Genomic DNA, 63,483 nt, shown 5'->3' on the forward strand with positions numbered 1-63,483 from the left:
TAATGAAACAGAGCCAAGCGATGTTGTTTGTATAAGTGTAAAGAAAGCTTCAGGTTCAGGGAATAAATCTAGAAAGTAAGCTGACAGTACAGCTATGTAATGCTATATTTCCAGGCTAGCGTTTCAGGCTATTGCTTTGTTTCTCGCTGTATCAACACGCTATTTGCATTCACTGTGTTAGGCCTGACTTGATGAATCTGCAGTCCCTATTTAGACAATTGCATAATTGGATCCGCCTGAGTCGAGCTAACTAGCTTATTAAAGTCACCTGGACTGAGCTAATTGGCTGATTGGATTCACCTGAGCTGAGCTCATTGACTGATTGGATTCACCGTTTCTAAAGAGAATGTGTAGAAAAATGACCTCTGATTTACTTTTATTTTGGGGCTGTTTTAGAAAAAAATACAGATTGACATTACCTAGACATATTTACATAACCCTGTGTGTTTGTATATGTTTATCTATCTATATATCTCATATTTATATCAAAATCTACAGAGAAATATGTCCAATAAAACTAACTTCTTTTTCAGTATTGAAGTAAATGCTCAAGTTACAGCCCTTGGCTTTTATTCTCTTACCCTAAAAGTCACTACTTCAGCAAAGAAAACAAAAATACAAGATTTTATTCCTATGACATATTTAAAATGATTATTTGAATTTATGAAAGCTTTAAAGACAATTATTCAGCACTTTCACATTTGAGTGAGGGCCTTTAAACTGAGGCTATTTTATTTCTTGTCCTATGTTTACCAGAAAGAGAATGGTCACCCTTGACCTGGCAATGAATGTCTTTCATAACCTTAGTGCATTTTTGTCTTTCAGAAGTGAGCAACAAGGAATGATGCTTCCTTCGTATCTGTTAAAAGCAGAAAGATGTATGTAAGAGCATAGTTCCATTTTTGCACTATTTTTTGTATAGTTTATGGGAAAGTTAAGTTTATACATCTATAAAAGCATCTTTTTATGTCACTATCATTATCAATATCTATCAATATTTCCACTTTATACATCACTATTCTTATTTTTTATTGAGACAGGTTTTCACTCTGTCACCCAGGCTGGAGAGCAGTGGCACCATGTAGGTTCACTACAACCTCTGAACCCTGGGTTCAAGTGATCCTCCCACCTCAGCCTCCGAAGTAGCTGGGACCACAGGCACATACCACCACATCTGGCTCTGTAAGACCCTTGAGCTCAAGCAATCCACCCCCCTCAACCTCCTGAAGTGCTAAAATTACAGGCGTGAACCACTGCACCTGGTCATACATCATTATTTTTTATAAATATAGATACAAAGATGGATGCATCTGAATATAGACATACGTAGATAAACATACACACACATACAGGATTATATGACTACATCTGTATAAATATTAATGTATACACATTATGTTGGCCAAAAGACATTTTCAATACCCTAGTATATAGGTATAAAGACATTTTCAATACCCTAGTATTATAGATAAAGATGTAGAATTACTTCTCTACTCTGACACAATAGTATTCCAGAATGAAACATAGACATACAAAGTTGTTTGTTTAAATGTAAACAAAGCTTCCCTTCATGAGAAAGATTTGGGAAGATGACAGTACACTAATGTAATAGTTTATGTTCAGATTAGCATTTTATGGCCCTGCTTTTGTTTTCAGTGTATGAATGTGCTACTCCCGTCAACCATTGTAATTCTGCCTTGAGGAATTCACTGTTGATGTTTTGATAATTGACTGATTGGGTCTATCTTCGATAACTGGCTGATTGGAATCACCTGACTTAAGCTAATTGGCTGATTTTATTCACCTGGGCTGAGCTAATTGGCTAATTGGATTACCTGGGTTGAGCTAATGAATGATTGAAATCACCTGGGGTGACCTAATCAGCTGAAAGAGTTAACCTGTCTTGAGGAAAGTGAGTAGTAAAATAATGTCTTACTTTTGAGGCTTCTTTATGAGACACAATCACAAATGGAAATTACATAGACATATCTGCATAACCCTGTGATTTGTATATATTAATTCGTCTACATATTTTATATCTGTATCTAAATCTACAAAAAAACTGTCCAAAGAAAACTTAAATTTCCTTTCAGCATAGCAGACTAATTTTTTAGTCACAGACTTTAATTTTTTTTTCTCTACCTAAAAAGTTACTTCTCTAGCCAACAAAATAAAACAAAAAAATCCCCAAATTATCATGCTATGTCATATGTTCATACAAAAGAGCCCCTGAATTTCTGGAAGTTTAAAGAAAATTATTTGGCATTTGCAAATTTGGGGCAAAGCTGGGGCTAGTGTATCTCTTGTCTCGGTTCACTAGAATGAGAAAGGTCATTCTTGACTTGGCAGTGAATGACTCTCATGGCCTTGGTACATTTTCTGTTCACAGATGTGAACAACAAGGGCCAATTCTTTCTTCATACACATTAAATGCAGCAGAATGTATGTCAGAGAATACCTCCATTTGTGCACTCTTGAGGATGTAGTTTAAAAGGCAAATCGGATTTTATGTGTATGGAAGTTTTTTTTAATTGCTATCAGTAGAAATACCTGTCAATACTTTCACCTTCTCTATCTTTATTCTGTATGAATATGTGTAGAATGATAGATAAATCTGGATATAGTTATACATAAGGAGATAAACACACATACAGAATTATATGTTTGTCTACATAAATGTTCATGTATACAGAAGACTTTTTTTGAGAGGCATTTTTAATATCCCATTCTGTCTGGAAGATGAAGACCTAGACTTACTCTCACCTATATGGCTCCATACCATCACAGACTGAAATACAGACATATAATGTTCTGTATAAGTATCAACAAAACTTTATGTTAAGGGGCAAAGCCTGAGAAGGAAGCTTCCATTCCTGCCAAATAAGACTTTATGTTGACCTTAAAATTTTAGGGCCCTGCTTTTCTACTCGCTCTATGACTGTGTTGTAGGCCATTTTGTGCCTGCCTTGATGCTTTCGTTTTTCACGTTTAGCTAATGGACTATTCACACTATCTCCACTGAGTGGAATGGCCAACTGAATTTGCCTGGCTGAGCTAATTGGCTTCTTGAATTCACCTGGTTTGCAGGAGTTGCGAAGGGAAATGACCTCTGACATACTTTTTTCCTGAGGCTTTTTAACCAGACATATGGATACATGGACTTTACATGAACATACACAGGGGACCCATTCTGTGTGTGTATGTTTATCTATTCACTAATCTTATATTTTTATCTATGTGTACAAAAAAAGCCCCCAAGGAAAAAATAGGTCAGAAATACTTCAAATTTTCTTTACCTCCAGGCCAGATGAATACAAACAGTCAATTAACTCAGTGAAGATTGATCCAATCCAAGCCACACACATCACATTATTCTTATAAATGTAAAAATGTCCTTGTCACCTGGCACCCGGTTGTTTGTAATGTAATGTCTCATCAAACCAGCTTAGTGTGGTTGTAATCATCCATTTATGAAGAGCCAGAGATGCCTGAAAACATTGAGCCTGACCTTTCTCACACAAAAGCTTTGACATCACCAAAAAAATTTACCTTTGGCACTTCCGCACATGTTCACTATTGTCTGGTTGAAATTTGGCCAGGTACCATATTCCAAGATATTTGTGTTCAATATCACAGTCTATCTTCTGAAAACAGGCCTAATGTTTTTATTGCCATAAAAATCATATTACAGCCACAAAGAAAAAAATACAAAAGTGTATTTTTACATCACACGCTCAGAGTTAAGAACAAAAGCCCTTTTCTTGATGAAAGCCTTAATAGGAAGAAATAAGCATTCTCAAATTTGAGTTATAGCCTTTGAAATTGGGCTAATTTATAGCTGGAATAAAAAGATCATTCTTGACCTGGCAACGAATGACTCGCATGACCTTAGGGCTTTTCTAACTCCCAGAATTGAGCAATAAGGATCACTGCTATGTATATATATGCGTATATGTGGATATGTGTATATATATGTGTATATATGTGTGTATATGTGTATATGTGTATATATATACACACGCAAATATATACACATTAAATCTAACAGGAGGTATTTCACAGTCTATCTTTATTTGTGTACTATTCTAGACATAATTTACAGGACAGATAAGTCTATAGATGTATTGAAGTTTTTTATATTACTTTCTGTATCAATACCTCCCAATACGTCTATCTTCTATGTCTTTACTCTATATGAATATAGGTACCAAGGTGAATACATCTGAATATAGACATACATGGGTAGATTTTTAAAAACACACAAACAGAATTATATGAGAATGTCAGTGAGGTAAGCTAACTGTAACCACCTGGGCTTAGCTAAATGGCTATTTGGAACCACATTGGTTTAGATAACTGGCTGATTGTATTCACCTGGGCTGAGCTTATTGGAATCACATGTATTGAGCTAATTGGCCAATTCAATTTACATGGGCTATGATAATTGACTTATTGAAATCACCTTGTCTTAGCTAGTTGACTTTTTAGAATCATCCAGGATGAGCTAACTGGCTGATTAGATTCACCTGGATTGAGCTATTTGTTTCATCAGAATTACACAGGCTGGGCTAATTGGCTGATTGTATTCACCTGAGTTGAGGTAATTTGCTGATTTGAATCACCGCCTTGGGCTAATTGTAGGATTGGATTCACCTGTCATGAGAGAGATTAGTAGGAAATTAATCACTGAGTCCCATTTATTTTGGGGCTTTTTTTACAAGACATACTCACAGATGAACATTACATAGACATATTTATACAACCCTGTGTGTTTTATATGTTTATTTATCTACATGTCTTATATCTGTATCTAAGTCTACAGAGAAAAACATCCAAGAAACTCTGAAATTTGCTTTAAGCATTGTAGTCTATCTTCAAGTAAGAACTCCTAGATTTTCTTGCCTTACTCAAAAACTCACTTCTTCAGCCAGTAAAAGAAATACAATACAGATAATTATATTTTCATTTCCCATGGGAAAAAAATCCTCTACATTGATGGAAGCTATAAAGAGAATTTTTTAGCACTTTCAAATTTGAAGGAGGGATTTTAAGCTGAGGCTACTTTATCTCTAGTCCTGCATTCATCAGAAAAAAAGGGTCACTTTGACTTAGCAATTAATGTTTTACATGGCCTGATTGTATTTTTATCTCCTATAAGTTAGAAACAAAGACCAAGGCTTCCTTCTTATATGTTAAATTCAGAGAGATGTGCAAAGAGCATACCTCCATTTGTGTGCTAATTTAGATATAGGGCAGATAAGTTTATACATCTATGAAGGTATCTTTGTATATTACTATTATAAATAGTATTATTAATATTATACTATTGTATATTACTATTATCTTTGTATATTACTATCAGTATATAGTATACACTTCTACTCTCTACATATCTGTTCTTTTTTTATTTTTTTTATTTTTATTTTTTGAGGTGGAGTCTTGCTCTGTTGCCCAGGCTGGAGTGCAGTGGTGTGATCTTAGCTCACTGCAACCTCCGCCTCCTGGGTTCAAGCAATTTTTCTGCCTCAGTCTCCCAAGTAGCTGGGACTACAGGTGCATGCCACCACATGCAGCAAATTTTTGTATTTTTAGTAGAGACGGAGTTTCACCATATTGGCCAGGCTGGTCTCAAACTCCTGACCTCGTGATCTGCCCGCCTTGGCCTCCCAAAGTGCTGAGATTACAGGCGTGAGCCACCAAGCCCAGCAACATATCCGTACTTTACCAATATCGAGACAAAGATAAATACACCTGGACATAAATTTGCATAGGTAGTTAGATAAATGAACACACACATACTAGATTATATGAGTACATCTATGTAAATATTTATGTATATACAAGATGTTCACCAAGAGACATTTTAGTACCCCACTACATACTAAAAATGCAGATATGGACTTACTCCCCAGTCTCTGACACAATAGCAATTTAGAATGGAACACAGCCATACAATGTTTGTATAAACATTTTCAAAGCTTCATCTCTAAAGGCAAGGTCTGGAAGGTGAGCTAACCATAAAACTATGTAAATCTTTATGTCCAGGTTGGCATTTCAGAGTCCTGCTTTGCTTCTGAGTGTATGAATGTGCTAATCTCATTCACCATTTTGGGCCTGCCTTGAAGTATCCATAGTCATCATTTTGATAATTTGCTGATTGGGTCTAACTGGCCTATGCTAATTGGCTCATTGGAATTACCTGAACTCAGCAACTTGGACAACTGAATTCACCTGAGCCAAGCTAACTGATTAAAAATCACCTGAGCTTAAGCCTGGGTGCAGTGACTCCTGCCTGTAATCCCACCACTTTAGGAGGCCGAGGCAGGCGGATCTTTTTGAGCGCAGAAGTTCAAGACCAAAAAAAAAGAAGTTCGAGACCAGCCTAGATAACATGGGGTAACCCTATCTCTACAAGAAATAAAAAAAATAGTCACACATGGTGGCACATGCCTGTGGTCTCAGCTACTCAGGAGGCAGAGGCTGGAGATCGCTTGAACCTGGGAGGCAGACATTGCAGTGAGCCAAGATCACACAACTGCACTCCAGCCTGGGTGAGAGAGTGAGACCCTGTCTCAGAAAAAGTTCACCTAGGCTGAGTTTATTGGCTGACTGAAATGACCTGGGCTTAGCAAATTGGCTAATTAGAATCACCTGGTGTGTCATAATTGACTGATTAGACTCACCTAAGCTTAACTAATTAATAGATTGAAATCACCTTTGCAGAGCTAATTAATTCACTGATTAGAATCATTTTGGCTGACCTAATGGGCTAATATGAATCACCTGGGCTGAGCTAGTTGGCTGATTGTATTCACGTGTGTTGAGAAGCATGAGTAGGGTAATGACCTCTGACATACTTTTATTTTTTTCCCAAGACATACTCATAAATGGTCATTGCATAAACATATTTATATAACCCTGCGTGTTATGTAACCTACAGAAGAAAGTGTCCAGAGAAAACTAAAATTCACTGTCAGTACAGCAGTGTATCTTCAAGTCACAGACCTCGACTATTCATTCCCTACCAAATAAAGTTGCTTCTCCAGCCAACAAAACAAAAGACAAGAATTTATTTTTTTTGTCATATGTTCAAGAAAAAAAGAATCACCTGAATTGGTGGAAGCTTTAAAGAAAAATTTTCAGCATTTACACATTTGGGTTAGGGCTTTTCAGCAGAGGCTAGTTTATTTTTGGTTCTGGGTTCACTAGAATAAAAAGGATTATCCTTGATTTGGCGTGAATGACTCTCATGGCCTTAGTGAATTTTCATCTCCTAGAAGTCAGCAACAAGGACCAATGCTTATTTTGTATAAGTTAAATGCAGACGGATGGACGTTTAGCATGCCTCCATTTGTGTACTACTCTAGACGGAGTTTATAGGCCAGAACGTTGTATACATCTATGGAATTATCTTTATATATCACTATCGGTATCAATACCTATCAACCCTTCCACTTCTACATCTTTAATTTTTAATTTTTATGAATAAAAATACAAAATAAATATATCTGGATATAGATATTCGTAGGTAGATAAACACATATACTGAATTATGTAAGTAAATATGTAAGTACATCTATGTAAATATTTAGGTGTACACAGGATGTTCACAAAAAGACATTTTCAATACCTTAGTGTATAATCAGGATGTGGATACGAACTTACTACCCTACTCTATGCGACAATACAAACCCAGAATTGTACATTGTCATACAATGTTCTTTACATAAACATAAACAAAGCTTCACTTTCAAAGGTGTGGTCTTTGAAGTAAGCTGACGGTATAGCGATTTAATGCTTTATGACCAGATTAGCATTTCAGGAACCTGCCTACCTTCTCAGTGTAGGAATGTGCTGTCATGTCCACTATTTTGGACCTGACTTGATGAATCTGCAGTCACTATTTAGATAATTGTTTGATTGAATCCAAGTTTGCTGAACTAATTGTCTGATTCTTTGGCCTGGGCCCTGCCTGCAGAAGTCATTTTGACATATCTATGGTCCCATCAGAGATGTGACTGTCCTCTTATGCCCGGAGCCTGTTCACAGTGAAGATTGTGACATATGGCTTGGCTCAGCACCTAAGTGTTGTGACTCTCCTATTATGCCTGGGCCCTGCCTACAGGGGTTATTGTGACATAAAGCTGAGCCCAGCTCCTATGTTATGTGACTCTCTTCTTCTTCCTGAGCCCAACCTACAGGGGAAATGTTTACATATCTCTGGGCTAAACATATCTCTCTGCCAGTTAAACAGTTTTCTGCTGTTCACCTCTAATGGAAGTTTGTAAATGGCACTACTTAGTGAATGGAATAGCTTTCTAAAAGCTCAGGTGCTACTGAGAAGCTGACACAGGATTTCAGTGCACTTAATTCTAATCAAGTAACAGGACTCAACCTAGGAAGAAAGAGCTGGGGAAAGGAACCTGGGCAATGTGACACTCCATCCTGGGCACTCCCATTAGGGGGGATTGTGACGTATCTTTGAACCTATCAACTATTTGATGTGACTCTCCTGTCTAACCTGAGCTTTGCCCATGGGCAAGATTGCGACATATGTATTCGACAATAACCCAGGTGTTGTGACTCTTTTCTCCTGCCTGATAACTGCTCCCAGAGTGGATTGTGGCATATAGTTGGGCTCAACACCAAGTTGGTGTTGCTCTTTTGCCTTGGCCCTGCACTCAGGAGGCACTGTGCCATTTTACTGGGCTCAGCACTGAGGTGATTCCTTGACTCTGTTCTGGGGGGGACATTGTGATATATCTCAGGGCTCATCAACTTACAACATATTTGAGATGACTCTTTTATCTGATGTGGGCTTTGCCCATTAAAGTAATTGTGACATATCTCTGGGCCCAGCACCTAGGTGACATGACTCTACTCTCTTGCCTGGGCTTTGTCCACAGAAGGGAGAGTGATTATCACTGAGCCCAGCACACAGGTCATTTAATACTTCTGCGCTGGCCCTGTCCACATGTTCATTGTGATATAATTCTGGGCCCATGCCCTAGGCAATGTCACTCTCCTCTTTTGCCTGCGCCCTCTCCTTAGTGGGCATTGTGATTTATTGCTTCTCCCAGCACCTAGGCGATGGAACTTCCTCTCATGCCCGGGCCCTGCGTATGTGAGTGATTGAATAGATAGCTAGACGCAGCCTCTGTATTATGCCACTCTCTTCTTCCTGAGCTCTACCCACAAAGGTATTGTAACATGTCTGAGCCCCTCTCCTAGGTGATTTGATGCTTCTTTCTGAACTCTTTCCTCAGGGGTTATTGTGACCTATTACTAAACACAGCACCTAGGTCTGTGTTTTCTACACTGACTTTTCTACACTGCTTGGGTTCTGCCCACAACAGAGATTTTAATTTATAGCTGAGAGCAGCACCTAGGTGATGTTACTCTCCTATCCTGCCTGATCCCTGGATACATTGTGAATCATGACATATCACTGGGTCCAACAGTTAGGTGATGTGACCATCCTGCATGGGCCCTGACACCAGGAGTATTATGGCATGTCTTTCATTCATCACCTTAGTGATGTGACTTTCCTCTTCTGCCTGGGACATGCTAAAAAAGGGGATTGTGACATATCTCTGTACCAGCACCTAGGTGATGTGACTGTTCTTTTGCCTGGGCCCCATATACTTTGAGTACTTTAACATATTGCTGGGCTCAATGATATGTTAATCGTTGAGATGGGATAGTACACTCCTGCCTGGGCCTTGCCCACAGGGAGACTTGTGACATATATCTGCATGCATCACCTAGATGTTGTGACTCTTCTTTTCAACCTGCACCCTGCCAACAGGAAGGATTGTGACATATCTCTGGGCTTAGCAACTAGGTAATGTGTCTCTCCTGCCTTGGCCTTTTCCACAGGGGTCATTGTGACCTATCGCTGGGCCCAGTACCCAGGTAATGTGATTCTTTCTGCCGGCACCCTGCTCACAGAGTAAATTGGGACATATCACTGTGCCCAACACCCAGGTGATATGACTCTGCTTGTACCCTGCTTTCTGGAGAAGATTGTAACATATCTTTGGCCAAGCACCCAGGTGTTGTGACTTTTTTTTTTCCTGCCTGCATCCTGCTACAGTGAAAATTGTGACATATCACTGGACCAGCACTCGGGATTTGATGTCCCTGCTCACTCTCTATGCACAGGTGGTGTTGTGACATATAGTTTGGCCCAGTTCACAGGTGTGATGATATCTCTCATACTTTGAACCAGCTAGTGGGAGAGATACTGTCTTTTGTAGCTTGGCTTAGCAAAACAAGAGTCTGGGTTATTTCCTTTTACAAAAATCACAGGGGATTGTCATGTTCTTGCCTATCAAATAAAGCCCTTGGGTGTCATAAAGGGGCCCAGCATAGAGGTGAGATTGCGTCTCTCATATGCAAACTTTGCCGACAGTTAAGATGGTCACCCTTGCATGTGGACAGAGGCCACTCATGAGGTCCTAAATCTCACAAAAAGATGCAGTCCACAGTTAGAATTGTGACAGTCACATGCGAATATCCAGGTAGAATTGGGATGGTGACTCATTTCTAAACTAAGCTGATAGGTTCATTGAGCACTCTCACATCTGGACCCAGCCAGTTGGAGAGATGTTGACGTGGGCTTATGGCCACAGGTAGGATCATGGGCGCATACCAGCCTGAAGGTATCAGAGCAGATCGTGACTCTCACGCGTACCATAAAAAGCCCTCAACTGGTACAGAGAGTATCCTAACAGGACCCAGCACACAGGTGAGATTGTGCCTGCTGTACACATGCCCAGATGACAGTAAAGATTGTCATCCATTAACACTAACACAGTCCATTGCTGAGGTCCTGAATCTCACACCCAGGAGCAGTTGAAAGTTGGAAAATTAACTCTCATATGTGAATCCAGTCCACAGGTGGGTTGGTGACTCTCAGACCAAGACTCAGCACACTCGTGAGGCTGTGACTCCGCTAAGGAGACAGTCTGCAGGGTGGATTGAGGCTTTCATGCGTGGCTCCAGTCCACTGTTGAGATTGTGAATCACGTACTTAGACTCAATATACAGGAAGTGTTTCCTCTCATACCTGTAATTGAGAAATGTGGAGGATTGTTCATCTCATCCCTGGACTTTCATGCAGGTGTGATTGTGAAATATGCCTCTCCAGCATTTGAGTTATTTTACTTTTCTGTGAGAGCCCAGTCCACAGATGGGATTGTGACATTGCTAGACCCAACAACTAGGTAATGTGACTCTATTCTCCTGCCTTGGCATGGTCCAAAGAAGGCAAATAACACATTACTTGTCTTCGCACTCAGGTGATGACTCTCCTCTTCTGCCTTAGCACTGTGCACAGGGGGCATTGTGACATATCACTGGGCTCTACACCCAAGTTATGTAACTTCCCAAGTCCCACTCTGGGCCCTGCGCATAGTGGCCATTGTGACATATTTCTTGCTCTACAATCCAGGTGATGTTACTCTCCTGCCTTGCCCCCTGCCTGCAGAGGGCATTGTGACACACCTCTGTGAACATCACAAAGGTGATGTGACTCTCTTCCACCATGGGATTATGGCTGGGTGCAGTGGCTCATGCCTGTAATCCCAGCACTTTGGGAGGCTGTGTCGAGGGGATCATCTGAGATCAGGAGTTCGAGGCCAGCCTGGCCAACATGGTGAAACCCCGTCTCTACTAAAAATACAAAAATTAGCTGGGTGTGGTGGTGCACACTTGTAATCCCACCTACTTGGGAGGCTGAGGCAGGAGAATCACTTGAACCCTTGAGGCAGAGGTTGCAGTGAGCTGAGATCATGCCATTGCACTCCAGCCTGGGCAACCAGAGTGAAACTCTGTCTCAAAAAACAAAAAAAGCCCCCAAAAACCAAAATGAGATTGTGACATATCACTGAGCCCAGCAGCTAGCTGATTTGACTCTTCTTTTTTCCCTAGGTTCTGCCTGCAGGGAAGATTGTGACATATTGCTGGTCCCAACACCAACGTGATGTTGCTCTTTTGCCTTGGTCCTGCCCACAAAAGACATTGTGATATACTGGTGGGCCCAGCTTGAAGGTGATGTGAGTATCCTGCTTTGAGCCTTCTCACAGAGGGCTTTGTGACATATCTCTGGGATAATTAACTATTTGATGTGACTTTCTTCTCTGACCTTGGCTTTGCCCATAGGGCAGATTGTGATAAACCTCTGGGCCCAGAACCTAGGTGATGTGACTCTTCTCTCTTGCCTCAGCCATGCTCACAAGAAGGAGAGTAACTTATCACTGGGTCCAGCACACAGGTGATGTGATCCTTCTGCCTGGGCTCTACCCACAGCAGACATATTCCTGGACCCATCTCCTAGTTGATGTTACTCTCCTTTTCTGCCTGGGCCCTGTACACAGTGAATATTGTGGCATATCACTTGACTCAGCACCTAAATGTGTGACTATTTTCACATTCCTGGTGACATATAGCTGAAATCAGCATCTAAGTTATGCAACTTTCCACTTCTATTTGAGCCCTGTGCACAGGGGCATTGTGACATATGTTTAGTTTTTCTACCTAGGTGATGTGAGCCTTCTACCTGGACCAACTCCCTGCCACCCAGGGGTAATATGACGATTTGCTTGACCCAGTACCTAGGTGATGTGACTCTTCCCTGCTGCTTGGCTCCTTCCCACAGGAGGAATTGTGATGTATCACCGGGCCCAGCATGCAGGTAATGCGACTCTCCTGCATAGGCCCTGCCCACAGGGGTGATTGTGGCAAATTGCTGATCCCAGCTCCTATGTGATGTGCTCTCCTCCACTGCTTGGGCTCTGCTTAAAAAGGGAATGTGATGTATCCCTGGGCACAGCATCGAGGTGATGTCTCTCTCCTTTTCTGCCTGGACCCTGCATACTTTGTGTAGTGTAGCATATGGCTGAGTCTAAGACCTACTTGGTGCAACTCCCCTGCATGGGTCCTGCCCGCAAGGGTATTTGTGGCATATGTTTTCATTGATTTCCCAAGTAATGTGACTCTCCTCTTCTGTTTGCGCCCTGTCAGTAGAGAGGATTGTGACATGTCACTGGACCCAGCATCTCGATAATGTCACTTTCCTTTTTTCCTGGGCCTGACATATTTTGGGCATTGTGACTTAGCACTGGGCCCAACACCTGGGGGATGTGAGGCTGCTGCATAGGCCTTGCCTACAGTGCACCTTGTGACATATCTCTGCATTCATCACCTAAAACATTTGACGCATTACCTAAAACATTTGACACAAAAAAGACTGTGACATATTGCTGGGCCCAGCAACCAGATGATATGTTCTTACTGCCTGGGCCTTGCCCATAGAGAGCATTATGACATATTGTTTGGCCTAGAATTCAGGTGACTTGACTCTGCTGCCTGTGACTTGACTCTGCTGCCTGTGACTTGCTTTCAAGATAGAATTATAACATGCCCCTGGCCAAGAACCAAGATGACTTGACCCTTCTACCTGGTCCCTGCCCTCGGGAAGATTGTAACATATCCTTGACATATTACCCAGGTGAAGTGACTCTCCTGCTCACTCCCTACCCACAGGTGATATTGTGACATATATCTTGGCCCAGCTTACAAATGGGATAATGACTTTCATATTTTGAACCAGCCAATATCAGAGATATTGTCTCCCATAGCTAGGATTAGAGAAATGAATTGGATTCTGTGCTTTCTCAATGTATGAATGTCATAAAGGATTAACCACTCTCTAGCATACAGTATAAAGCCTTCAGGTGGTACAGAGAGTGCCATCATAGGGTGCAGTGCACAGCTGAGATTGTGTTTCTTGTATGCACATTCTGCCAACTGTTAGGATTATCACTCTCATACATGGAAAGAACCAGCTGGTAAGATTCTTAATTACTCACATGGATGCAGGTCACAGTTGGAATTGTGACTCTCATATGTGAACATCTGGTAACAATTAGGATGGTGAATTATTTCTAAAAACCACATCATAAGCAGGTGAGAACTCTCCTATCTGGACACAGCCAATTAGAGACATGTTGACTTTCATTCCTGGACTTAGGACCACAAATATGGTTATGGGTTTCTATCAGCAAGAAAATCTCAGAGAGAATTGAGATTCCCATGCATATTGTAAGAAGCCCTCATGTCGTATAGAGAGTATCCTATAAAGGCCCAGCACACAAGGACAGTTGTGACACTTATATGCACAACCAGCCTACAGTAATAATTGCCATTCTTGTACATGAACACCACTCACTGTTGGGGTTCTGCATCTAAAACCCAGAGTCAGTCAAAAGTTAAAAAGTTGTTTCCCATGTGTGAATCCAGTCCACAGGTAAATTGGTGACTCTCAGGCCAATATTCAGCACACCTTTAAGGCTGTGACTCTACTAAAAAGACACAGTAAGCAGGAAGGATTGAGGCTTTCATGCATGGATTAAGTACATGATTGAGATTGGGACTCATGTACTTTGATCCAACGTACAAAGTGTTGACTCTCATACCTGGAACCAAGACACATGTGAGATTGCTAATCTTATCTCTAAATCATCCTGCAGGTGTGATTGTAACATATGCCTTTTCCCAGCACTTGAGTAACTGGATCCTTCTACCTGGGCCTAGTCCCCAGAAAAAAATTTGACATATTGCTGGACTGAGCACCTAGATGATGCAACTCTATTCTCTTTTCTTGGAGCTGCACACAGTGGGTAGTTTGACATATTGCTGGGCTGTGCATTTAGGTGATGTGAGTCTCCTCTCCTGCCATGATGAATTCCACAGGGGGCATTGTGACAAATCACTTGGCCTCACATCCAGGTTATATGACTCCTGCCCACGCCCTACCCACATGAGCCATTTGTGACATAATGCTGGGTCTAGCATCCAGGTAATGTAACTCTTTTGCTGGGGCCCTGTTTACATAAGGCATTGGGACACATCTCTGCACCCATCACCCACGTGATCTGATGCTCTTCTTTTGCCTTATTTCTGCTCGCAGGAAAAATTGTGACATATCACTGGGCCCAGCACCTAGCTGATATGGCTCTTCTCTCTCTCTCTCAACCTCTTTCTCTCTCTCTCTTTTAGATTCTGCCCACAAAGGAGATTGTGACACATCGCTGGACCCAACATTAAGATGATGTTACACTTTTGTCTTGGCTCTGCCCTTAGAAAGCATTGTGACATATTTATGATTCCAGCATTAAGATTATGTGAACCTCCTGCTTGCACCTTTCCAAAAGGAGGCATTATGACACATATCTGGACCAATTAACAATTTGATGTGAGTCTTCTCTCTTACTTTGACTTTTTCCATAGGAGAGATTGTGACATGTCTCTGAACCCAGCATATAGGTGATGTGACTGTTTTCTTTTTTTTGAATTATGTCCACAAAAGAAAGAGTGATTTGTCACCAAGCCCAGGACACAGATGATGTGATTATTTAACCTGGTCCTTGCCCAAGGGGACATTGTGACATATCTTAGGGCCATCACCAAATAATGTGGCTCTCCCCTTCTTCCTGGGACTTGTCCACAGTGAAGATTGTAACAGATTGCTTGGGCCAGCGCTTATGTATAATGACTTTCCTCTTATGCCTCAGCCCTACTGGCTAGGATGATTGGAACATATAGGTGGCCCAGCCTCTAGTTTATGTGAATCTCCTTTTTTTCCTGAGCCTAACCCACAGGGGGCATTTCAACATATTTCTGGGCTTCTCGCTTAGGCAATGTGACTTTGCTGCTTGGGCCCTTCCCTCAGGAGCTATTGTGACGTATTGCTGGACCAAGCACCTAGCTGATGTGTCTCTCCACTACTGCTAGTGCTCTGCCCAGAGTGGGATTGTGATGTATTGCTGAGCCTAGCACTTAAGTGATGTGACTCTTTTTTCACGCTTTTGCCCTGCATACATTGTGTATTTCAGCATGTAGCTGGGTTTAATACCTAGACAATGAGATATTTTTGCATGGACCCTGCCCAAAGGGATGTTATAACATATCTTTTCATTTATTACCTAGGAGAAGTGACTCTCTTTATTTGCCTGGGCCCTACCTCAAAAGAAGATTGTGACATAGCACTGGATTTAGCACCTAGGTGCTCTTAATTTTTGCCTGTGACTTTCATATTTTGGGTATTGTGACATATTCCTGAGCCCAACACCCAAGTGATGATGGGCTTTTACCTGGGCCCTGCCCACAGTAGTTCTTGTGACATATCCAGCACCTAGGAAATGTGATTCCCTTTTTCTTCCTGCACCCTGCCCAAAGGAAAGATTGTGACACATTGCGGGGCTCAGCAACCAGGTGATGTGTCTCTTCTCACTTGGTCTTGCCCACGGGGAGCATTGGAACATATTGTTGGGCCCAGTGCCCAGGGGATTTGACTCTTCTGCCAGTGCCCTGCTTTCAAGAGGGGACTGCAACATATCTTTGGCCAAGCACCCGGGTGATGGGACTCTCCTGTCTGGTCTCTTCTTTCAGGGAACATTGTGACATATCCCCAGTGAAGAATTCAGTTAATATGTCTCTTCTGCTTGCTTTCTGCCCACAGGTGGGACTGTGACAGCTTACATTTGCAATGATGACTCTCATACCTTGTCCAGCCAATAAGAGTGATACCATCTATCTGAGGTAAGCTTAAGGAAACAGGTAAAATTATGGGTCTTCTCTTTGTACTAAAGTCATAAAGGATTACCACTGTCTTGCATATTGTATAAAACCTTCATTTGGTACAGAAAGTGTCATCACAGGGCCCATCAAAAATATGAGATTGTGTTTCTCATATTCACACTTCACAAAGTGTTACAATTGTCACCCTTAAACATGGAAAGAACCCACTGGTGAGGTCCTTAATCTTACACGTGGGTGTTCCGCAGTTGGAATAGTGACTGTCATATTTGACTATCCAGCTAAAGTTGGGATTATTACTCATTTCAAAATCCAGATCATAGGCAGGTGAAGACTCTCTTATCTTGACCCAGCCAATGGGAAAGGTGTTGACTCTTATACCTTTGCTTGGTGCCACAGGTTCAAATGTGGGTCCATACCAGTAAGAAGGTCTCAGAGTGAATTTGCATCTCTCATGCATACTGTATAAAGTTCTCAGATGATACAGCGAGTGTCCTAAAAGGACCCAGCACACAGATGACATTGTGCCACTTGTATGCACACCCAGCCAACAGGAAAGATTAAACACAGAGCCCAGGCAAAAGCCTCACACATCAACACAGCCCCCCGTTGAGGTTTAGAATCTCAAATCCAGAGTCCGAAGTTGGAAAATTGACTCTCATATGTAGATCTCATCCACAGGTGGGTTAATGTCTGTCAGACCAACATTCAACACACCTGTGAGCCTGTGACTCCACTAAAAGAACACACTCTGCATGAAAAGCCTAGGCTCCAATGCACAAATGGAGTCCACCATTGAGATTTTGACTCCTGTACTTAGAATCAACATACGGGTGGTATTTACTCTCATATTGAAAACCAGGACGTGTCCAGGAGTGTTAATCTCATATGTGGACCTTTCCGCAGGTGTGCATATGTCTCTTCCCATCATCTGAGTTATTTGACTCTTCTGCCTGGGACCAGCCAACAGATGGGATTGTGACATATGACTGGAGCCAGCATTTAGGTGATGACTCCATTTATCTGCGTTGGTGCTGCCAATAGGGGGCATTGTGACATGTTGCTGGGCATCACATCTAGGTAATGTGAGTCTCCTCTCCTGTTGCGGGGCTGCCCACAAAAGACATTGTAACATATTGCTAACTTTTCACCCAGGTTATGTGGCTCTCCTGTCTGTTCCCTGTCTACATGGACTATTGTGACATATTGCTGTGTCTAACACCATGTAATGTAACTCTCTCACTTGAGGCCTGCCTACAGGGAGCACTGTGAAAAATCCCTGCGCCCATCATTCTGGTAATTTGACTCTTTTCTTTTGCCTGGTGTCTGCTCACAGTGGGGATTTTGATGTAACGCTAAGCTCAGTGCCTAGTCAATGTGAATTTTCTAAGTTCTGCCTGTAGAAAAGATTGTGACATATCTCTGGGCCCAACTCCAAGGTGACATTACTCTTTTGCCTTGGCTTTGCTTTCAGAAGGCATCATAACATATTGCAGAGCCCAGAACCAAGATGATGTGAGTTTTCTGCCTAAAATCTACCCACAAGGAGCGTTATGACAAATCTCTGGGCCCATCAATTGTTTGATGTGACTCTTCTTTTACTGGAGATTTTTATTATTTATTTATTTTTTATTTTTTTGAGACAGAGTCTCGCTCTGTCACCCAGGCTGGAGTGCAGTGGTGTGACCTCGGCTCACTGCAACCTCCGCCTCCTGGGTTCAAGCGATTCTCCTGTCTCAGCCTCTCAAGCAGCTGGGAGTACAGGCACCTGCCACCACACTCAGCTAATTGTATTTTTAGTAGAGACGGGGTTTTGCCAAATTGGCCGGGCTGGTCTCTAACTCCTGACCTTGTGATCTGCCTGCCTCGGCCTCCCAAAGTGCTGGGATTACAGGTGTGAGCCACTGTGCCCGGCTGGAGCTTTTTCTATAGAGGAGATTTTGACATATTTTTGGGCTCAGCACCTATGTGATATGATTCTCTTTTCTTTCTTTAGCCATGACCACAGATGGGAGACCATAGCACCCTGAAGGTCACAGAGTGAATTGCAACTCTCATGCATACTGTACAAAACCCTTGGATAGCACTGTGTTTTTACAGAGGTCAGCACACAGGTGACATTGTGACACTCACATGCACGCCTAGAAGTCAGTAAAAATTGTTATCTTTCCATGTACACACAGCCAACTCTTGAGATTCTGAATCTCACATTAGGAGGCAGTTGAAAGTTTGAAAATTGACTCTCATATGTAGATTCATTCCAGAGAGAGTTTGATGATTTTCAGACCAAGATTCAGCACACCTGGAAGGCTGTGACTCCTTTGAGGGGGCAGAGTCTGCAGGAGACATTGAGGCTGTCATCCACATATCTATCCCACAGTTCAGATTGTGACTCATGCACTTATATCCAACCTATAGTAGGTGTTGACTCCCATACCAAGAGCTGGGAAATGTATGAAATTCCTAATCTCACCCCTGGACCTTCCTTTGGTGTGATTGTGACATACACCTCCTCCAAGCGCCTGAGTAATTTAACTCTCCTGCTTGAGTTTAGCTCGCAAATGAGATTGTGACATATTACTGGATCCAGTACCTATGTGATGGGATTTTATTCTACTGCTTTGGTGTTGCCCACAGGGGACATTCTGACGTATCACTAGGCCCAGAATTTTTTTGTGATTAAACAATGCTGCCTGTACCCTTCTTTCAGGAGGAGATTTTAATGTATTTATTGCTGAGCACCCAGGTGATGTGACTCTCTTACCTGGTGGCTGCCCTCAGGAAAGATTGTCACATACATCTTGGCACAGACCATAGATGCAATGATGACTCTCATACCTTGAACCAGCCAATAAGAAGGTATTTTCTTCTCTTAGCAAGGCTTAGGGAAATGGATAAGATCCTGGGTCTCCTCTTTGCATGACGGTCATAAAGGCTTACCACACTTTCATATATCTTACAAAGCTCTCTGGTAGTATGGAGAGTGCCATCACAGGGCCTAGTGCGCAAGTGAAATTGTGTTTCTTGTATGCACACCCCATCAACCATTAAGATTATCACCTTCACACATAGAAAGAGCTCACTGATGAGCATCTTAATCACACACCTATAAGGCCCACAGTTGGAATCGTGATGGTCATATGAGAACATTCCGCCAGAAGTGAGATGGTGACCCATGTCTAAACCCAGCTCATAGGCAGTTGAGGACTCTTTTATCTGGACCCAGCCAATAGAAGGGATGTTGACTCTGCTGCTTGGGCTTAGGGTCACAGGTATAATTATGGATTTATGTTAGCATAAAGGTCCCAGAGAAAATTGCAACTCCCATGCATACCTTATAAAGCCCTCAGTGGTACAGAGTGTTTTAACAAGGTGCAGGACACAAGTGTGATTGTGAAGCTTGTATGCACACACAACTGACAGTAAAGATTGCAATCCTCTTACATGAACAAAGCCCACTGTTGAGGTTCTGAGACTCACACCCGGAGGCAGTGGAAAGTTTGAAAATTGACTTTCATATGTGCCTCTGTTCCACAGAAGGGTGAGTGACTGTAAGATCAAGATTCAGCACACCTGTGAGACTGTGACTCCACTACAGAAATACAGTTCACAAGAGGGATTGAGGCTCTCATACACAGATTCAGTCCACTGTTAAGATTGTGACTCATGTACTTAGACACAACACAAAGGGCATGTTGACTCTTTTACCTAGAACTGGGACATGTGCTGGATTGTTAATTTAAACTCTGGACCTTCCTGCAGGAGTGATAGTGACATGCGCTTCTTTCTAGCACCTGAGTGATTTGACTCTTTTGCCTGGGCCCAGCCCAAAAATGGTGTTGTGACATATCAGTGAATGTAGCATCTAGGTGATGTGACTCATTGTCTTTACTCGGCGCTGACCATAAGAGACATTTTGGCATATCACTGGGCCTTGCAACCAGGTGATATGAGTCTTCTTTTCTGTCTTTTTTTTAAAAAGGGGGCATTGTGACATATTGCTGGGCCCTGCAAAAGGGTTATGTGACTCTCTTGCCTGTGCCCTGCCCATGTAGACCATGGTAACATATTGCTGGGTCTAACACTTTGGTGATGTAACTCTCCTGCCTGGTCCCTGCCTACAGAGGGCATTGTGACATATTTCTCTGCCCATTACCCTGTTGATGTGACTCACTTCTTCTGCCTGGTCTCTGCTCACAGAGGGGATTGTGACATATACCTGGGCTCAGGACCTAGCTAATTTGACTCTTGTCTTTTTACAGCTTTCTGCCAACAAGAAAGATAGTGACATATCATGGGGTTTAATTCCAAGGTATTAATAATATTACTATTTTCCCTTGGCCCTGCTCTCAGAAGGAACTGGACATATTGCTAGGCCCAGAAGCAAGGTGATGTGATTCTCCTGCCTGGAGCCTGCCCACAGAGGGTTTTGCTGCATATCTCTGAGCTCATCAACTATTTGATGTGACTCTCCTTTTACCTGAGTTTTGTTTTTTTTTTTAATAAAACAGATTTTGACATATCTGTGGGCCCAGCACCTAGGTAATGGAACCATCTTCTGCCTGAGTCATGCCCACAAATGAGAGAATGACTTATTTCTTGGACCAGCACACTAGTGATGTGATTTTCCTGCCTGATTTCTACACACCGAATTAGCTGTGACGTATCTCTGGCCCCATCACCTATAGGATTTGACTGTGCTCTTTCTTCTGGGACCTCTCCACAGTGGGCATTGTGATATGTCATTTGGCCCAGCACCTAGGTGATGTGACTCATCTCTCATGCCTGGGCCTTGCCCACTAAGGTAGTTGTGACATATAGCTGGGCTCAGCCCCTAGGTTACGTGAATCTCTTCTTTTTCCTGAGCCCCTGTCTTAGTCCAATTTCACACTTCTATAAAGATACTGCCTGATACTGGGTTGTTTATAAAGAAAAGAGGTTTAATTGATTCAGTTCCACATGGCGGGGAGGCCTCAGGAAACTTACAAGCATGGAGGAAAGCAAGACACATCTTACATGGTGGAAGGAGAGCGAGCGAGCCAGTCAGAGGGGAACAGTCAAACACTTTTAAACCATTAGATCTCATGAGAACTCACTCACTATCCATGAGAACAGCATAAAAGAAACTGACCCATGATCTGATCACCTCCCACCAGGTCCCTCCCTTGACATGTGGGGATTAAAATTAGAGATGAGATTCAGGTGGGGACACAGTGCCAAACCATATTATTCTGACTCTTGCCCCTCCCAAATCTCATGACCTTTTCACATTTTAAAACACAATCATGCCTTCCCAGCGGTCCTTCAAAGTCTTAACTTATTTCAGCATTAACTCAAAAGTTCACAAAGTCTCATCTGAAAAAAAGCAAGTCTCTTCCACTTATGTGCCTGTAAAATCAAAAGAAAGTTAGTTACTTCCAAGATAAAATGAGAGTGCAGGCATTGAGCAAATGTTCCTCTTTCAAATGGGAGAAATTGGTCACAACAAAGTAGCTACAGCTCCCATGCAAGTTCAAAATCAAGCAGGGCAGTCATTAAATCTTAAAGCTTCAAAATTATCTTCTTTGACTCCATGTCACACATCTATGGCATACTAATGAAAGAGGTGGGCTTCCAAGGCCTTGGCCAGCTCCACTTCTGTGACTCTGCAGGGTACAGCCCCTGTGGCTGCTTTCATGGCCTGGTGTTGAGTGCCTGTGCTGTTTGTAAGCACACAGTGCAAACTGTTGGTGGATCTACCATTCTGGGGTCTGGAGGATGGTGGCCCTGTTCTAACAGCTCCACCAGGCAATGCCCCAGTGTAGACTCTGTGTGGGGGCTCTAACTCTACATTTCCTCTCTGCATTGCCTTAGTAGAGGGTCTCCATGAGGGCTTCACCCTTGCAAAAGACTTATGTCTGGACATTCCAGTGTTTTTATACATCCTCTAAAATCTAGGCAAAAGTTACCAAATTTCACCTCTTGTCTTCTGGGCACCCACAGGCCCAATACCACATGGAAGCCACCAAGGCTTGGGGCTTGCACTGTCTGAAGCAATTGTCTGAGCTGTAAGCTGGCCCTTTTTAGCTGTGGCTGGAGCTGGAGGAGCTGAGACACAGGGCACCAAGTCACAGAGCAGAAGAAGCCTGGGGCCCACTCATGAAACTATTTTTGCCTCCTAGCCCTCTGGGCCTTTGACGGGAACAGCTGCTGTAAATATCTCCAAAATGTCCTGGAGACATTTTTCCCATTATCCTGGCTCTTAACATTTGGCTTCTTGTTACTTAATGCAAATTTCTGCAGCCAGCTTGAATTTCTCTCCAGAAAATGGTTGCTTTTCTGTCCTTTCCTTTCCTTTCCTTTTTTTCTTTCCTTTTTCCTTGAGATGGAGTCTCACCCCATCACCCAGGCCGGAGTGCAGTGGCACAATCTCAGCTCACTGAACCCTTTGCCTCCTGGGTTCAAGTGATTGTTGTGCCTCAGCCTCCTGAGTAGCTGGGATTGCAGGCGTGCACCGCTACACACAGCTAAATTTTGTAATTTTAGTAGAGACAGGGTTCTGTCACATTGGCCAGGCTGGTCTCAAACTTCTTGCCTCAAGTGATTTGCCCACCTTGCCCTCCCAAAATGCTGGGATTATAAGCATGAGCCACCATAATGGTTTTTAATTTCTACTGCATGGTCAGGCTGCAAATTTTCCAAAATTTTATGCTCTACTTTCCTTTTAAACATAAGTTCCAATTTTAGATTATTTCTGTCAAGTTCAAAGTTCCACAAATCTCTAGGGCAGGGGCAAAATGCTGCCAGTCTCTTAGCTAAAGCACAGCAAACATGACCTTTGCTTCAGTCCTCAGTAAGTTCTTCATTTCCATCTGAGACCACCTCAGCCAGGACTTCATCGTCCATATCACTATAAGCATTTTTGTCAAAACGATTCAAAACGTCTCACAGAAGTTCCAAACTTTCCTACATCTTCCTGTCTTCTTGTGAGCCCTCCAAACTTCCAACCTCTGCCTGTTACCCAGTTCCAAAGTTGCTTCTACATTTTCAGGTTATCTTTATAGGAGTACCTCTCTCTGCTGGTACCAATTCTCTGTGTTAGAACAATTTTACACTGCTATAAAGATACCACCTAACACTGAGTAATTTATAAAGGAAAAGAGTTTAATTGACTCATAATTTTGCATAGCTGTGGAGGCCTCAGGAAACTTACAATCATGGCAGAAGGTAAAGGGGAGGCAAGGCACATCTTACATGGCAGAAGGAGAGAAAGCCAGTAAGGGGAGAACTTCCAAACAGTTTTAAGCTATCAGATCTCATAAAAACTCACTCACTATTATGCAAAGAGCATGGAGGAAACCACCCTCATGATCCAATCACCTCTCACTAGGTCCCTTTCTTGACACATGGGGATTACATTTCAAGATAAGATTTGAGTAAAGACACAGAATCAAACCATATCAGTCTCTCACTTAGGTGATGTGAGTCTGTGTTTTTGGCCCTTCACTCAGGGAATACTGGGACATATGACTGTATCCAGCCCCTATGTAATGCAACTCTCTTCCTCTCCTGACCTCTGCATGTATTATGTATTGTTACATATTTCCGGGTTCAACACCTAGGTGATTAAACCCAGTAGCATCTTTTCATTTATCACTGACACTACGTGACTGTTTCCATCACATAATGGGTCCTGAGTCTTGCCAAATAAGGGCATTGTGATATTTCACTTAACCCAGCACCTAGGTGATGTAACACTTCTTTTTTGTCTGAGGCTTGCATGTTGTTGGTAGTGTAACATATCACTTGGCCCAACACCTAGAATATGGGAGGTTTCTGCCAGGGCCCTGCCTACAGGGGGCCTGTGACACATTTCTCTTGGGTGTGAAACCCAGTACCTAAGAGATGTGACTCTTCTTTTCTGCCTGCGTTTTGCCAGTAAGAAAGATTGTGACATATTGATGGGTCCAGCAATGATGTGATGTATTTCTCCTGCTTTGGCTTCATCAACAGAGAGCATTGTGACATACCCCTGAGCCAAGCACACAGATGTTACCCTGCGGCCTGTCCTCTGCTTTCAGGAGGGGATTGCAACATAACCCTGGCTGAGTACCCAGGTTATGTGACACTCTTGCCTGGTCCCTGTTCTTAGGGAAGACTAATATATCCCTGGCCCAACACCCAGGTAATATGACTCTCCTGCTGGCTCACTACTCACAGTTCAGTTTGTGACATATATCTTGGCCAGGCTCACAGGTATAATGATGACTCTCATACCTCAAACCAGCAAATAGAAGAGATGCTGTCTCTTGTCATTAGGCACAGGGAAATGGGTAGGATCCTGGGTTTTCTCTTTGCACAAATGTTATAGAGGTATTCCAGTCTTTTAAATATGGAATAAAGCTCTTTAGTGGCACAGAGTGTTTCAGCACCCAGGTGAGACTGTGTTTTCTGCGTGCACGCTTTTCAACCACTGTGAATGTCACCTTCACCCATAGACAGAGCCCACTCGTGAGGTCCTGAATTAATACATGAATGACTTGTGTACTTACACCCAACATACAGAAAGTGCTTACTCTCGTACCTAGAACCAGGATATATGCAGAATTGTTCATTGTTTTACTGAACCTCCCTGTGTGTGTGATTGGGACATATGCCTTTAACAAACATTGAAGTAATTTGATTCTTGTTCCTTGGCCCAGCCTTCAGATGGGATTGTTACATATAGCCGAACCGGCACCCACGTGACTTCTCCTGCCTTGAGCTGCACACGGGGGGCATTGTGACATAAGGCCGGGTTTTGCACACAGGTTTTGTAGACTCCTTTTCTGTCTTGGTACTTTTTTTTTTTTCTTTTTTGAGATGGAGTTTCGCTCTTGTTGCCCAGGCTGGAGTGAAATGGTGCAATCTCGGTTCACAGCAACCTCCGCCTCCTGGGTTCAAGCGATTCTCCTGCCTCAGCCTCCCTAGTAGCTGGGATTACAGGCATGAGCCACCATGCCCAGATGGGGTTTCTCCATGTTGATCAGGCTAGTCTTGAACTCCCGATCTCAGGTGATTTGCCCACCTCGGCCTCCCAAAGTGCTGGGATTACAGGCGTGAGCCACTGCGCCCGGCCCTGTCTTGGTAATTTTTACAGAGGGCATTGTAACATATTGCTGGGCCCCACACTAAGGTTTATATGAATCTTTTGTAGGCTGGCACACTTATTGTGACATACGGCTGAGTCAAACACCCAGCTGATGTAACTATTCTGCCTGAATCTTCTCTACAGGGAGCATTGCGACATATCTCTGTGCCCATCACCCTGGTGATGCGACTCTTTTCTGCCTGATTCCTGCTCACAAACAAGATTGTGACATTTTTGCGGGACCCAGACCCTAGCTTATGTGACTCTATACTCCTGCCTTGGTGCTGCCCATAGGGGGCATTGTGACATACTTCTTGGCCATGCACCCAGGTTATGTGACTCTTTCTGTGCCCTGCCCACATGGGCAATTGTGACATATTGCCGAGTCTTACACCCAGGTGATGCCACTCTCCTGTCTCGTCCTTGCCCACAGGGAACATTGTGACATATCTCTTTGCCAATCACCCAGGTAATGTGAGTCTTTTGGTTTTTCTTGTTGTCCCTCACAGGGGAGATTGTGACCTACTGCTGGGCCCAGCATTTGGTTATGTGACTCTATACTCCTGTCTCGGTGTTACCCACAGAGGGCAATGTGCCATATCACTGGGCATTATATCCAGGTGATATAAGTCTCTTTTTCTGCCTTGGCACTGCCCCACAAGGGTTACTTGATTCTCCTGCTTGTGCTCTGCCCTCATGGGTCATTGTGACATATTGCAGGGTCCAACACCCAGGTTATGTGACTCTCTTTCTTGGGCCAGGGAAACAGGGGTATTGTCACATATCTCTGTGTCCATCACTCAGGACTCTTTTCCTGTCTGGTGTCTGCTCACAGAGGAGATTTTTACCTATCACTGAGTTCAGCACTTAGCTGATGTGACTCTTCTCTCCTTCCTAGGTTCTGCCCACAGGGAAGATTGCGGCGAATTACTGAGCCCAATACCTAGATGAAGTTATTTTTTCTAGGCCACGCCCTGTGAAGACATTGTTGCATATTTGTCCAGCACCAAGTCGTTGTGAGTGTCTGCCTTGACCCTACACACAGGAAGCATTGCAAAATATCTCTGTGCCCATCGACTATTTGATGTGACCCTTATCTCTTATTTTGACTCCTTCTTTAGGAGATATTCTGACATATTTTTGGGCTCAGTGGTGAGGTAATGTGACTCTCTTCTTCTGCTTGATCTATGCTCACAGAAGGGAGGGTGACTTACTGCTGAACTGCTGAACCCCTCACACAATGGGCATATCACACAAATAGATGTGTTGCAATGACCCCTGTCAGCAGGGGTCATGGTGACATATTTTCAGGACAGTATTCTAGGTGATGTGACTCTCCTCTTCTTTCTGATACCTGTCTGCAGTGATTATTGTGACAGATAGATTGGTACAGTATGTAAGTAATGTGAGTCTCTTCGTGTCTGTGCCCTGCCCATTGAAGAGATTATTGCATATAGCTAGTCCCTGCCCTTGATTTTGTGACTCCCCTTTTTTTCCTGAGTCCTACCCACAATGGGCATTGTGACACATCCCTGGGCCCCTCACCTAGGTGATGTAGCCCTCATCACAAGTCCTCCTTTCAGTGGGCATTGTCACATATTTCTGGACTGAGCACTTAGGTGATGTTACTCTCCTCAACTGCTTTTACTCTGCCAATGACAGATGGTGATGTTTTGCTGTTCCAGACACTGCAGTAATGTGACTCTTCTCTGCATTCATTGTGTATTGCCTTGCATTCATTGCATATTATGACATATTGCTGGGCCTAACACCTAGGTGATGTGACTCTCCTGAATGGGCCCTGCCTACAGGGGTATTATGAAAGAGATTTTCATGAATCTCCTAGGTGATGTAACATTCCTCTTCTGCCACGACCTCACCAAAAGTGGGAACTGCTATACATGACTGAACTCAGCATCTAGGTGATATGACTCCTTTTTTACCTGGTCATAAGATATATTGGGTATTGTAACATGTCACTGGGCCCAAAATCTAGGGGATAGAAGGCTCCTGCCTCAGCCCTGCCCAGGGAGGGCCTTGTAGCATTCTTTGCATCAATAACCAAGAAAATGTTACTCTCCTATTCCTCCTGCACCAGCCAACAGAAAAATTTGTGACACATTACTAGGCCCAGGTGACTTACCTGTCTTGCCTGGGGCTTGCCAACAGAAAGCATTGTGAAATATGGAAGGCACCAGCACACAGGTGATGTTACTCTATTTCCTGTGCCCTGCTTTCAAGAGGAAATTTTAACATATCACACTGGCCAAGCACTCAGGTGCTCTGTCTCTCCTGCTTGGTCCCTATTTTCAGGCAATATTGTGACACATTTCTGGCCCAGCAAACAAGTGATGTGACTCCTCTGCTCCATACTTATTTACAGATGAAATCGTAGTATATATTATGGCCCAGGTAACAGGTACAATAATGACACTCATACCTTGAACAGCTAATAAAAAAGATACTGTCTCTCATAGCCAATCATAAGAAAAAGAGTAAGAAACAGTCTTTGTTCAAGTGTTGTAAAGAATTACCACTCTCTTGAGTTTTGTAAAAATCCCTCTGATAGCACAGAGAGAAACATTACACAGCCCAGCACATACATGGGATTGTGTTTTCTGTATGTACAACTCACCAGACATTAGGATTGTCACTCTCACATATAGACAGAGCTCACTGGTGGTGATTTGAATTCCACACATGGAATAAGTCTACAGTTAAATTTGTGACTGTCATATGTGAATATCTCTCCACAGTTGGAATGGTGACTCATTTCTAAACCCAGCTCATAGTCAGGTGAGGGCTTTCCAATCTGGTCCCAGCCAGTTAGAGAGATATTGACTCTTATAGCTGTGCTTACTAAAACAGGTCCAATCTTTGGTTCATATCAACATGACGTCTCAAAGCGGATTGAAACTTTCATACATATCACATAAAGACCACAGGTGATACAGAGATTGTACTAACAAGGCCCAGAACACAAATGAAATTGTGACATTCATGTGCACACCCAGCTAACAGTAAATATTTTTATGTTCTCACATAAACACAGCCCATGGTTGAGGTTCTGAATCCTACACCTGAAGGTAGTCAAATGTTAGAAAATTGACTCTTATACGTAGATCTGGTCCACAGGTTCGTCGGTGACTTTCACACCATGATTCAGCACAGCAGTGAGGCAGTGACTTTACTAAGAAGACACAGGTTACAAGAGGAATCTAGGCTCTCATGCAGTCCACTGTTGAGATTGTGACTCACGTACACAGACTCAACATTCAGGAGGTGTTGACTCTTATACGTAGAACTGGGACATGTGTAGAATTGTTAATCTCACCCTTGGATCTTTCTGCAGATGTTATTGTGACATATGCCTCTCCCAGCCCCTGAGTGATTTGACTTTCTTGTCAGGGCCCAGCTGACAGATGGGATTGTGGCATATTGCTGGACTCAGCACCTAGGTGATGTGACATTATTCTCCTGCCTTGGCACTGCCTACTTGGGGCTTTATGACATATGTCTGGGCTCATAACTAAGATGATGGATTCTCTTCTCTTGCCTTGTCTCTGCTCACATGGGAGATAGTAACATATTGCTGGGCTCTGTACCTAGCGGATGTATCTCTCCTTCTTCACTGGACTGTGTACCTAGCGGATGTATCTCTCCTTCTTCTGAGTTGGGCTCACAGGGGAGATTGCAACATATCACTGGGCTCAATACCAAAGTGATGTTACTCTTGTGACACATTGTGACATATTGTTGGGCCAAGAACCAAGGTGATATGAGTCTCTTGCATGGACCCTGACCACAGGAGCCATCTTGATATATTTCTGAAAGCTCAACTCTTTGATGTGATCATATTCTTATACCTGCTCTTTGCCCATAGGAGAGACGGTAACATACCTCTGGGCCCAGCACCTAGTTGATGTAACTCTGCTCTCCTGCTGGGGCCATGCCTACAGAAGAAAGAGTGACTTATCACTGGGCCAGCACACAGATCATGTTATTTTACTGCCTTGATCCTTGCCCACAATAATCATTGTACACATTTTTGGGTTCTTCTACTAGATGATGTGAGTCTCCTCTTTTTCCTGAGACCTGTCCACAGAGGGGATTGTGACATATCAGTTGATCCAGCACCAACATGATATGACCCTCATCTTATGCCTTGGCCCTTCTTACTGGGCTGATTGTGACATATAACTGGGCACAGCTTCTAGGTTATGTGACTCTTCTCTTCCTCCTGAGTCCTGCACACAGGGGGCATTGTGACACATCTCTAAGCTCTTAAACTAGGAAATGTGACACTTTTTTCTGGGCTCTCCCCTAAGAGGGTATTGTGACATATTTCTGGACCCAGCACCTCGGTGATATTACACTTCTCTCCTACCTGTTACTTGTTACTGGCAGCAAATCCATATGGGCACAGATCTGCAGCAACCTTAATTCTTCCCTCCTAAGAAGAAAAATCTCGACTTAGGGGCATAAGGCAGAAGGAGAGACCGAGGCAAGTTTTAGAGCAGGAGTGACAGCTGTAGAGCAGAAACAAGTGAAGAAAAGTACACTTGGAAGAGGGCCAAGTGGGTGACTCAAAAGGCAAGTGGATGGTTTGACATTTGACCTGGGGTTTTCCATGTTGGCATACTTCTGGGGTCTTGCATTAATTCTCCCCATTGCCCAGCTCCTGAGATCTTGTTGGGAAGTTGCTGATTACCAGTTTTAGGTAATCCAAGTGGATTAATTCTCAAGTGGATTTAGGTAAATCCACTTGAGAAAAGAGGAGATACTGAAGTTAACAATAGGTCCCCTGTTCATCCTTGGGATTCTGGAATGAACCAGTCTTACCATGTACCCCTAATTTTTCCTGCCCTCATCAAGAGGCAATGTTTATGTGAATCAGGTGGGCAAACTGCTTCAGATGTCACTGGAAAACTCAGTTCTGGGATGTAACAGGAATAAAAGGTATACAGTAAGTCACAAGAAATTGGCAGAGCCAGAGTTCAAATTAGTGTCTGTCCTGACATTGTGTCAGCAGACAGGGGAAGAGTTGGAGGTCATCTGAGCTGGTAGGGTAAGAACAAGTATAAATCTCAGGGGATATCCACAAGGGAGCCAGTATCTTTGCTGCCATGCAAATGCAGTAAAAGCCACAGGTGCTTAAATAACAGGGAGTTTGTGTTTAAGAAGTCACATGGCATGTCAAGTGAAAGCAAAGAGGCAGATGTGCCCCAGAAGCAGACAGTCCAGCAGGTGAGTAAGGCCATTTCTGAACACACACAGAGAAAACAGGAGAATACACAGTGCAGGTTTTGGGGAAAAAGCCAATTTTAGTTAAAAAAGCAGAGGAACCCTGAGACATTTCATGGTGTTCAGCTTCAGCCCTATTACTCCTGAGAGTCTCTTGTCCAGGAGGGCCATAAGTGCTTCATTTCTACTCAGTGTGGACCCCAAGGTTCTTCCTACCCCTGCAAACCACCTGTCGGGGTGAGTAGAGAGATTAGCCGGTGGAAATAGAGCCACTTGTGGCTGAGAGGAATCATTCTGGGAGCTGGCTTGTAAGCTGTAGAGTGAAAGGGAAAAGAAAATCATGTACAGGGGTTGACTGCCTCCAGCCATGAAGGTGAGGCATAAAGGTCTTTCACCACTAGGGGAGATATCTGAGTCATGCACACCAAAGCATGTTAGCAGCAAAAGGTACCAAGTCACACGGCACCAAAACATGTTACCAGCAGTGAATCCATATGGGTATGGGTCTGTAGCAACCTCAATTTTTGCCTCCTCAAAATAAAAAAATGACTGAGGGGCTTAAGGCAGAAAGAGACTGAGGCAAGTTTTAGAGCAAGAGTGAAAGTTTATTAAAAAGCTTTAGAACAGGAACAAAAGGAAGGAAAGTACACTTGGAAGAGGGCCAAGCAGGTGACTTGAAAGGCAAGTGCATGGTTTGACTTTTTGACTTTGGGTTTTATATGTTGGCACACTTTTGGGGTCTTGTGTTACTTTTACCACCTCACCCAACTCCTGAGATCTTATTGGGAAGCTGCTAATCACCAGTTTCATGTGCTTTCTGTTTGTTAGGAGACCGCCTTTCCCTGGTGCCAGCTGTAACCAATTTTTACTTTAGAGAGACAGTTAACAACTGCCTGACCATCACCTGGTGGTCGACTGACACTCCTGGTGTGTGTGTTGAGGGGGGAGTCCTGTCTTGCCCTGCTCCTACCTTACTAGCTACCTACTTTAACAATGCAAGCATTGTGTAATGTTGGTACAGGAGTTAGAAAGGAATTATTTGGGCTGATAGTGAGGGTAAAAGAGTCCTCAGCAGAATTTTTCTTCTAACAAGAAGCAGCCCAAGAAATTTTCTTTTTCAAACAAACAGCAGCCTGAAAAATTGAGCTACAAAAATGGATACGCAAGCTGGAATCTTTTATGGGGGAATGCCAGCAGCTGTGCTAATAGAAAAGGGCTACCTGGGGGCTCGGCATATCCAACATGAGGGCTCCATCTTTCCTTCTTTGTGACCATGTATACAGTAAAGAAATGGGCAACATGGTGCCCATCAGGCAAAGAACCCATATGCATAATAAAAGATTAGGGTATGGCAACCAGCTTTTTGTTCCCTATGCAAACGGCACACCTGGGCCAACCAATCTTTTGCACCCTATGTAAATCGGACGCCACCTCCTCAAGCTTATCTATAAAATGCCCTGCGTTTCATCATGGAACCAGCAACCAATCTCTGTGAGACCCCTCTTTACTGCAGAGAGCTCTTCTCTTTCTTTTGCCTATTAAACTTCCACTCTTGACCTCACTCTTGTGTGTCCTCATCCTTGATTTTTCTCGGTGTGAGACAAAATACTTGGGTATCACACCGGACAATAAAGCTGCTTCAATGTGATTCTTCTGCATGGGTATATGTATAATGTATATAGAGAGTCTTACTCTGTCAGCCAGGCTGGAGTACAGCAGCACGATCTCAGCTCGTTGCTAACTCCACCTCCCAGGTTCAAGTCATTTTAGTGCCCCAGCCTCCTGTGTAGCTTGGATTACAGGTGTGCACCACCACACATGTATTTTTCTCCTTCCTTCCTTCCTTCCCTCCTTCCTTCCTTCTGTCTTTCTTTCTTTCTCTTTCTTTCTTTTTTTCTTCTCTTTCTTTCCTTCCTTCCTTCCTTCTTTCTTTCTCTTTCTTTCCTTCCTTCCTTCCTTCCTTCCTTCCTTCTTTCTTTCTTTCTTTCTTTCTTTCTTTCTTTCTTTCTTTCTTTCTTTCTTTCTTTCTTTCTTTCTTTCTTTCTTTTCTTTCTTTGTGTGTGTTTTGGTAGAGATGGGGTTTTGCCATGTCTTCCAGACGGGTCTCAAACTTCTGGTTACAAAAAATCTGCCCACCTCAGCCTCCCAAAGCATTAGAATTACAGGCATGAGCCATCACACTTGGCTATAATGTACTTTTACATTTATGATTTAGGTGATGTGTTCTCTTTCTGCCAGGCATGGGATGGTTAAGTATCACTGGACCTATCACCTAAGTAATATGACTCTTGTCTTTTGCATCAGCCCCACAGATTTGGGCCAAACACCTAGACGATGGAAAGTGCCTGCCTATGCCCTGTAAACAGGGCTTTAGCCCTACCACTCTCAAGAGCTTCATGACATATCTCTGCATTCATCATCTAGATTTGACTCTTCTCTGCTGGTGGCATCCTGCCCACAGGGAAGACCATAACATAACATTTGGCACAGCAACAGAGTGATGTGTTTTTTTCCCTGGGCCTTGCTCACAGGGAGCATTGTGACATATCATGGGACCAGCATCCAGGTGCTGTGACTCTGTGTCCTGCTGTTAGAACAGGATTGTAACATATCGCTGGCCAAGCACCCAGATGATGTGACTCTTCTGCCTGGTGCCTGCCTTCAGGGAAAATTGTGACATATGCCTGGCCTAGCACCAAAGTGATGTGGCTCTCCTGCTAACTCTATGCACTGGTAGGATTGTGAAATATATCTTTGTTCAGCTCATAGGTGAGAGGATAACTCTCATACCTCAAACCAAACAATAGGAGAGATGCTGTCTTTCAAAGCTAAGCTTACAGAAATACATAAGATTCAGGGATTTTTCTTTGTATAAACATTATAATAGATTATTGCTCTCTTGTATATAATGTAAACTCAGGTGGTACAGAGAGTGTCACCACAGGGCCCATTGCACAGGTGAGAATGCATTTTTTGTAAGCACACCCCTCCACCCATTAGGATTGTCACCGTCACACATGGAAAGAGCCTACTGGTAAGGTCTTGAATCTCACACCTGGATGCAGTCTACAGTTGGAATTGTGATTGTCATATGTGAACATCCAGCTGCAGTTGAGATGGTGACTCGTTTCTAACTTAGCTCCGAGGTAGGTGAGGACTCTTTTATTTGGAATCAGCCAATTATAAAGATGTTGACTCTCATACCTGAGCTTAGTTCTACAGGTACAATCATGGGTCCATAACATCATGAAGGTCATAGAGCAGTTTGCAACTCTTATTAATACTGTAGAAGGCTCTTGGGTGGTCCTGAGAGAGTCTTAGTAGAGCCCAGCACACAGGTGAGATTGTGACCTTGTTTGCACACCCAGCCAACAGTAAAACTTTGTCATCTTCCCCCAGGAACACAGCCCACTGTTGAGGTCCTGAGTCTCCCCTTGAAAACAGTCAAAAGTTGAAAAATTGACTCTTATATGTGCATTTGGTTCAAAGATGGGTTGGTGATACTCAGACAAATATTCAGCACACCTGTGAGTCTGTGACTCCTGTAAGCATCCACAGCCTGCAGGAGAAATTGAGGCTCTCACAAACAAATCAAGTGCACCATTGAGATTTCAACTCTTGTACTTAGACCCAACATACAGAATGTGTTGACTCTCAAATTTGAAACCAGGACATGTGTGAGATTATTAATCTAGTCTCTCAACCATCCTGCAGGTGTGATTGTGACATATGCCTTTGTTCAGTACTTGAGTGATTTGACTCCTCTGCCTCGGCCCAGTCCAAAGATGTAATTGTGACATATTACTGAACCCACCACATAGGGGATGTGACTCCATACTCCTGCCTTGGTGCTGCCCATAGGGGGCATTGTGACATATCACTGGGCCTTGCATCCAAGTGATGTAAGTCTCTTCTTTCTCAACACTGACCATAGGAGAGAATGTGACATATCTCTTGGCCTCAAATGCAGCTTGTGTAATTCTATTTGTTCTCTGCCCACATGGGCCATTGTGACATACTGCTGAGTTTGGCATCCATGTGATATAACTCTTCAGCCTCAGCTTTGCTCACATGGAGCATTGTGATGTATCTCTGCACCCATCACCTAGATGATTCAACTCTCTTCTTCTCTCTCATCTATGCTCAAAGTGGGCGATTGTTACCTACTGCTGGTCCAGCATATAGCTGATGTGACTCTTCTCATCTTCATAGGGCCTACCTGCAGGGGATATGGTGACATTTTACTTTGCCCAACACCAAGATGACATGAATCTGTTGCCTTTGTCCTACTTTCAGAAGACATTGTGACATGTTGCTGGGCCTAGCACCAAGGTGATGTGAGTCTCCTGCCTGGACCCTAGTCACAGAGGGTCCATACATTGTTACATATTTTTGACTTCATCGACTATTTGATGTGACTCTCCTCTCTAACCTGGGCCTTTCCCATAGAAAACGTTGTGGCATATCTCTGGGCCCAACACCTAGGTGATGTGACTGTCTTCTTATGACAGGGTCATGCCCACAGAAGAGAGATGCCTTATTGCTAAACCCAGCACACAGGTGAGGTGATTCTTCTGTCTGGTCCCTGCCCACAGGGGTCATGATGACTCATCTCTAAACTCGTCACCTGGATTATGTGAGTCCTCTTTTTCTTCTGTTAACTGTACAGAAGATTGTGACATATTGCTTGGCCCAGAACTTATGTGATGTGAATCTCCTCTCATGAGATTATGAGGTCCTGTTATTTGGAGTGATTGTGACATATAGCTGACAACAGCCCCTAGGTCATATGACACTTTTCTCCTCACTTAGTGCTACCCACAGAGGACATTGTGACATATCTCTGGGCTCTTTACCTAGGTAATATCACTTTTTTTGCCTGGGAAATTTTCTGCAATGTATTTCTTGACCCAGAAACTAGGTGATGTGACTCTCATCTACTGCTTAGGCTCTGCCCAAGAAGGAATTGTGGTGTATCGCTGGGCCAGCACCAAGGTAATGTGACTTTTTTTTGCCTGGACCCCATGTATTTGGGGCTTTGTGACATGTTGCTGGACCCAACACCTAGGGAAATGGAGAGTACTTGCTGGTCCCTGCTCACATGGGTCCTTGTGACATATCTCTCTATCCATCACCTGGGAGATGTGACTCTCCTCTTCTTCCTGCACCCTGCCCACAGAGAAGATTGTGACAAATCACTCAGCTTAGCAACTAAGTGATGTGTCTCCACTGCCTGGGCCTGGCCCAAAGAAAGCATTGTGATATATTGCTGGGCTCTGCACCCAGGTGATGTGACTCTCCTGCCTGGTTTCTGGCCTCGGGAAAGATTGTGAGATATTCCAGGCCAAAAAAAAAAGAGGTGATATGATTCAACTAATCAGTTTCTATCCACCAGTGATATTGTCACATTTATCTTGGCCCAGCTCACAGGTGCAATAAAGACTCTCATACATTTAACCAGCCAATAACAGAGATCTCGTGTCTCTTAGAAAGGCTTAGGCAAACGAGTGAGTTCTGGGTCTCTTCTTTATAAAAATCATAAAAAATTAGCACTCTCTTGCATATTTTGTAAAGCCTTCTGTGGACACAGAGAGTGTCATCACAGAGCCTAGCACACAGGTGAGGTTGTGTTTCTCATATGCACCCCACAGCAACCCTTAGGATTGTTACTTTCCCACATGGAGAGGGTTCTACTAGTAAGGTCTTTAATTTTACAAGTGGATACCATCCACAGTTTAAATTGTGACTGTCATATGTGAACATCCAGCCAGAGTTGAAATGGTGAAACATTTCTAAGCTAAGCTCATAGGCAGTAAGAAATCTCCTATCTAGACTCAACCAATTGGAGACATGTTGACTCTCATACCTGGGCTTAAGGATACAGGTGCAATCATGAGTTCATAACGGCAAGAAGGTCTCAGGCCAGATGGTGACTCATGCATACAGTATAAAGCCCTCAAGTGGTACAGAGACTGTCCTAATGGACCTCAGCACACAGGTGAGATTGTAAAACTCATATGCACACCCAGCTGACAGTAATGATTGCCATCTTTCCACATGAACACAGCCCACTGTTGAGATTCTAAATTTCCAAACTGAAAACAGTTCCAAAAGTTGGAAAATTTATTCTCATCCTTGAATCCAGTTCACAGATGAGTTGGTGACTCTCAGACCAAGATTCAGCACACCTGAGAGCTGAGACGCTCCACTAAGGAGACTCAGTCTACAGGATGAATTGAGGCTGTCACGCACAGATCAAGCCCATGGTTAAAATTGTGACTCCTGAACATAGACCCAAAATAAAGGAGGTGTTGATTCTCATACCTGGAACCTGGACATGTGCAGGATGGTTAATCTCATTCATGGACCTTCCTGCAGCTGTGATTGTGACATACACTTCTGTCCAGCACCTGAGTGATTCCACTCTCCTGCCTGGGCTCAGTCCACAGATTGGATTGTGACACATCGCTGAACCCAGAATTTAGATGCTGTGAATCCATTCTCCTGCCTTTGTGCTGCCCACAGGGAGCACTCTGACAACATGACTGCACGTAATACTCTGGTTATGTGACTCTTTTGCCTGTGCCTTGCCCACATGGGCCATTATGACATATTGCTGGATCTAACACCCAGGTGATGTAACTCTCTTGCCTAGGCCCTGCCTAAAAAGTGCATTGTGACATATCTCTGTGCCCATCACACAGGTGATGTGACTCTCTTTTCCTGTCTGGTTCCTGCTTACAAGGGGCATTGAAACAGATTGCTAGGCCCAGCAGCTAGCTGATGTGACTCTTTTTCTTTCTATGTTTTGCCCACAAGGGACATTGTGACATATAATTGGGCCCTAAACCAAGGTAATACTACTCTTTTGCCTTGGTCCTGTTCCAAAAGGCATTGTGACATATTGCTGATCCCAGCACCAAGGTGATGTGAGTCTTCTGCCTGGACCCTGTTCACAAGTGGCATTGTGACATACCTCTGGACCTATCAACTACTTGATGTGAGTCTTCTCTTTTACCTGGGCCTTCTCCATATAGAAGATTGTGACATAAGTCTGGTCCCAGCACCTAGGTAATGGGACTTTTTTTTTTTTTTTTCCCCTGGGCCATGCCCACAGAATGGAGAGTGATTTATCACTAAGCCCAGCACACATGATGTAATTCTTCTGACTGATCTTTGCCAACAGGAATTATTTTGACATATTTCTGAGGTGATCACCTAGTTGAAATGACCCTTCTTTTTTTCAGACTTGTCCACAGTGGAGTTTGCTACATATTGCTTGACCCAGCTCTTACATAATGTGACTCTCCTCTGATGCCTGGGTGCTCCCCACTGGGGTGACTGTAAAATATGGCTAGGCCTTGGCCCTACTTTATGCAACTTTCCTTTTCTTCCTGAGCCCTACTCACCTGGGGATATTGTGACATACCTGTGAGCCCATCAACTAGGTGATGTGATTCTACCTGATCCCGCTCCTCAAGGGGTAGTGTTATATATTTTCAGACCCAGCAATGAGGTGATGTGACTCTTCTCTACTGCTTGGGCTCTGCCCAATAAGAAATTGTGATGTATCACTGGGGCCCAGCACCTAGGTTCTGTGACTCTCCTCCCTTGCCTGGGCTGTACATACACTGCTGTATTGACATATGGCTGAGTGCAATGTCTAGGTAAAGTGATTCTCCTGTATGGGCCCTGCCCACAGGGAGATTATTACATATGATTTTGTTAGTCACCTAGGTGATATGATTCACTTTTTCTGCCTGGGCCCTGCAAAAAAGAATAGTGACTTATCACTGGATCCAGCACTTAAGTGATGTGACTGTCCTCTTTTACCTGGGCTTTGCATATTTTCAGTATTATGATGTATTGCTAAGTCCAACACTTAGTGGATGAGAGACTTTTTCCTCAGCCCTGACTACAGGGGGCTTTTTGATATTTCTCTACATCTATCACTTAGTGGATGTGTCTTTCTTCTGCTTGTGTCTTGCCTTCAGGGAAGACTGTGACATAACACTGGGTTTAGCAACCAAGTGATATGTCTCTCTAGTCTGGACCTAGCTTACCAAGGAGCATTCTGACATATTGCTGGTTCCAGAAACTGGTTGATGTGACTATACTGACCATGCCCTGCTTTTAGAAGGGAATTGTAACATATCACTGGCCGAGCATGCAGGTGATGTGATTCTCCTGCTTGGTCCTTGCTTTCAGAAAAGACTGTGACATCTCCCTGGCCCAGCACCCAGGTGATGTGAAAATATTGCCTGGGCTCTTTCCTCAGGGGTATTGTGACACATTGCTGGGCCCAGCACATAGGTGATGTGACTCTCCTCCACTGCTTAGACTCTACCCAAGAAGAGATTTTGATGTATCACTATCCCCAGCACCCAGATAATATGACTTTCCTCTTATGCTTGTGCCCTGCCTACATTGTGTATTGTGACATATGTCTGGGCTTATCACCGAGTTGATGCAACTCTCTTGCATGGGCTCTGTCCACAGGGGTATTATGACATATTTTTTCATTCATCCCCTAGGTGATGTGCCTCTTCTCTTCTGCCTGGGCCCTGCCAAAAAATGGGATTGTAACAAATCACTGGACCCAGAACCCAGGTGAGGTAACACTCCTATTTTGTCTGAGCCCTGCGTATTTGGGTATTGTTTTAATATCACTGGGCTCAACACATAGCGGATGCGGGGCACGTGCATGGACCCTGCTCACAGAAGGCCTTGTGACAAATCTCTGTATCCATTAACTGAAAGATGTGACTGTCCTCTTCCACCTTCACTCTGCTTACAGGGAAGATAGTGACATGTTGCTGGGCCTAGAAACCAGATGATGTGTCTCTTTTGCCTGAACCTTGCCTGCAGGGAGAATTATCACATATCACTGGGCTCAGCACCCAGGTGATGTTACTCTTCTGCCAGGACATTTCCCTCAGGGAATATTGTACAAATCTCTGGCCCGGCACCCAGGTGATGTGACTCTCTTGTTCAATACCTATGCACACGTGGATTTGTTACATATATACTCTCCTGGCTCACAAGAGTGAGTCAAGATATGACTTTCATATCTTGAACCAGCCAATAGTTGAGATACTGTCTCCCATAGCTAGGCTTAGGAAAATGGGTGTGATTCTGGGTCCCCTATTTTTATGCAGGTCAGAGAGGATTACCACACCCTCACATATTGTATAAAGCCATTGAATTGTACACAACGTGTCACCACAGAGCCCAGCCTACAGGTGAAGTTGACTTGCACATATGCACAACCCATCAACTGTTAAAATTGTAACCCTCACAGATGGACAGACCTCACTTGTGAATCTTACACATGGATGCAGTTCACAGTTGGATTTGTGACTGTCATATGTGAGCATCTGACCAGATCTGAGATAGTGAAACATCTTTAAATGCAGCTCATAAGAAGATGAGGGCTCTCCTATCTGGACCCAGAACATTGGAGAGATGTTAATTCTCCTACATAAGTTTAGGGACACAGATACAATCGTAGGTTCAACCAGCAAGAAAGTCTCAGACTGGATTGTGACTGTCATTCAAACTGTATAAAGCCCTAGACCCACCACCTAGGTAATGTGAGTCTTCTCTTCTACCTGGGCCTCTCATATTTTGAGTATTGTGACATATTGCTAGGCCCAACACCTAGGATATGGGAGGCTCTTGCCTAAACCCTACTCACAGAAAGCCTTGTGATCTAACTCTGCATACATTACCTAGGAGATGCGACTTTCTTCTGCTTGCACCCTACCCATAGGAGAAATTGTGACATATTGCTAGGAGCAGCACCCAGGTGATGTGACTCTTCTGCTTGGTCTCTGTCCTTAGGGAATGTTAAGAAATATCTCTAGATCCAAACCCACATGATGTGACTCTCCTGCACACTTCCTAGCCACAGGTGGAATTGTGACATATGTCTTTACTCAGGTAACAGATGTGATGATGACCCTCATTTCTCAAACTGCCAATAGGAGAAATACTGTCTTTTGTACGTAGGCTTAGAAAAATGGGTAAGGTCCTTGGTCTCCTCTTTGTACAAAGATCATGGAGGTTTATCACTCTATTGCATGTGCTGTAAGGCACTCAGCTGGTACTGAGAGTGTCACCACAGAGGACAGCACACAATTGAGGTTGTGTTTTACATATTTACACTGTGGCAGTCATTAATATCATCACCCTCACACATAGACTGAGCCCACTGAGGAGGTCCTGAATCCCAAATGCAGACGCAATCTACAGTTGCAATTGTGACAGAACATTCAGCACCTGTTAAGATAGTGATTCATTTCTAAACCCTAATCATAGGTAAGTAAAGACTTTTCTATCTGCAACCCACCAATAGAAGAGATGTTGACCCTCATACCTGGGCTTAAAGCCACAGGTAAAATCATGAATCCATACTAGTATGAAGGTTTCAGAACAGATTGTGACACTCGTGCATACCACATAAAACCCTTGTGTGGTACAGAGAGTGTCCTAACAGGTCCCAGCAATCAGATGAGATTGTAACACCTGTGTGCACACCCAGCTGATAGTAAAAATTGTCATCCTCCCACATGAACACAGCCCTTTTCGAAGTTCTTAATTTCACACCCTGTGGCAGTGGAAAGTTGGAAAATTGACTGTCATCCATGGATCCAATCCACAGGTGGGTTGGTTAATCTCAGGCATTCAGCACACATGTGAGGCTCTGACTCCACAAAGAGGACACAGTTTGCAGGAGGGATCGAGGCTGTCATGTATGGATCCACTCTCTTATTGAGATTGTACGACTCCTGTTTTTAGAACCAACATACAGGAGGTGTTGACTCTCATAAATAAAACCTAGACATGTTCAAGATTGTCAATCACATCCCTGGACCTTCCTAGGTGTGATTGTGACATAAGCCTCTGCCAGGGACTTTAGTAATTTGACTCTCTTGCTTGGGGTCAGACAACAGACAACAGATAAAAATATGACACATCCTTGGACCCAGCACCTAGGTGATGTGACTTTATTCTTTTGCTGTCACATCACCCACAGAGAACATTGTGACCTATCAAAGTGCTCTGTAGACAGGTTATGTGACTCTCCTGCCTGTGTCCAGACAACATTGGCCATTGTGACGTATGGCAGGGTCCAATATGTGTGTACCCAGGTGATGTAACTTTTATGACTGGGTTCTATCTACAAAGGACATTGTTACATATTTCTGTGCTCATCACTCAGTTGATGTGACTCTCATCTCCTGCCTGGGCCATGCCTTCAGGAGAGTGGGAGATAGGGAGAGTAACTTATTGTTAGGCCCAGAACTCAGGTGATGTAATACTTCTTCCTGGTCTCTTTCTACAGGAGTTACTATGATATATCATTAGGCTCATCACCTAGGTGATATGATGCTCCTGTTTTTTTCTGCAACTTGTGCACAGTGTGGATTGTGAAATGTCACCTGGCTTAGCACCTACATGGTGTGACTCTCTTCTCATGACTAGGCCTTTTCCACTGGGTTGGTTGTGACATAGAGCTGGGTCCAGTCACTAGGTTATGTGACTCTCCTCTTTTTCCTGAGCCCTACCCACAAGAGGCATTAGGACATATCTCTGGGCCATTCACCTTGGTGATGTGAATCTACTGCCTGGGACCTCCCCTGAAGGGATATTGTGAAATATTGCTGGACCCAGCACCTAGTGATATGACTGTCCTCTTTTGCCTGGGCACTGCATGCATGTGTATTGTAATATATAGCTAGGTTAAACACCTGGGTGATGTGACTTTCCTGCATAAGCTCTGTCCATAGGAATATTATGACGTATCATTTTGTTCATCACCTAGGTGATGCGACTCTACTCTTTTTCCTGAGCCCTGCAAAAATAAAAGATTGTGAAATATCACTGGACTGAGCACCTTGATGATTTGACTATCCTCTCTTGCTCAGGTTTCACATATTATTGGTATTGTGACATACCTATGTGACAAATAGCTATGGGTAGGAAAACTTCTGCCCGGACTCAGCACAATGGGGCCTCATGAATATTTTAAAAGATATGTGACTTTAAAAATGTGACTATCCTTTTCTGCCTATACCCTGCCCTCAAGGAAGATTGTGGCATATTACTGAACTAAGCAACCTAGTGATGTGTCTCTTCTGACTGCGGTTTGCCCACAGAAACAATTGTGACATATCACTGAGCCCAGGACCCAGGTGATGTGACTCTGCTGCCTGCTCCCAACATTCAAGAGAGGATTCTAGCATATCCCTGGCCAAGAACTCAGGTGATTTGACTCTCCTGCCTTGTCCCTGCCCTCAGAGAAGATTGTGATATATCTTCAGCCCCAAACCCAGGTAATGTGACTTCCCTGCTTACTCCCTATTCAGGGGAGAAATTATTACATATATCCTGGCCCAGCTCACAGGTGTGATGACGATTCTCATACCTCAAACAAGCCAATAGAAGAGATACTGTCTCTCACAGCAAGGCTTAGAAAAACTGGTAAAATACCTGTGTCTCCTCTTTGTATGAAGGTCGTAGAGAACTACCACACGCTTGAATATGGTATAAAGCTCTTGAGTGGTACAGAGAGTGTCCACATGTCCCAAAACAAAGGGGATATTGTGTTTCTTGTATACACACCCAGACACCTGTTAGGATTGTCACCCTAACACCTGGATACAGACCATTGGTGAGGTCTTATGTCTCACATGCAGATGCAATCCACAGTTTGATTCCTGACTGTCATGTAAACACCTGTCCAAAGTTGGGATGGTGACTCATTTCTAAACCCAGCTCTTAGACAAGTGAGGACTCTTCTGTCTGGACCCAGTTAATTCGAGAAATATTAACTTTTCTACCTGGGCTTCAGGAGCAGCATAAAGGTCTCAGGGCAAAGTGTGGCTCTCATTCCTAGTCTACAATGATCTTGGGTAGTATAGAGAATGTCCTAATGGGGTTCAGCATACAGGTGAGATTTTGACAGTGATATCCACACCCAACTGACACTAAAAATTGCCATCTTTCCTCATGAATACAGCCCACTGTTGAGGTGTTGAATCTCATAACCAAAGGCAGTTGAAAATTAGAACATTGTCTCTCATTGGTAGACCCAGTCCACAGTGGGGTTGGTGACTCTCAGACCAAAATTCAGCACAGTTATGAGGCCATCACTCCACTAAGAAAACGGAATTCACAGAACAAATTGATACTGCCATGTACAAATTTAGCCCACCACTGAGATTGTGACTCATTTACTTAGACCCAAAATACAGGAAGTGTTGACTCTTATACCTAGAATTGGGACACGTGTAAGATTGTTCATCTTTTCCTCAGACTTTCCTGCAGGAGTGATGCTGACATATTCCTCTATTTGGCATCTGAGTGATATGAATCTTGCCATGGTCTAGCCCACAGATGGAATTGTGATGTGTTGCTGTACCCAGCACCTAGGTGATGTGACTCTATTTTTCTGCCTTGGCACTGTCCACAAAAGGTATTTTGACATATCTCTGGGGTATGTACCCAGGTTACATGACTCTCTTGCCTGTGCCCTGTCCACAAATTATCATGAAATATTGCTGGGTCCAACACCCAGGTGATGTAACTCTCATGCCTAGGCCCTGCCAACAGGAGGAATTGTGACAAATCTCTGTGCCAATAACCCAGGTTATGTGACTCTCATTTTTTGTCTGGTCCCTGCTCACAGGGGGCATTATGATGTATTGCTGAACTCAGCAACTAACTGATGTGATTCTCCTTTCTAGTTTTTGCCCACAGGGGAGATTGTGTCATATCACTGGGCCTCAAACTAAGGTGATGTTACACTTTCATTTTTGAACTGTACTCAGAAGGCATTGTGACATATTCCTGGGCCCAGCACCAAGGTGATGTGAGTCTCCTGCCTGCACTTTGCCCACAAATGGCATTGTAACATATCTTTAGACCTATCAACTATTTGATGTGACTTATTTTTTTTAAGTGAAAACAAGTTTATTAGAGAAGTAAATAAACAAAAGAATGGCTACTCCGTAGACCGAGAAGACCTGAGGGCTGCTCGTTGGCTCTTTTTGTGGTTATTTCTTGATTACATACTAAACAAGGGATGGATTATTTGTAAGTTTTCCAGGGAAGGGATAGGCAATTTCCAGAACAGAGGGTGCCCTCCCTTTTTAGACCATATAGGATACCTTCCTAACATGACATTTGTAAAGTGTCATGGTGCTGTTGGGAGTGTCTTTTAGCATACTGATGCATTATATTTAGTGTATAATGAGCAGTGAGGACTACCAGAGGTCACTTTCATTGCCATTTTTCTTTTGGTGGGTTTTTGCTGTCTTTTGTACTGCATCGTCTTTCATCAGCAAGGTCTTTGTGAATGGTACCTTGTGGTGACCTCTTGTCTTATCCTGTGACATAGAATGTCTAATCTTCTAGGAGCACAGGAATTGGGTTAATTCCTATCTTTTTGAGGTCTCAAGATAACTTGGGACTCTTGGGCCTGTCAGAAGGTGACATTCCTTACTTGCATAGGTCAGGAACCCTGCACAGGGACTGTGTAGACAACGTAGAAGGCCAATTTTCCCAAAGGGCTTCTTCTGGCTCTACAAATCAAGTATGATTTCTCAAAGACCATAATTCCAGTCAAAGCCTTGGTAAAATAACCTGTGTCACCCATTGTGTCCTGTTGCAAATGAAAACATGCTTATTGTACTTATGCAAATAACTATATTGCCATAAATTAAGAATATTCACCAATATCTTTGCACATTCTGGACAAATCAGGGAGAGAGAAACAAAATGCTCCAAATTATATTTACGGGAGTATATTTTACTCAATTGTTAAAAGCTGTAAATAACTCAAAAGTGCTCTTGACTCTGAAAAACAAAGGATCCACAACATTTTAAGCAAAAAGCCAAAAAATATTACTTCCATCTTTTATTAGTTCAGTTCATGCAGTGAACTCTTGTTCTGCTTGATATTTATTAATATTTCAGCTTTCCATGAGAGTCTTGAAAGTTTTTCTCCTGTTCTAATTTTGCAGTCTTCAAAGTTATCAGAAATTTGCATTTGAAAGCACCCATCAATGTTCCAGAGCAGACTATAAATTATCTTTTGAAAAGGATGAAAACAAGACAACAATTGTCTGTGGGTGACAAAAAAAGTCCTAGGACAGCCATTATTAAAGCCACAATTAACTAGAAATATTGGTTACTCTTGTGGAATAAACAATTTTACATAACAATTATAACTATTAACAACATACTATACACTAATTTATGTCAGACTTACAGGAGTTTTCCATAATTTCGGAATGTCACCAATGACATATTTATACAAATACAACCCCAAGAAAGCCAAATACCATTTCATATTTGACAATACATTCTGTATAACTTTTATACCAAATAAATAGAATATATTATTTTTGGACTTTAGGTGACCTAATATCTAAAAGATTAATTAGATCAGAAAAGATGAAATTTATAATTTAATTTTTGAAAGTTTTTCAAATAACAAAGGTTTAAAACATTTTACATTATAAAATCAAATCTCAGGTCACGCTATGTCATTCATTTAGCCAAAACAGTAACTTTTCTTTTAAAAATTTTTTTAAAAGCCAAAAACCTTTACTTATTAATAGAGGAAAGACTTAGCTTTCCAAACAGTCTGTCTCTTGTCCTTTTTCCTGTACTTTATTCAAAAGACAAACAAAAATCTTTCATTTTTTAAATATAACATGGGAATCTTGTTCAAGAGTGGAAGCCAATATTTCACCTTTGTGTTAGTATAGTAATGATGCCAAAGTTCTTAATAAAATCTTATATACAACATATCAAATCTTAATTAGTTTGACTATAAGGTAAGATTCTCAGAAATCTTTTACAACCCTTTAAAATTTTTGTTAAAGGGCAAATCTGTGCTCTAAGAAAAACCTGTTGTGCTTTTATTCCAATGTTCAATTTATGGGAAAACTGAATAATATCTATTTAACTTTAGCCATATGTTCACACACAGAATTTTTTATGAGATTAAAGTTTTAAAAACCTTCCACAACTTGCTTAAACCTTCAGGTTTATTCTAACTTCAAACAACCCTTTAGATCTCTAACCGAGGCCCCAAAATTAACGTTCTTATGCCTTTTTATAATCTTATACTGAAAGCACTTTCTATTTTTCTTACACAACTTGCATGTAAAGCCATTTTTATTTCCCAAAGATTACTTATGTCACATGAACTAAAAGGCATTCACACATGGACACAGCACACTGGTGAGGTCTTCAACCTCATAGGTGGATGCAGTTCAGTTGCAATTGTGACTGTCATATGTGAACATCCAGCCACAATTGGGATGATGACTCATTTCTAAACCCAGCTCATCTGGACCAAATCAATTGAAGAGATGTTGACTCTCATGAATGAGCTTAGGGCCACAGGTACAATCATGGGTGCATGCCAGCACGCAGGCCTCAGAGCAGATTTTGACTCTCATGCATACCATATAAATACCTTGAATGGTAGACAGAGTGTCCCCACAAGGCCCAGCACACAGGTAACATTGTGATTATCCCATGCACAGGTGGCCAATAGTAAAGACTGTCATTCTTCCACATGATTACAGCCCACTGTTGAGGTTCTGAATCTCCCACCCAGAGGCAGTGGAAAGTTGGAGAATTAACTCTTATACATGGATCTGATCCATAGGCAAGTTGGTGACTCTCAGACTAAGACTCCCAACAACAGTGAGGTTGTGACTTCACTAAGGGAACACAGTTTTCAGGAGAGATTTAGTCTCTTGTGTACAAATTCAGTCCCTTGTTGAGACTGTGACTCATGTACTTAGCCCAAACCTACAGGTGTTGACTCTCATACCTGGAACTGGAACATGTGTGGAATTAATCTCATCCCTGGACCTTCCTATAGGTGTGAATCTGACATATGCCTCTGCCCAGAATCTGAGTGATTCTCCTGCCTGCGTCCAGCCTTCAACGGAGATTATGACATGTCACTTGGTCCAACGCTTAGCTGATGTAACCTATTCTCCTGCTTTGGCTCTGCCCACAGAAGGCATTGTGATGCATTGCCAGGCCCTGCACCCAGGTTATGTGATTTCTGCCTGTGCCCTGACCACACTGGCTATTTTGACATATTGCACTGTCCAGCACCCGGTGATGTTAATTTTCCACCTGGGCACTTCCAACAGGGGACATTATAAAATAGCTCTGTGCCCATCACTTATGTGTTTTGACTTTCTTCTCCTGCATGGTTTCTGCTCACAGGAGGAACTGGGACATATCCCTGGGCTCAGCACCCAGTTGATGTGACTCTTCTTTTTTTTCTATTTTCTGTTCACACAAAAGATACTGACATATTGCTGGGCCCAACACCAAGGTGATATTACTCTTTCACTTTGGCCCTACCCTCAGAAGGCATGGTGACATATTGCTGGGCCCAACGCAAAAGAGATTTGAGTCCTTTGCCTGGACCCTCCTTGCAGGGGGCATTGTGATATATCTCTGGGCCCATCAACTATTTGATCTGAGTCTTCTCTCTTTCCTGGGCTTTGCCTATAGTAGACATTGTGACATATCTCTGGGCTCTGCACCCAGCTAATTTGACTTGCCTCTTCTGCCTGGGCCATGACTATATATAAGAGTGACTTATCAGGACCCAGCACACAAGTGATGTGGTTCTTCTTCCTGCTCTCTGCCCACAGGCATCATTGATACATATCTGTGGTCCCAAAATGTAGATAATGTGACTCTTTTTTGGGTGGGAAGGGACATGTCCGCAGTGGGGATTTTGATATATTGCTTGGCACAGCATTTATGTTATTTGACTCTCCTCTTATGGTTAGGTCCTACTCTCTGAGGTAATTGTGACATATATCTGGGTGCAGCCCCTAGGTTTTATGGCTCTCCTCTTTTTCATGATTCCTACTCATAGTATGCATTGTGACATATCTCTGGTTTTCTCACCTAGGTTATGTGACTTTCTTGTCTTTGCCCTTCCATCAGAGGGTATTGTGACATATTGCCAGGTCCATTATGTAGGTGATGTGACTCTCTTCACCTGCCTGTGCACCACCCAAAAGGGGCATTGTGACACATCTCTGAATCAATTTCCTACATAATGTGCCTCTTCTCTGCTGCCTGAGAAATGTCCCCAAAGGGGATTGTGACATGTCTCTGGGCCCAGCACCTGAATGTTGTGTCTCTCCTGCCTGGACTCTACTAGAGAAAATGTTATGATATGTCACTGGGCCCTGCACACAAGTGATGTTACTCTCCTGCCTGGGCCTTGCTTATAGAGGGTATTGAGATATTTTCCAGGTGAAGAATTCAGGTGATGTCACTCTCATTTCTCAGCCTTTCTCACAGGTAAGATTGTGACATATTACTCAGCCCAGCACACAGATGAAATTTTTCCTCTTGTATGCAAACCCAGCCAACAGGTGCTATTGTCACCATAACACATGAATAAAGACCACTGTTGAGGCCCTGAATCTTATATGTGAACACATCAACAGTTGGAATTGTGACTGTCATATGTATTTCTTGCCAGAAGTGGGATAGTGACTTATTTCTGGATTCAGCTCACAGGAATGGTGATAACTCTCATACCTGGACAAAGCCAATAAGAGAGATGTTGGCTCTGGTAGCTATGCTTAGGGGTCTGGGTCTTTTACTTGTAAGAAAGTAACAGAAGATTACGACACTTACACATATGGTATAAAGCTTTGGGCAATACAGAGTGTCATTACAGGGCCCAGTCCACAGGTGAGATTGCAGCTCTCCTATACACACCTAGCCAAAAGTTTGAATTGCCACCCTCACACATAGACTGAGCCCATTGGTGAGGTCCTGAATCTCACACATGAACCTATTCCACCATTAAAATTATACTGTCATATATGGATTCAGCCACAGGTTGGACGGTGACAAATTTCTGAACCCATCTCACTTGCACAATGAACCCGGCCAATAGAAGATGTGTTGACTCTTAGGCTTGGGGCAAGAGGCAAGGTTTTGGGTTTCTCACTTGTATGAAGGTCACAGAAAATTATCAAACTCACTCATATTGTATAACGCCCTCGCATTGTACACAGAGTGTCATTACATAACTCAGCACAAAGTGGAGATTGTGACTTTCAAATGTACGCCCAGCCAAGAATAAGAATTGTGATCCACACACACAGACAGGACCCACTGGTGAGGTCTTGAATCTCACTCTCAGATGAGTCCACAGTTTGAATTTTTAATGTCATGTGTGGATCCAGCCACAGGTAAGAGGGTGACTCATATCTGAACCCAACTAAGAGGCAGAGTCATGATTTTCATACCTGGACCCAGTCAATATGAGAGGTGTTGACTCTCATACCTGGACTTAGGAAAAGAGGTAAGATTGTGAATTTATACAGCACTAATGTCTCAGAGGGGATTGTGACTCTCACTCAAACAATGTAAAGCCCTATGCAGGTAAAGAGAGTGTCATAAGAGGACCCAGAACACAGCTGAAATTGTGATTTTTATATGCACTTCCAGCCCACAGTAAAAAGTGTCATCCTCCCAAATGAATACAGACCACTGTTGAGCTTCTGAATTTTACATCTGGATGCAGTTGAAAAGTGGAATTGTGATTCTCATTTGTGGATTTTGTCCACAGGTAGATGATGACACTAGGATCAGGGTTCATCACACCGGTGAGGCTTTGACTCTGATATGAGGGATACAGCCTGCAGGTGGAATTGGGACTCTCATGCATGGATTCAGTCCATCATTGAGATTGTGACTCATGTACTTACATGCAATGCACAGGAGGTGTTGACTCTCCTACCTGAAGCTGGGACACATGTGGAATTGTGCATCTTAGCCCTGGACCTTCCACAAGTGTCGTGACATATACTTTTGCTTAGCACCTGAGTAATTTTACTCCCTTGCCTGGGCCCAGCCTTCAGAAGGGATGGTGACAGATACCTGGGTCAAACACCTAGGTGATGTGACTCTCATGCTTGAGCCCTACCCACAGAAGGTATTGTAGAATATCACTGGGCCTAGCACTTAGGTCATGTGACTCTTATTTTCAGCCAGGGCCCTGCCCACAGAGCCATTGTGAGATACAACTGAGCCCAGCACCTCGGTGATGTGACTGTATGGCCTGGGCCCTGCCCACAATAGGTATTGTGACATACTTCTGAACTCATTACCTAGGTGATGTAACTCTCCTCTTTTGCCTGCATTCTGTCCCCACAAAATGGACTGTGACATACCACAGGTCTTAGCACTTATGTGATGATTCTCTTCTTCTGCCTGGGACCTGGCCATAGGGGAGATTGAATCATTTTACTGAGCCCAGATTGCAGGTGATGTGACCCTCTATCCTAGGTCTGCCCACAGGAGGTATTGTGATATATCTCTGTGGCCATAATTTAGATGCTGTGACTCTTCTATTCTCTCTAGGCCATGCCAGTTGAGGGGGATTGTGACATATTTTTAGACCAGCACAAGGGTAATTGAAAACTCCTGCCTAGGCCATTCCCATAGAAGGCATTGTGACATCACTGGTCACAGCACACAGGTAATTTAACTCTCCTTCCTAGGCTTTGCCCATAGGGGATATTGTAACATATCTTTAGCCCAGCACTTAAAATATGTGACTCTCAAATGGTATTTCTAGTTCTAGATCCCTGAGGAATCACCACATCGACTTCCACAATGGTTAACTACAGTCCCACCAACAGTGTAAAAGTGTTCCTATTTCTCCACATCCTCTCCAGCACCTGTTGTTTCCTGACTTTTTAATGATTGCCAGTCTAACTGGCGTGAGATGGTATCTCATTGTGGTTTTGATTTGCATTTCTCTGATGGCCAGTAAAGGATTATAAATCATGCTGCTATAAAGACACATGCACACATATGTTCATTGCAGCACTATTCACAATAGCAAAGACTTGGAACCAACCCAAATGTCCAACAATGATAGACTGGATTAAGAAAATGTGGCACATATACAGCATGGAATACTATGCAGCCATTAAAAATGATGAGTTCATGTCCTTTGTAGGGGCATGGATGAAGCTGGAAACCATTATTCTCAGCAAACTATCGCAAGGACAAAAAACCAAACACTGCGTGTTCTCACTCATAGGTGAGAATTGAACAATGAGAACACATGGACACAGGAAGGGGAACATCACACACTGGAGACTGTTGTGGGGTGGGAGGAGGGGGGAGGGATAGCATTACGAGATATACCTAATGCTAAATGATGAGTTAATGGGTGCAGCACACCAACATGGCACATGTATACATATGTAACAAACCTGCACGTTGTGCACATGTACCCTAAAACTGAAAGTAATAATAATAAAAGAAAATATATGACTCTCCTAGCTGGTTTCTTTTCCACAGGTGAGAATTTCACATTAACTCTACCCAGCACACAGGTGAAATTGTGACTCTTGTATGCTCATCCAGCCAACAGTTATGAGTGTCATCGTCGCATATGGACAGAGAACTCTGGTGAGGTCCTGAATCTTGTACACATAGTCCACAGTTGGAATTTTGACTGTCATGTGCAGATCCAGCCACAGGTGTGATGTTGACCTATTTCTGGAGTTAGCTCACAGGCACAGTGATCACTCGACCCAGCCAATAAAAGAGATGTTGGCTCTTACAGCTATAGGCTTAAGGAAACTAATAGGGTCCTGGGTCTCCTACCTGTATGAAAGTCACAGAAGATTATGACACTCATGCATATTGTATAAAGCCCTCTGGTGGCACAGAGATTCATTACAGGGCCCAGCACACAGGTGAGATTGTGGCTTTGTTATGCAGACACCGCTGACAGTACCATCACCCTCACATATAAACACAGCCCACTGGTGAGGTCCTAAATTTCACACCCTGATACAGTTCACAGTTGGGATTGTGACTGTGATATTTAAATCTGATCACAGGTGAGATGATGACTCACTTCTGGATCCAGCTTAGAAAACAGTGAAGGCTCTTTCACCTGGACTCAGCCAAATGGAGAGATGTTGACTCTGTTAACTAGGTTTAGGGGAGCACATAATGTTCTGGGTCTCCTGCTTGCATAAGGGTAGCAGAGGATTATGACACTATACATATTGTACAAAGTCCCCCATTGGTCCTGAGAAGGTCATAACAGGGTCTAGCACACAGGTGAGACTGTGACTCTGATATGCACACAGGCAAAGGGTAAGGATTTTCAACCTCCTACATGGACACAGCCCACTGTTGAGATTCTGAATCTCACAGCCAGAAGCAGTCAAAAGTTGGAATTGTGACTCTCATAGGCGGATGTGGTCCACAGCTGAGATGATGACCTCAGACCAGGAGGCAGCACACCTGGAGGCTGTGACTCCTCTACCGAGATGCAGTCTGCAGGTGTGACTGGGGCTCTCATGCACAAATCCAGTCCACCTTTGACGTTGTGACTCACTTACTGAGACCCAATTCACAGGAGGAGTTCACTGTGATACATAGAGCTGGAACATGTGTGGGATCGTAAATCTTATCACTTAACCTTTCTGCAGGTGTGATTGTGATATACAGCTTTGCCCAGCACCTGAGTAATTTAACGGTCTTGCCTGAGCCCAGTGTACAGTTAGGATCTTAACATATACCTGGGCCAAGCACCTAGGTAGTGTGACTTTTTTTTGGGCCCTGCCCTCAGGGATAATTGTTACTTATCACTAAGTTCAGAACCTAGTGATGTGACATTTCTCTACTGTCTTGGCCCTACCCACAAAACAAAAATATATCACTGGGCCCAGCACCTAGGTAATGTGCCTCTGCTCTCTTTCATGGGCCCTGTTCACAGTGGGCCTCGTGACATATACATGAGCCCTGCTCAGAAGCATGATGATGACTCTCATACATAAACCAAACCAAAAGAAGTGATTTTTTACTCACATAGTGAGGGGTAGGGCAACAAACAAGGTCTTGTGTCTCTTACTTGTACAAAGGTCACAGAACATAAGCTCGCCCATATGTCATATAGTCCTAAGAGAGTACAGAGAGTGCTGATACAAGGCTCACCTGAAGGTGAGATTGTGACTCTCCTATGCACACCTAGCTGACCATTAGAATCATCACATTCAAACATGGAGAGAGCCCACTGGTGACCTAAATTTTACATGCAGACGCAGTCTGCAATTAGAGTTGTAACTGTCATATATGCATTTGGCCACAGGTAGGATGGTGATTTATTATTGGACCCAGCTCACAGGCATGATGATGAATCTTGTATCTAGAATCAGCAAAAAGAAGAGGTATTCATTCACATAGCTAGACTTACGGCAAATGGTAAGGTCCTGGTTACCCTACTTGTATCAGGGTCACAGAGGATTACAAACATGCGTATAATATAAAGCCCTTGGGTGGTACAGAGAGTGTCATAGCAGGACCCAGCACACAGGTGAGATTGTAGCTCTCTTAAACACACCCAGCCAGCAGTTAGGATTGTCACCCTCAAACAGGAACAGAGCCTACTGCTGAGGTCTGGAATCTAAAGTGGAAACACGGTCCACAATTGGAATTATGAATGGCATATGTGGATCTGGCCACAAGTTAGCTGTTGACACATTTTTGAACCCAGCTCACAGTCACAGGGATGACTCTCATACCTGGACTCAGCCAACAGGAGATATGTTGACTCTCAGGCTTAGGGCAATGGGTAAGATCGTGGGCTCATATCAGCACTAAGGTCTTACAGGAAATTTCAATTCTTATGCATACTGCATAAAGCCCTGGGGTGGTATGGATTATGTCATAACAGGGCTCAGCACAAGTGGGATTGAGACCCTTGTATGCACACACAGCCAAGAGTAAGAATTGTCACCCTGTCACATGGACACAGCCCACTGTTGAGGTTCTGAATCTCACATTCAGGGGTATTCAAAAGTTGGAATTGTGATTCTCATAGATGGATTTGACTCACAGGTAGGATGGTGACAGATAGGATACAGTTAGGATAGTATCCTCAGGCCAGAATTTATCACACCTATGAGGCAGTGACTGCCCCCACTGAAACACTGTCCAGAGTTGGGGTTGGCTTTCTCAGGCACTGATCCAGTCCATGGTTAAAAATGTGATTCACATTCTTGAACACAACTCACAGGAGTAGTTGACTCTCATACCTGAAGGTGGGACAAGTGCGACATTGTAAATCTTATGTCTGGACCTTCCCACGGGGTGATTGTTACATATATCTTTGGCAGAGAACTGATGAATTTTGCTCTCCTGCAGAAGCCCATTCTATAGTTGAGATTTTGACATATACCTTGGCCAAGTACCTAGAATATATGATGCTCCTGCCTGGGCTCTACTCTCAGGGGGGATTGTGACGATCTCCTGGCCGTATATGTAGGTTATGTGCCTCTCCAATCCTGCCTAGGCTGTTCCCAAAAACGGCATTGTGACATGCCTGAACCCATCACCTAGGTGATTTGACTCCTTTTTTTCCCCTGGGTCCTGCCCTCAGTGGGGATTGTGACATGTCACTGGGCCCATCATTTCCTGATATGACTTTTGTGTTCTGCTTTGACCCTGCTTACAGGAGGATTGTGACATATAACTAGGCCCAGAACCTGGGTGATGTGACTCTCATTTCCTGCCTATGTTCTGCCAATAGAATAGATTGTGACATATAGCTGGGCCAACCACTCAGGTGATTTGACTCCTGCCTACAGTGGCCATTTGTGACACATCTTCTTCCTGGGTCCTGTTTCAGAGTGGAATTGCGACATACCTTTGGCCAAGCACCAAAGTGATGTGACTCTCTGATTTCTGCTCACAGGAGCTATTGTGACATATATCTAGGCCAAGTTTAGAGGTGTGTGTAATGATAGCCCTCCTATATGGACCCAGTCCATAGGGGAGATTTGGCTTCTGTTTTCTAGGCTTAGGGCAATGGATAAGGTTCTGGGTGAAAAAGCATAAAGTTCTGGGTGATAAAAAGTCACATAAGATTATGACACTCAAGCATATTCTCTAAAGCCCTTGTGTGACATTTAGAGTTTAGTTACATGATCCAGTACCCAGGTGAAATTATTACTCTCGTAGGCAAACCCAGCTGACAATTAGGATTGTCACCCTCACACGTGGACAGAGTCCACTGGTGAGGTCCTGAATCTTACAGGCACAGTCCACAATTGGATTTGTGACTTTCATATGTGTCCTGAGATAGTTGATATGGTGACTTATTTTTGGAGGTGGCTTACAAGCACTGTGATGACTGTCATAAATATATCTGATCAATAAGAGAGATGTTGACACATACCTGGTAATAGATCATTGGTTCATACCAGCATGAAGGTTTCAAAGCAGATTGTGACTGTTACTCATACCATATAAAGCCCTTGGTTGGTACATAGTGTGTCATAACAGGACCCAGGACACAGGTGAAATTGTGACTTTCTTACGCACACTCAGCCAACAGTAAACATTGTCACCTTCCGACATGGAAACTGTCCACTCTTGAGGCTGTGAACCTCACATGTGCAGGTAGTCGAAAGTTGGAATTTTGACTCTCATGAATACATCTCATCCACAGGTAAGATAGTGACTCAAAGACCAGGATTCAGCATGCCTGTGAGGCTGTGACTCATGTACTGAGAAATCTGCATTCAGAATTGTGGCTCTCATGCAGGGATATAGTCCACTATTAAGACTGTGACTCATGAACTTAGACCCAACTCACAGGAGGTCTTGACTCTCATACCTGGAACCAGAAAATACGTGAAAGTTTAAATTTTATTTCTGGAGCTTTTTGCTGGTGTGATTGTGACATATACCTTTGTCCAGCGCCTGAATTATTTGACCCTCTTGCTGGGGAAAAGCCCACAAATGGAATTGTGGCATATACCTGAGCCCTCCATGTAAGTTATTTGACTCTACTGCATAGGTCCTCAGGGGAGATTGTGATACATCACTGGGCCCATCACCTAGGTTAAATGATTATCTTTTTTTGCCTGGGCCCTGCCAACAGAGAGAGTTGTGGCATATAAGTGGACCTGTCACTTAAGTAATGTAACTCTATTTTTCTGCCTGGGCCCTGCCTCAGTGTGAGCTGTGACATATCACTGAGCCCTGCACTCAAAGGATATGACTCTCCTGCCTTGGCCCTTCCAATATGAGACATTGTGACATATCAGTGGGCCCATCAACTAGGTATTATGACTCTCCTTTTCTGCTTGGGCTCTGTACACAGGGTGGATTGTGACATATTACTGTGCCCTGCACACAGGTAATGTAACTTTTCTAACTGAACCCTGCCCACAGGAGGCTTTGTGACATACTGTTAGGCCCAGTTTCCAGGTTATGTGACTTTACTGCCATGGCCCTGCCCAGAGAGTGGATGTTGACATCTTTTTGGTCCAGCATTCAGGTGATCTGATTATCTTGCCTGTTCCCTTCTCACAGGTTAAATTTCAACCTATGTTTTTTTCCCCAGCTCACAGACATTATGCCCATGCTCATATAGAAAAGCAGACACTAGGAGTGATTTTGACTCTGTTAGCTAGACTTTGAGTAGTGGGTAAAGTCCGAAGTCTCCTACATTTAGAAGGGTAACAAAAGTTGATAAAATGTATGCATATTCTATAAATACTTTGAGTAATACAGACAGTATAATAAGGGCCCAGCACATAGTGAGATTGTGACTCTCATAGGCATACCAAGCCTACAATTAGGATCATCACTTCCAAACATGACAGTAGCACACTGGTGAGGTCCTGAACCCCACATGCAGGTGCAGTCCACAGTTAAAATTCTGATTGTCACACATAGATCTGAGAACAGGTTGAATAGTGACTGATGTCCAGACTCAGCTCAGAGGCACGGTGATGACTTGCATACCTGGACCTAGCCATAGGAGATATGTTGACTCTCACAGGGAGCCTTCAAGCAATGGGCAGGTCCTGGGCTTTCTACTTATATGAAGGTCACAGAATATTACAAAACTCACGCATATTGTATGACCCCTTGGGTGGTACAGAGAGTGTCATAACAGATCCCAGCACAAAGTTAAAATTGTGATTCTAATAGGCATACCCAGTACCCAGCCAACAGTGAGGCTTGTCACTCCCACACATGGACAGAGACCACTGGCGAGGTCCTGCATATGGCATGTGGATGCAGTCCACAGTTGAAATTGTGTTGTTCACACTTGTCCATTACTGAGTGCTGGGTTCACAGTATATGCATTTTGTAAAAATTTATAAAGCTGTTATTTTATAATATATGTGCTTTTTATGTGTGTACAATTAAAAACATAATTTTTGATTTTTCTTTTTATCTCATATTTCTTCCACAATCAATTTTTGTCACATACTTTTCTGGAAAATAGATAATTTCATCTAAATTTTCAAGTTTAATGTCATGACATTTTAAAAAAATATTGTGTTTGAATCTTGAATGTATTTCTAAATATCCTCTTTTGTCTTTTGTAAAATTTTTATTCCCCTTGAAATAGTTTATCTACATTATTATTACATTCAAAGAACAGCACTAATTTTACTCACGTTATTATCCTTGAGTAACGAATGAGTCAGAGAAGTTGAGAAACTTGCCCAAGGTTACACAGGTACTCTGAGCCTGCTCTTCTAACCATTGAATACACGGTATCATCCAGGAAACATATATGCAATACTATTTCTAAAGGTACATAAAATCATATTATACACATGCAAATTTGTGTAAAGATAAAATGAACTTATACTGTGTTTACCTGCAGAAAAGGCACTGGTTGAGGGTGTAGAAAGTCACATAGAAAGTCTTCTCTGTTTTCATTGTTTTGTTGTTTTTGTAGAGATAAGGTCTTGCTATATTGTCTAGGCTGATCTCAATCTCCTCGGCTCAAGCAATCCTCCTGCTTCAGACTCCCAAAGTGCTCTTTGTCATATTTTTTAAAGTACTTATTGGGTCAAGTGTGCTGGCTCATGCCTGTAATCACAACATTTTGGGAGGCCAAGGGGAAAAGATTGTTTGAGTTCAGGAGTTTAAGACAAGCCTGGGCAACATAGTGAGACCTCATCTCAACTAAAAATAGAAAAAAATAGCTAGGCACGGTGGCTCATGCCTGTAATGTCATCATTTCAGGAGGCTTTTTCTTCAATGATTAAAAACAAATCTTGGTGTCTGGCAGCCAGGCACAGCCAGGTAAGGTGAGGGCAAGAGGTAGAAACTTGCAATCCATGGGCTGCATTGGCTTTTTGATATTTTTCTCCCCAACTACACAGAAAATTTCTTCAGTGTTTGATCTTATGCATCTTTGAATCCAAACATCTCTTTCTTTGCCTTATATATATTAAAAATGTTTTCACAGTTCATAAAACATAATCTATCAAAAATATTCTAAACAAAAACATTCTCTTTATAGAACCTAGTAATGCACCTTAATTCCTTACAATTTGTGTTAAGAATTACTAGTCTAATGATGTTTTCTAACATGTATTAAGTACTTTTAGATGTTTAGCACATGTGATATATTATAAAAACCTTCTCAAAATTAACATGGGACTCCAAAGAATATGTATGGCCCAAACAGTTGTTTTCTTCCCAACACCAAGGAATGGCATACAAGGCTGTCTTCAAGTTGAGGACAGGTCATAAAGACAAATTTAAAAAAGAGAAAAAAATGTCTGCAAACTTGTTTCTACACATTGGTCTTACATCCATTTCTCCATCAATTAAATTAATTCTGAATGAACTACATTACCTGAAGTGGTACAAATAATTCCTTCAAATTGTAGAATCCCCAGGAAACAGAAAGGAGCAAAAGCAAACTCTCCCAAAGAAAGTCACATCTATTCCAGACCTTGATGAACCCTGCAAACAATTTTCCATTATGTGCAATGACTAGCAAGCAATCAAATACGACAAAGTTCACAATAAATAAGATCATGTGAAAGACACCAGAGAAAAACATAACAGAAACAAATCTGCAAAGACATCCGATATTAGAATTATCAGACACAAAAAATAAAAAACAACTATGCTTACCATATCTAAAAAAGACAAATGAAAGTATCTGCAGGAAAGAAGAAACTATATAAAGATTCCAAAAATAAGTTGTAAAATGAATAATACAATAACTAAAGTAAAAACTCACCACATTTGAATTTATGTGTACAAGACAGAACCAGTTAACTAGATGCTAGATCAGTAGAAATGAACACATATGCTACAAATATCAGTCTCAGAAAAATGTCTGGTAAGTATTCCAAGCATTCAAAATTTAAAACTGAAAAGCATAAGGTTGATAGTACTTAACCTTTCTCAAAAATAGAATAGGTAAAAACACTGCACAACTCAATTCTTGAGTTAATATCAAAGCTTGACAGAGACAAAACAAGGACAACTATAAACAATCTCATTCATAAAGACAAATTTTTATTTGTTTAGACTGTGTCTCGCTGTGTTGCCCAGGCTGGAGTGCAATGGCCCAATCTCAGCTCACTGCAACCTCCACCTCCTGGGTTCAAGCAATTCTCCTGCCTCACTGTTCTGAGTAGCTGGGATTACAGGCACATGCCAGCATGCCCGGCTAATTTCGTATTTTTAGTAGAGATGGGGTTTTACCATGTTGGTCAGGCTGGTCTCAACCTCCTGACCTCATGATCCACCAGCCTCAGCCTCCCAAAGTGCTGGGATTACAGGCATGAACCACCACACCCAGCCAAGACAAAAATTTTTTAAACCAATCACAAATAAAGTGACTCTTTCTCTGTATAAAATGAATAAAACCAACAATAAGTTTATCTCAAGAGTACAGGATAAGTTGAACATTGTATAATCTATATGTCTACATAAAATAGACACAGAATAAGAGCTTGGTAACGTAACTAGAAATAAAAGAATATTTTATTTTCTAAATATACAAGGTATTTGAAATAAAGTACAGCAAATGTACATAAAAACTACTAAAAGCTTGTCTTTTAATGTCATAAACAATAATTATGCTGGTGTTCAAGATTTTTATTAAACATTGAATCTATGGTTTCAGCCAACAGGTTAAAATGAGAAATCAGTTATACAATTATACTGGCAAAGCAGAACTAGTCAATAAACTAATAGCTAAACTATTGGTTCTACCTAGGAAGATTGGATCCTTACAAAGCAACTAACACAAAAATTGTTCATATATATCGAGGATTTAAAACTTCTAGGAGAGGCTCCATGGGGTGGCTCATGCCTGTAATTCTAGCACTTTGGGAAGCCAAGGTAGCAGATCACGAGGTGGGGAGTTCGAGAACAGCCTGGTCAATATGTGAAACCCTGTCTCTACTAATAATACAAAAATTAGGCGGGAGTAGTGGCACACGCCTTGGGAGGCTGAAGAAGAAGAATCGCTTGAACCTGGGTGGCAGAGGTTGAAGTGAGCCAAGATCACTCCACTGCATTCCAGCCTGGGTGACAGAGTGAGACTCTGTCTCAAAAACAAAAAACAAAACAAAACACAAAATAAAACTTCTAGGAGAACATGAAGAAGAATATTGTTATTATAACTGTGGGGAAAAAAACTTCTTAGACATTGCACAATATAAAAATTATGCATAGGCTGGGAGTGGTGGCTTGTGCCTGTAATCCCAGCATTCTTTGAGGCCCAGGCAGGCAGATCACTTCAAGTCGGGAGTTCCAGACCAGCCTGACCAACATGGTAAAACCCCGTCTCAATTAAAAACACAAAAATCAGCAGGGTATGCTGCACATGTTTGTTATCCCAGCTATTCGGTAGGCTGAGGCATGAAGAGCGCTTGAACCCAGGAGGCAAAGATTGCAGTGAGCTGAGATTGCACCATTGCACTCCACCCTGGGTGATAGAGTGAGACTTTATCTAAAAAAAAAAAAAATGCATTAAAATATTTATGAATTAGACTATACCAATTTTAAGAATTTTTGATTACCAAAAACATAAAACATGTTTTAATAAAGATGGGGAAAAGCCAAACCATAACTGGGGGAAAATAGTTTAAAAACACATAGTACAAAAAATCAGTATTTAGAAAATATATATTACAGAATATGTATGAATAAACAAGGAAATGGAAAACATTAAAAATAGGACAGATGGCAAGTCTTAAAGCACAAACTTATGAAAAATGCTAACTTCATTAGTAACTATGGAATAAAACTATAAATAATATGTGTTTCTAATTAACCATTTTGTCAAAAAATTATGTCTAGCAATTCCAAGAGTTGGTAAAAGATATGTAGTAGTAATAAGTGTAGATACATCAAATGAAAAATGGTAATCAAGAATTCCATTTTCAATGTTTGAGTATTTGGACTTTTGGTTTAAAAAAATGTAGTAAAATAGAGCTTTTGGTAAGCTTTCTGTAGCTTAACATTATCATAATTAGGAAAAAACAACTTTAAAAATGTAAATAAACAAAAAAACCTACACCAAAAAAAAAAAAAACAAAGACCCAGCAGTGCAGACATATTGATCCTTGTTTTGGGAGAGTATGAAACAGACCATTGTGTGAACTTTATACAGTTATTTTGCAACACTGACATACTAATAAAAATTATTTATATTTAATTTCACTGAACATGTCCACATCTTAAAAATACTACTTTGTACTATGAATAATAAATGTAAAAGTCTTTATACTCAAGAGGATCCTGATTCTCAACTAAACATATATGGCAACCCGTTCCTCTGTTTCTTCCAAACTGAAGCCTGATTAAGGCTTAAATATGGAGTGAGAGGGACTCAATAACAGAACATGTGAAGCAAAAAAAAAAAAAAAATGAGATAGGATGGTCATTTCTAAGAATCAGCAATTGCCTGGGGGACCTCAATATAATGATATCAACTATGAATCTTACTGGATAAAAATAAACATAAAAAGCTGAAAACACCATGACTTTAATTTGGTGAAATAGAGTATCCGGAATTATGCACAGTTGTGCTAAAAATATTGAGTTAGAATGACATGTATCTAAGGATTATTAAAGGGAATATTTACAAACACATTAGTATTTGTCCCATATCTTGTTAGAGTAGCAGTACTCTTGTCTGTAATGTCAGCTTCCCCAAGCTACAGATGCCATTGACTAAGCAAGTGTCTAATATGTTGTTTGGAGTTAGTTTCTAAATTTAAGAAACTTCCAATAATTTTATGAATTTCATTGAACTCTGTTCATGTATAAATCTCACTGAAAGGCACTACTCGGTAGCTATTTCCCTCAGTCTTTTCTGGGATTTTCTGTTGCTTGTTTCCAAACCAACCTTATTTGAATCCTAGTCATTTCTAAAGCCCCATATATAATAATAGAAAGAGAGCAGAAATGAAGCCAAGTTACCCCAAACAGTCCATGCCTAATATATTTTGTTCCCCAAATGAACCAAAAACCACACAAGCTACACAACAGTGGATTTAAAATTCAACCTAAATTCAACAGCAGTTGTCAAAACCATATGCAAAAATTAGCAAAGTCACAATGTAGAAACGCTTAACCTGTTATTCCAGAACAAATCATCAAATTCTTATTTTGGCATTTAAAAAAAA

General features: G+C 42.5%; 2 long non-coding RNA genes across 3 annotated transcripts; both read left to right on the plus strand.

The window, feature by feature from the left end:
- The first annotated feature begins 11,491 nt into the window (after positions 1 to 11,491).
- LOC129020626 (uncharacterized) lies at positions 11,492 to 19,305 on the plus strand. Of its 2 annotated transcripts, XR_010125085.1 has the most exons (8): positions 11,532 to 11,659; positions 11,935 to 12,059; positions 12,545 to 12,697; positions 15,064 to 15,259; positions 15,994 to 16,278; positions 16,526 to 16,605; positions 17,758 to 17,898; positions 18,599 to 19,299. It is a non-coding gene; the product is annotated as an uncharacterized LOC129020626 (long non-coding RNA). The 2 variants fall into 2 exon arrangements; XR_008495866.2 differs by lacking the exon at positions 15,994 to 16,278 and having other exon boundaries at positions 11,492 to 11,659; positions 18,599 to 19,305.
- An 18,469-nt stretch (positions 19,306 to 37,774) lies between these two features.
- Positions 37,775 to 46,770, plus strand: LOC129020627 (uncharacterized). Its single transcript, XR_008495867.2, has 4 exons — positions 37,775 to 37,955; positions 39,490 to 39,565; positions 43,117 to 43,293; positions 44,276 to 46,770. It is a non-coding gene; the product is annotated as an uncharacterized LOC129020627 (long non-coding RNA).
- Positions 46,771 to 63,483: the final 16,713 nt, after the last annotated feature.

Source organism: Pongo pygmaeus, chromosome 20 (assembly GCF_028885625.2).
Source record: "Pongo pygmaeus isolate AG05252 chromosome 20, NHGRI_mPonPyg2-v2.0_pri, whole genome shotgun sequence".
Lineage (NCBI taxonomy): Eukaryota > Metazoa > Chordata > Mammalia > Primates > Hominidae > Pongo > Pongo pygmaeus.